A 72,089-nucleotide genomic window follows, 5' to 3' on the forward strand; every position below is an offset into this window, starting at 1 on the left:
CATGTTGTCAGGAAAGGCCGGTCTGTGGAGAAAAGCACCATGCTTGGTGAAGGCATAGGGCAGTGGAAAAGAGGAAGACCTTCGACAAGAAGAAGTACCACAGGGGTTACATCGATGGGCTCAACCCTAAGAACCAGTGTGAGGATGGTACGCGATGAGCCCACGTGTCCTCGTGCATTGGGTAGGCAGGAGTCGGAACGTACTCAACAGTACCTCCCAGTAACAACAAAGAGAAGGCAGAAGGGCTTCTTTTTTGAATGGGCCTCTGAAGTGAGCTGGCACAGATTACTAAAATAATATGTGAGTGTATTATGAATATGCTCTATATTTAACGACTCATTGGGATCAATCGCAGCTGAAGGTCAGCGGAAATCTGCACAAGAGTGGTGTCCGCAAGCCACTCTCAGGAGCGGAGCACCACAATCATGTCTGTCTGTCTGCAGGGTGAGTCTCACTGAGCTGGCACTAAAAAGTATAAGCCTTAAGGTTTCTGACATTTCCAAGGACTTTGCAAGCCAGCAGGTTTGGAAATCACTGTGAAATCATTTAGGACACGCAATTCCCTTTTAGCCCGCGCCATTTAAGGCCTTGTCCAGACACATGTGAGGTCATATCGAGAGTACTTCCTGAATACTTTAGGATCTCTCTATAAGCACGTTCATCAATTCAAGGTAGTACTATTTTAAGTCATATCAAATGGTTCTCATACTAGAGGTAAGACCTGTATAACTGTACATTTTAAATGCAAAATGAAATTGTATATTTTGAAGGATAGGGATAAACATTGTTGCTATCGTCTACAGAATGTGAGGATATTTTATTACATGTCTGCACCCAGTTCTGAAGAATTTCATAAGGAATTACAAAGCCAAACAAAATCAAACGACCCCCCATTGTAGACTGAGTTATACAAACAACTAGGAAAACATGGACATCACCACATATCTATGTAAACCTGCAGTTTATTCCTTGATTTATGCACATATATTTTTGTGAGATGTTGACCCTGTTTTATGAAAGCTTACTGAGAGTAAAAATATTGGTTTTAAAGTTTTATTAAATTTTTTTTTCCAGAGGAAAGAAGTACAGCTCTCTCGTAAATGCTGGTAGTCTCTCTAAGGCTGTGAAAAATCATAGAATGCTCTAGAGCAAAGGGAAAGCATTTGTGTTTATGTTTCTTCTGTTTTATCAAAAGGCAAATGTCCATGGCAGAAATTCCTCTGTATATAATGTTAATATTTAGCACATGTGGTTTGAGCAGTGGTTGTTTCTTCGGAGATGCTTCCTTTTGTCCAAGACACCAGAATGAAGAGCAAATCTGAGTGGAGGAATGGCCACGGAGATGCCCTGGGCGTCATGGACACGGAGAGTAGCAGTCACTTCGACTGTTGGAGCTGAGAGGGACCTTACCGTTCTGATGCGTCATCCTACAAGGCTCCGGGATGGAAGTCACTTGAATATGCTACACAAATAATGTAATTGTGGCCAATGTGAAACGGGTTCCCCTTTTCCTAGCTCCTACTGCGAAACCCTCTCCCCTAAATTGCTTTATCTTTCTTGGTGTAAGTGATAGGATGGGGTAGATAAAGGGAGGTAAGCCATACAATTCAGAGTAGCTTCTAGTCTTTAAAATGTTTGCGAGGAGAAACCAAAGCTTTGCTTATTCTTGTCGCCGTGCAGGGAAAATCTCTTGTAAGTTCTCTGCCCATCATTCACAGTAATCTAAAGAAGTTTGCACTATGACTCCAAAGCTAAAAATGGAACATTAGAAACAGATTGAACGACTACTGATTGGGTGGAAAAGGAAAACTAATGCTTGTTTATCTCTCGTGAAATAGGAAACAGACTGTGCCGTGTTGTGTAAGTAGCTCTCCGATGGCCCGGTGCATAGTTTATAACTAGCGAGCAGGTGTTTAGACCCATATTTGATGCAGCCAGGGGAAGACTTTGTCAGGAGGGGAGAGTGGGGTTGGCAGAGAAAGCCTGCCTGTGAATGAGATCAGACCAAGTCAAATGAGTTTGTTCCACATGATTTTGTGTTCCAACAGCTAATGGTAGTAAAATGTACAGATGAAGCTTTCAGAGCAAGCAAATAGAATACGCAAATCACTGCACTGACGAAGCTGTATGATAGCTTGAAGGAAGTTCATAGTAAAATCTTTCCAGAGTACGCATGCACAGTCAATTCTGGAAGAATTGAGATTTATAATGAGCATTCATTCCATTGTGAATAAACTGAAGGATAGCTGAGTGAGTCACCCATATAATAAATAGTTAACAACTTGGGTACGTCTTCTCAAAGGCCAAAAGTTCATAATTACTCATCTTTGTGCCATTAGTATATAGTGTTGCAACATGCTTTTTTTTTAATCTTTACAGAAAACAAAGAGAAATATGCAAAGCAGAGCTGCCTGCTCTTGCTTCTGTGAGAACTCAGCCGGCTAGGACACGATGCCTGCTGTTGCTAGCTGTATCCTTTCATGTGCAGGGTAGAATATAACCAAATACACCCACACACAGGAAAAACAAGACAACAATATTCTGAACATGATGACTTACTTTTAATTCACAAAAGGTGTGGGTTACCTCTCAATATGGAGGAAACCTAAACAGATTTCAAAAGAAAAAACACCTTTGCAAAGACTGGTTTCCTTCAGCAGCTGCCTGAAATTTTTCACAGCCTGATAAAAATTACAGATGGAAACTAAACTATAGCAACAAGAAAGCTTTCCCTAACTCACATCAGCTATCTATCTACCTGTTTGATAATCAACATATTAGACCTATTTTGAAGTGCGACCTAAATTCATAGATTCTTCCAATCTCTGGAATTTTCCACGAGGAATTGATTCTTTACCTCTGTGGGACGGCCACTATCTAGTACCTAATACGTCCTCCCTGCCATCGGGCCTTTCTGAGCTTACAGAGTAAGAACAAGAGTAGAATGGCCCCTATTGGATTCTGAGACTAATGCTTTATGGGAGAGGCTGGTGTATTTGAACTTCTGACCTTGTGGTTGGCAGCCCAAGGAGAAACTCACTGCAATGCCATGGTTTCATATTTAATATATTAAAAGCATATAAAAGGAGATTAGATATCCTATAAAAGACAAGAGTTACCACAAGCCTATGAAATAGATGTGGCATGTATGAAAAAGCAGATTTACTGTAATCAAGTTTGCAGTTTCCATTTAAATTTAAGTCTGCCCAAAGTCCACATTATTATTTAGAATTGTATCTGAGAGATTTCTATTAGCTGCAAATATCAAAAAGGCCTCCACCACCACTATCCTCAAAATACAATACAAACCTCTATAAATTATGAACCCCAAATTTTTCACCTAGATCAATTCAGGAAGCAAAATAGGAGATCCCATTAAATCCAATGAATAAGAGAAACATCTCCTCTTAGGTATCTGCTTTAATTAATTTGAAAAATGTCTTCATTAATGAGAAGTTACCAAACTGGGGTCATATTTCAACCAGAGATTGGAAAGGAGATTGAGACCTCTGAGAGAGTCACCAACTTAAACATGAGGTATTTAGGCACCAAGTGGAGGAGGATTGTAATAATTTTTGGGTAAGCAACTGAAAATGTTTACCTATTTTATATTGATGGATAGACATCTTACCTATATGAATATTAATATTTTACTTTATTATATATATCCTGCATTTTTGGCTAACATTATATTTATACTAGACTACATCTTCCCCAAAGAAACAACAAAAAAGAATCCTAAGGCTTCCCCTTTCTCTTTGATCTTAATTACAAGTTATTTTTCACTTCTGAGTATATGAGCTGCTGAGACGCATATTTGACAGGGGTAGATAAGAAGCCTGTCTCTATTTAAGTTGCTCTTCTGGGCACTATTCAATTAAATAAAGAGGAGCAACAAAGTAGAAGTAATGACTGAGTAGTTGGTAGATTCTGTGGTGAGGTTGGTGTCTAGGAGTGGGTGTAAGCTTTGTCATCAAAGAAGGTGTAGTACACTCCTTTTAAGTGACCTTGGTCAATCGGATCCCATAAACACCAGGACAAAACTAACGTTTGGGCTGAGTCATCCTTAATCTTGAGTCCAGGAGAGTGCAAGGAAGCAGTAAACAAAGAAGTATCTTTGGCTGTCTCAGAAAGGGAGTGATACATTGCAATAAAATCCAGAAGGGCAGGGTGAGATAACCCCTTTGCCTGTCATCTGGTCCCTAAATGAATTACAGCAACTGGAATTGAGTTCCAGTGACCTGCTGAAGAAAACATCAAATCACGTAAGGAGCATAACAGCTAGAAATAAAAAGGCGAGGTGAAATTCAGAATATGCAGTGATCCTCTGAGAGAAAGAAAACCCGAATTTTATAAATGAATCTAAAGGGTGCTGTAAGATATGCAACCATAGGGGCCTGCACAGGCCTATTTGTTTATCTTAGAACCAATGCCTTAAACGGGATCAGAGTTATTGTTTAGGCTAGGATTGACGACGGGCCAATTTAAGCACAACATCACAGAGGAGTAAAAGATATGAAAAAGAATGAAAAGGCAATGATGAGAAAAGTTCTAAGAAAATAAACACCCAGCAGGTGTTCACAAATTAGGAGGTGTGGCAGTTAGATTTTATGTCAACTTGCACCTGTATGAAACTGTAGGGTGGAGTCCAACCTTTCAATAAGATCACCACTGCCTGATGGTGTCTCTTTGAAGGTGTGGACTTTTAATATGAGAGACAATGAGAACGTCTCTCTCTCTCTCTCTGATCCTTCTCCCTCTCTGGGTGTTGCAATTCTGTGCCTGCCTCCAGGGGTGTCCCCGCATGAACCATTGACCCAGGGAGCTGTCCTTAGCCTGCTTTGATTCCACTGACCTTAGATCTGTGTGACTTTGTGCCCATTGGCCTTGGAGTTCATGTATGCTGCTTCACCTTTCTAAGTCATCAGCCAGCAGCAACTAGAGTCTGAAGAGGGCTTGTGAATTGGGCTGGGCTGCTTTCACAACTTGTAATTGCTTCTTTTTTTTAAAAAAAGTGTTTTATTAGGGGTTCATACAACGCTTATCACAATCCATACATGTGTCAATTGTGAAAAGCACAACTGTACATATGTTGCCCTCATCATTCTCAAAACACTTGCTTTCTACTTGAGCCCTTGGTATCAGCTCTACATTTCCTCCCTCCCTCCCCACTCTGCCCTCCCCCATGAACACTTGATAATTTATAAATTATTATTATTTTGTCATATCTTACACCACCCAACGTCTCCCTCTCACCCACTTCTCTGCTGTCTGTCCCACCAGGGAGGAGGTTAAATGTAGACCTTATAATCTGTTCCCCCTTTCTCCTTCACCTTCCCTCTATCCTCCTGGTATCACCACTCTCACCACTGGTCCTAAGGGGTTCATCTGTCCTGGATCCCCTGCATTTCCAGTTCCTATCTGTGCCAGTATACCTCCTCCATTCCAGCAGGACACGTAAGGTAGAATTGGGATCATGATAGTGGGGGGCGGGTAAGCAATCAAGAGCTAGAGGAAAATTGTATATTTCATTGTTGCTACACTGCACCCTGACTGGCTCGTCTCCTCCCCATAGCCCCTCTGCAAGGGGATATCCAATTTCCCATAGATGGGCCATGGGTCCCCACTCCACACTCCTCCTCATTCACAATGCTATGATATTTTGGGGGGGGGGTCTTTGATGCCTGATCCCTGATTGCTTAGACCCCTTGTGATCTCACAGGCTGGTGTGCTTCTTCCATGTGGACTTTGTTGTTTCTCAGTTAGATGGCTGCTTGTTTATCTTCCAGCCTATAGGACCCCAGATTCTATATCTTTTGACAACCAGGCACCAGGCACTGTCAGCTTTCTTCACTTCATTTGCTTATGCACCCTTATAATTACTTCTTGATATAAAGTTCTTTCTGCATATGAATGTTGTTTCTCTAGACAACCAAGCCTAACACAGGAGAGATGATTAAGTTCCAGTCTGACTTGATAAAAAGAAGTACACAATTTTAAAAGTCCTTGAAAAACATATGTACCCTAAGAATAAAAGGGGGAAAAAAATCTTGTTTTGAGTGTAAATGAACAAGTTACCAGCAGAGGAAAACCCTGAGAATACTTAATAACAAAGTATAGACTATTTTTAATTGGCACTGGAAGCTACACAGTAGGAAAACCCCTTACACCATGAAGAAGTATAGAGAGAAGCACACAAAAAACATCCTATGCTTTTCTTGCTGTTGTTAACCATCCAGCTGGTTTCAACGCATAGGCCACTGTTAAGACAGAGGAGAACTGCCCCATGGCATTTCTTTACAGGGTTCTTTAGCAGGTTGAGGTAGTTAAGGTTTATTGTGCCAACCTGGACAATACACACATGTGGAATTAATTGAAGGATGGCGAGAGAAATGGCTCAGTGAACCTCCCCTTTCCATTTTCCTGGTCTCTTGTTCTCTGATGGTCGGACCAGTGTGCAGCTGCCTTACTTGGCAAGGCTCACTTCCTGTGGGACATCCCTGGGTTGGGATGCTTTCTGAATATGCACTTACATTATGTATAAAACTCTCTCTTATAGATCTAGACTAACTCACAGGTCATCGGGTAGTTTCCACTGTGGGGCACTGTGGGATTCAACTGTCTTCCTTTTGGTTAGCAATTATATACATCTAACCATTATACAACCAGGAATACTTCGATAACTCTCTGTTCTGCCAATGCATCATGTTCTTGATGATATAAGCACACGCACACACACACACACACACACACACATTTTCTAAAGAAGGACACAAATCAGACGGTTTTCAAGTATACCAAGTAAGGTAAATACTTAAGGAAATGCCATAAATAAAGGCAAGTAAGCAAAATAGGAACAACAGCCCATAGAAAGATGCACTGGTATTATCAAAAATGTAAGACTTGTGAATTCAATAAATGGGATATGAAAACCTAGGGGAAATTAATATCAAAGGAATCCAAATGAACGCCAAAATTGTTGCTGTTCGATGTGGTTCAGTTCACTCTGACTGATAGCAACCTTCGGGGCAGCAGAAAGCAATATGCTTGGTTCCACACCATCTTACCAGTTGTTGCTATGTTTGAGGCCATTGGTAGTGCCACGGTGCAAGACCACTTCTTTAAGGATTTTCTGTTCTGTTGAGCCATCTGCTTTTCCAAGCAAAATGACATTTTCCAGGAAAAGATCCTTCCTGATAACATGTCCAAAGTACATGAGACAAAATCTAGTCATAATAATTTCTAAGGAGAATTCTGGCTGTATTGCTTTCAAGACAGATTTGCACCAATGGCAACACAGGGGACAGCACCAGAGACACAGTGTGCGAATTTCACCTGACCTGATCCCATCACACCGAGGCAAAGCACTGGGGGAGTGCAGCGGAACAGCAAGGGAATGGAGTGGCAAGGTTCCCAGGTAATGCTGAAAGTGGACTTTGGGGCCAGGGGGTGGTGCCCCAACAGACTGGACTGGAAAACACTCCTAAAGGCCAACAAAAGATCCTTGAACTAACTAAAAGCTTTTCTTTCTTGATGTGTTTTGTTTTGTTCTTTGTCAGTGGTTTGTTGTCATTGTTTTGTTGTCTGGTTGTATACTGTTGCTTTGTTTTCCTCTGTCTTGTTTTTGTGCATGTTATTATCTCCAAAAGTCTGTCTAAATAAGACAGGCGTAATGAACTATCTGGAGGAAAAACAATGGGACCAACAGTTCTGGGGGGACTTGGGATAGGGGGAGGAGGGAGGTAAGGAAGTGATGTTAACAAACACAGGGAAAAGGGAACAACATGGGATCCAAATTGGTGGTGAGGAGGTGTGGCAGGCCTGGTAGGGAATGATCAAGGGTAAGGTTGCGTAGAGAAGAGGTATAGCTGTAGCCCAGGTGGGGACGGAGCATGATAGAGGGGCAGGAGGAAAGTCAAGGGAAATAGAGGAAAGAGCTAGGAGGCAAAGGGCATTTATAAAGGTCTAGACAAAGACATGTGCATGCAAATATATATATGAGGATAGGGAAATAGATCTATGTATCTATATTTATAGGTTTAGTATTAAGGTGGCGGAAGGACTTTGGCCCTCTACTCAAGAACTCCCTCAATGCATGAATACTTTCTTCTATTAAATTGGCATTCTATGATGCTCACCCTCCCGACACAACTGCTGAAGCCAAAGCGGGTGAACAAGTACATGTGGTGAGGAGAGCTGATGGTGACCGGCTATCAAAAGAGATAGTGTCTGGGGTCTTAAAGGCTTGAAGATAAACAAGCGGCCATCTAACTCAGAAGCAACAAAGCCTACATGGAGGAACACACCAGGCTGTGAGATCAGGCAGTCCAGAAGAGATCAGTTATTAGGCATCAAAGAACAAAAAATCAGATCATTGGGTGCACACCTCCATGATAGGATCGCCGAGGACAAATGGGTGCATAAGCAAATGTGGCGAAGAAAGCTGATGGTGCCCGACTATCAAAAGAGATAGTATCTGGGGTCTTAAAGGCTTGAAGGTGAACAAGCGGCCATCTAGCTCAGAAGCAACAAAGCCCACATGGAAGAAGCACACCAGCATGTGTGATCATGAGGTTCCAAAGGGATCAGGTATAGGCATTATCAAAAAAAAAATTTTTTACCATAGCGAATGAAGGGGGAAGTGCAGAGTGGAGACCCAAAGCCCATTTGTTGGCCACTGGAGATCCCCTCACAGAGGGGTCTAGGGGAGGTGATGAGTCAGTCAGGGTGCAATATAGCACTGATGAAGAATACAGCTTTCCCCCAGATCCTGGATGCTTCCTCCCCCCTCCCTCCCCCCCTCCCCCCCTCCCATCCCCAACTACCACGATCCGAATTCTGCCTTGCAAGTCTGGATAGAGCAGAGGTTGTACATTGGTGCAGATAGGAGCTGGAGGCACAGGGAATCCTGGGTGGATACCTTCATGACCATGGGTGTGAGGGGCGATACTGGGAGAGTAGAAGGTGAGTGGGTTGGAAAGCGGGAACCGATTACAATGATCTACATGTGACCTCCTCCCTGGGGGACAGACAACAGAAAAGGGAGTGAAGGGAGACAACAGATAGGGCTAGATATGACAAAATATTAATCTATAAATTATCAATGGCTCACGAGGGAGGGGGAAGCAGAGATGGAGGGGAAAAAAGAGGACTTGATGCAAAGGGCTTAAGTGGAGAGTAAATGCTTTGAAAATGATTAGGGCAAAGAATGTACAGATGTGCTTTATACAACTGATGTATGTATATGCATGGATTGTGATAAGAGTTGTATGAGCCCCTAATAAGATGTTTTTTTTAAAAAGACAGATTTGCTTGTTAGAATGGCAAACCATGGTATACTCAATATTCTTCATTATTGTAATTAAAGTTTTCTGTCAATTTGGGCCATTGTTCTCAATGGTTTGGCAGTTAAAACCTAATAACCCCCCATCATGTGACCAAATAGAATAATCAAAGCCAATCCGTAGTCAGCTTCTATAAGTGCAGAGTATAAAGGTAATAAGTAACCCTGTTATTCAGGTCATACACCTGTTACAATTAAAAATAAATTTCCTTGGGGAATGTGGTATTCTTCCCGTATAAGTAAGTGTCCTGTGGAAAAACGTGTTTTGCTCATTGGTAGATCTGATTCTTTGGGTTTGAGCCAATGGTCTACCATATGCCCGCCAGTCCTGCCTTTGGGCTTGCTGATCTTGGATTCATCTGCCTCTGCACCCAATAGCTGATTGGCTTCCTGTCAATTTGGGATTAGTCAGTCCAGGAAGCTATGCAAGTCAGAAGTAGTCTCCAGCTGAACATGTCACCCGCAAATTTGGAACCTGACAGAATTGGACTCATTTGCTTCAAAACCTTGTGGGCCTTTTATTGATATACATTTCTCTTATATACATGTACAAATAACACTGATTTTCTTCTCTACTGAACGTGGCAAAAATATTTGCCAACACCCTAATCTAAATGCATCATTTTTCTTTGGTATTCTTTATTCATTGTCCAAATTTTGCATACATATGAAGCAATTTAAAAATACTGTGCTTTAGGTTAGACATGCCTTAGTTCTCAAAGTGACATATTTGTTCTTTGAACACATTAAAGATGTATTTTTCAGCAGATATACGACATCAAGAACATAAATGAAGAAAGCAAACGGTCATTAAACAGACAGGAATGAAATTAAAAATCAGCATGGATGTCAGAGGAGACTCTGAAACTTGCTCTAATTGTACAGTAGGTAAGGCACATGGAATAAATGATGATGTCCAAGGACTGAAGAGAAAATTTCAAAGGACAGCTCAAGAAGACAAAGTCGAAAATCTTAATGAGATGCACACAGCCCTAGAGTTAGAGCACCGGGAAGAAGACCATGCTCAGCATATCTTGGAGTGAAAAAATTCAAGAAAATAACCCACGCCTCCAATACAGTGGTGAAGATGGTAATGGCAGCTAGGAAGACATCAAGATGCTTACACTGGGCTATTACAGTGGTGGGAATACAACACTTGACAGGCTGCTGAAAGACCGGTGAGCATAAATATAGGAGTTTACCTGACTGTTGTCACCTATTCCAAAAGTATATGACCATGATCACTGGCTTCCTTTGATACAAGACACTTTGTCTGGCATTTTATGTTATTGAAAATCAACACTGATGTTTACTTATATTATTTATTAGTATAATAAAATTCTTAGGTAATATGAGAAGGTTACAAAAAATTCATTCAAAATGTAATTGTGAAAGATAATTAATTTTTTCTTGGAAAAGATAATGGAATTATCCTTGGAAAAATAGTGACATATTTCCTAATTGAAGGTCCTTCATACAATAAATATTAATTGAAATGCCAGTAGTTGTTCAGGCAACTCAGACTTAAAGGTACCCTATAAAATAAAAAAAATTGTCTCATGGGTTTTCCAAAGCTGTGGTCCTTTATGAAAGCAGATTGTCACCTCTTTCTCCTGTGGAGTCAATGATGGGTTCATAATGCCAAAATTTGGATCAGTGGTAGAACTCTTTAATCAATGCACCACTAGGTATATTTTATTTATAGAGATATAATTTAATATAAATTATAACTACATTATTATTAGCAATTATGATTTTATATTATATATTTAGTCATTTAAATGACTTTCCATTAAAAACTAGCTTTATTCATTATGTATTAAAATTTTCAAGGTAAATTAAGGTTAAAAAAACTAGGAAAATCATGTGATCCTAAAAAATTGAGATCTTCAAATGAATTTTACAGGCATGAATAGTTAAAATTGAAGGTAGAGCGATCATTCCATCCTCACTGCTGTGAAATTTGTGGGTTGTTTAAGATAAAAAGTGTCTTGAAGTATAGTCTCATTTAATTTTTAATACTGAACCCTCCTACTATAATTTACATACTATGCAAAGAAATGTGTAAATAAATCATTTTACTTATTAGCGCTGATATGTTTTATATAGTGATACTATTATTAATGCATTTTAAGATGATTTATTTTGTACATAATTCTGGAACTTGAATAAATGTGTGTATGTGTTAGTCTAAAGCTGTGTTAGTTACTCATAGCACATGATAATTGATGGATTGTTCTGAGGAAGTTTTGGAAAAAAATTTAAGTAACTGATTCATCATCATAGATAATTTGCAAAGCTCTGGTTTATATCACATAGATGGATGATAATTTTAAAATGAAATAGTTGACTCTTTAATTTGTTTTTGTAGTGCTCAAAAATAACTTATCAGAATAATTACCTATTCAAAAAATATTTATTTTGTTTGCAAATAATTTGAAATTACTTGAATATCCAAAGTCCAAGCCCATTGCCACTAAGTTGATTCCAGCTCATAGAAGCCTACTGCATAACCCATTATGCTGTCAGGGATAATTTCCTTGACTATAGTTACAATAAAATTTATAAAATTACAACTAGATGTTGTTAGTAACTAATAATTTAATAACTATATAATAGTAATAAATATAACAGTATATCTAGCAATTATACAAGAGGGCTTAAAAATTTTGTAGAAAAGGGAATAAAAAAGGGAAAATTTTCTTTTTACTTTAACAGTTTTATTGACATATAATTTATGTACCAATGGTTTAAATATATCAAAACAAATTATAAAATCATCACCACAATCAGTTAGAACCTTTTATTTATTCATGTGCTCATTTAGATCCCCATTTTTCCCCAACATGCCTGGCCTTAATTCTAAGAAACTATTAATCTAGCTAAATCTAGTTAAATCTCTATTGATTTACATATTCTGGATTTCATATGAAGAAAATCATGCATACACATACACACACACAATCACTCCAACAACAACAAGAACAACAACAGCATAGAACATAGGAACATCTCAAACCCCCAAACAACAAAACAAAACAACAGCAAAAAAACCCAAAAAAAACCTCAACCCAAAGAAGGCAGAAAATAATAACTAGGTGGAGGAGGGGAAAATAGCTAGAACAAATTAAAAATCACTCAAAAGGTAAAGCAATTGATGTTAAAAATTTACCTAATTATAAAAAAACAAACTCACTCTTTTCCAGTCTATTCCAACTCATAGCAACTATATAGGCCAGGGTATAACTGCCCCCTGAGAATTTCAGAGACTGTGATTCTTTACAGGAGTAGAAAGCTTCATCTTTCTCCACATCCACTTTCTAATGCTCTCTGCCTAAAGGCAAGGCTATTCAAATCCCTGGTTAATGGTCTGATGAATTCAGTGTAAGATTAATTCCCATAGAGGACTCTGCAAATGTATTTTGGGCTTTCATTGGCATCCATAGCTTTCAGCAAACTGGGTGCTCAGAATTTAATTATAATACAATCTCCTCCTCTAATCTTAGAGTTTATTATTTATGATCCTTGAGTTACACAGGCTGTACAGATTGGTGTGCTTCTCCTGTGTGGGCTTAGCTAACACATCATTTAGATGCCTGCTTAAGTTAATACAAACTTTTAGGACCCCAGACACTATTCTTTTCTGATAGCTGGACACCATCTGATCGCTTCACCACATTTTGTTATAGCATCCCACCTGTATCTTCAGGGATCCTTTCATGAGGACAAGTATCAAGTAGGACCACATCATAAGAAACTGATTGTTGCTAAATTAGGGCTTCTGGTTAAGTGTGAGCTCAGAATCCGGTAACAGAGCTTTTCTATAAAGTTCTATTAAATCCTTTCATGCAGAATTGGAATATGCTATATTAAACACTTCACTCACTATGACATTTAATCTTCACAATGATTCTAGGGGTTAAATGCTATACTCATCTAACCTTATTAGTCTGGGAAGCTGAAACAGAGAATAGTTAAGTGAACTATCCAAGGTCAAGAAGTCAGGAGACAGTAGCCTAGATATTATGATTTTGCTTAATTTTTAGGCTGTGTAGTTCCAATTAAGGAATGCTGGTAGCACAGTCATTTATCCATTGGGTTGTTAATCTCAAGATTTGTGGTTCAAATACACAAAGCGCTACAGCAGAGAAAGATGAAACTCCTGTAAAGGTGTATAGCCTCAAAAATCCTAAGGAATCATTGTAGCTATGAGTGGACTGTAGCTATGATTCAGAATTAATTCCATGAAGCAGTGAGATTTTTGAAGTTGTTAGTTCTAGTCAGTGAGCCCTGGTGTTGCCGTAGGAAAGGTGTTGGAATGCTAGTATCAAAGTTGGTGCTTTGAGTTAACCAGTTAATATCCTGGAGCTAGATTAGTCTGTGGATTTAGAATCTCAGAAACCCTGTATAATGTTACTACAAGTCAGTGGCATTGGCTAGTTAGTTCTATCCGTGCCTCTTAAACATTAGCAATGTGTAAGCATCACCTACAGAATGTGTTAAAAGAGATTCCTGGTCCAGTAAGTCAGGGCATGGCTAATGAATATGTATTAATGAGGTGCTCCCAAGAGAAGATGGTTCTATTTGTTTGTGGCCAACGTTTCAGGATACATTCCATCCTTCATACAGAAATTATTACAGGATCCTGTGCAAGGAAAATTTTTAGCAAGTGGGGGTGCTTCTCTCTTCTAACCAAGTACAATTCACCATGCATGTCATAGAATGAAGAGACTGCCACACCATATTTGAAATTAAAAACCAAAACTGAAGTGTTTGCATTCTCTATTAAGGAGTAATATATAATACTCACGGCCATAGAGTCACGGTGATTCGCAGAGACCCTCTAGGAGAGAGTAGACCTGCCCCTGTGAGTTTCTGAGACTGCAACTGTTTACAGGAGTAGAAAGCCCAGTCTTTGCCCCTGAGGCTGGGGGTTTTGAACTGCTGATGTCCAATTTGTAACCGCTATGCCCTGAAGCCTCCCATAATACATTATCCAGTAAATTCAGCTCTTATTGTGTTTTTGCTTGTTTCAAAGGAGCTGTAGTGGGACAGTGTGTTAATATCGGGCTGCTAACTTCATGTTCGGTAGTTTAAAACCGCCAGCTGCTCTGTGGGAGAAAGTCTTTATACTATGGTAAATATTTACAGTCTTGGGATCCCACAGGGACAGTCCTACTCTGTCCTAGAGGGTCATTGTGAATTGAAATCAACCTGCTGACAACGAGTTCCTATTAAGGGAGAATTATGTTGGCCAGGTACATTCACAGAGAGGAGTGACCTCAAATAAGCACGAAGTTCAGAAACCAGTAAATGTTAGAAGTGCAATTAGGTTGGCATTATGGATAGAGGCATGCTAAGTGACTTCGTGTTACCATAGCTACAGAAGGATTCCTGAGGATCCAAGAGTAGGAAGGATGCTTATGTGTATATTCCTAAATAATATGGAAAGGAATTGGCTGCTCCAGAATCTACTGTTCATGTATAACCCTTCCTGTTCTGTTAGTCACAGTTTGAACCATCTTTATTCTTTCCATAAATTATGGGAACATTTATATTTTGATCACTAAACCTGATAGGCAAATAAGACGCAACCATGAGCATCTTCATGGCTGTCCACAATTTTAGCAAATATAATTGATAACAGAGTTTAAGAGTACTGAGCAAATTGCATAGTAATATATCTATTTAAAATTCTTTACCCCTATTCTGAAAGAGTTTCCTCCTGGGCTCATTGTAGACATTCATTGTATGTTTTGCTGAAATAACAGTGTGGTAGAGTTTCTAAAAGGGAGTAAGATCCCCAAGGATAAATGGTTGAAAGGAAATAAACAGCCAGGCAAATTCCTAACAGATATGGAAAGAGAATGACTTTTCCAGAATCTTTGATTCATATAGACCACTTCCTGTACCTGATTTACAATTTGAGGCCATCTTGATTCTTCCATTTATTAAAAGCAAAATCACCATGGTATTAACACTTAGTTGGAATATTCCTTGTGTGTGTGTCTTTATTTCCCAGTATATACTGTTTTGATTCTTCTTGTTTTTGACACTTAGAATCATTAATTCATTAGTTCATTACTAGATCATAAAATACTAATTGTGATATTAACAATACCTTATAAATTATGTGTCCCATAGCATGTAAGGTTAATAAGTGACTGGCACTGCTGATTTGTTCTGGTTTTACTTACAGGCTTACCTGTGTCATAGGATCTACTTCTAGAAATTTAAGACCAGTGTTTATAGGTGACAGTTAACTCATAGTTTATATAATTACATGTTTCTGTCCTAGAACTAATCATTTTCTCTATGAGTATAATTTTGCAATTATTTTCATATTTAGTATTCTGTGACTGATAAAATGTTTGTATACTTCTTCTCTAGGGATTATTACTGTGGAAACAGACATCCAAGGAAAAGGGACTAAAAAGCATCGCGATCCAATATAGGTTTTCTGATATTGTAAATTTTCATGGGAACAGACAACCTCATCCTCTTCCCTTGGAGTGGAAGTCATGTTTGAACTTCCAACCTTGCAATTAATAACCTAATGCTGACCCAACAGAACCTAAGTAAAATACTGTTATACGCATCGCTGTTTTAAAAATACCACCATTTCATCCATTCTGAAGTATGCCATATCAAAGATTCAATAGAAATATATAGACCATCAATAATTCATTATCAGAAACAAACCTCCATTATTTGTTTAAATTATGCTACTTCACCAAAGAATTAATAATGATAAAACATTAATGTTTTTGGTAGATATCATGTGTTTTATTTGCCTATGGAGATGAAGATCCAAGCTTCTGGGCTACACCAAAAGAAAACTTTGTGTGTGTTTTCATCAGTGCCCATGAAATTGACTTAGTTTCTGGGGTATAGTAAATGTTCAATACATGTGTCTTAATCTAGTCAATACATCTAATGGCAATATGCTATACAAACTTAAGCGACTGAACAAATTACCACAAAGACTTTGTAGGGAAATCAGTGTGAAGTTTTTCAGCCAGTAGTTTCTTGTTTCTTAAACTGAATTCAAAACAATGCTGTTTTTTATGATTACCATTAATTTAATGAATGTGATTTACAAGTTGCTTGACGATCTTGTTACAAGGCAAATGCTAGTTCAGTAGATTTGGGGCTAAGCCAGAGATGCTGCACTTCTAACAAGCTCTCAGGTGATGTCAGTAGAAAATTCACCATAGTTTGAATAGTGAAGGGTCACTCACTTATGCTTCAAACCTGCCCTCACTACTTCTGGCAAGATAACTAGAAATTTAATTACATTTTTTAAAAATGGCAAATACATTCTATGCTGAAGATATTAAAGTACGTAAAGTACTGTGCAATGTGATTCTTCATAGTTGTTTCTGAAGTTTTAATTTGGTAAAATTATGTAGTCTGATTTTTTATAAAAGCGATGGAGAAAGTGCTCTTTCTTCCAACAAAGAGGTATTGGTTATGATTGGTAAATAGACTACAATCATTGTCAATCAGATTGATTGGTGTTTCTTCTAGAATATGTGCATCTCCTCAAGTAGGTTCAGTGAAATAATAAATTTCAAATACTTATGGTTGTTGTAATTATTATTACAGGCCCTCACTCCCATTAAGCCACAACAGTTGCTTTGTGTGTGGGCTTTCCTCCTCACCTTCTTTGAAAAAACCTTCCAATTTTAGGCAATTTTTAGAGAGTAAAAATCCAGCAGATATAGCCCAAATCTGTTGTGTATTAGTGTAGGGAAAGGAAAATATTTTTTGTTGGCAGAATTGAAACTCATGAAAGAAACAGAAGCTACACAGCTCAGCCATGATGTCTTGAGCTGTAGTGCACTGAAGAAAGGGGAATCTGTGTAATGTCTGATCATCCTCGAAGCAGGATACAAAAATGCCACTGTGACATCTGCTGCTTTTAATGTCTAGGTGACTTCGCAATACAGAGCTTATTGACTAATACAGGAGATAATCCTCAAGCCACTTCTTTTTCAAGGTCAAGTTCATACTAGCAATCACATTGTTGAAGTCCCATAAAAAGCTGGTACAACGGCTGCCACTTAGCCAAACTGGTTGATCAAGTAATTTTGTTTAGAATGAGTCTCCTCACTTTTGCTTTAAAACAGCTACTTGTATGGAAAGATAAATGAAGTATTGGCTCCCACCAATACTTAAAGTTAATACTTATTTTGAAATAGGCCTATCAAGTATACACCCAGTTGTTATTGCTAGCCGCTGTTAGTCATTTCTGACTCATAGGACCCTGCGTATAGTCAAGCTTAACACTGCCTGGTCCTGCACCATCCCCACAATTGTTCTCATGTTTGAGCCCCTTGTTACAGCCACTGTGTCAACCCATCTTGTCTTATTGAACAAAACCCATTCACCTTTAATTGAACACAGGCTCTAGATTATCACCATACTAAGAACCTAAATCTAAGAATTGAAATAGTATTTTGCATTCTTCTGTGTCCAGATTGCCTAAACTATGCACACAAGATAATTTATTTTAAGTACCTGTGATTACATTTCAAAATTTCTGCTCAGGTTCCTTTTCTGCTCACATTTGACTCCCAGTGTCCTGGTAGCTTCTTGTTTTCTCTCCACTATTTTCAGAACTTGAAATAGACCTTACTACCACATGCTTCAAGCAAATGAAATGCTTTTATAATGATCTCCCATTTTTCCTGCATAAGACACATGAGCTAGAAATATTGATGACCAAAGTGAGGGAAACAAATATTTCAAGTAAACTTAAAATTTAGGATGAGTTGCAATGTTTACATAATGAAATTAATTCTAGAAATTATAAAATAGACTTTGATTATCAACATTATGATTATTATTTGAGTGAATTATATAAGATCATTATAAATTTGCATACATAATTAAATGAGATAGTTTTCTAAATGTAAGTTGCTCATTATGTGGTTTGGTAAGTTTGAAGGTGTTAAAATCATTGGAATATACAAATGTTTCTGCTGATTGTAAATGTAAGCTGCAAATTAGCATTTTATTGCATGATCTATATTTGTATATGTATGTTATATGCATAAGTGTATTAAGATATGAAAGGCTATTCTAGGGTAACAAACAATGCTTGAGTCTCAGTGATTAATGCAGCATGTATTTATAACTCGCTTTGACCAGTTCCTTATAGATCTGCTTGGCTCTGCTGAGCAACTATCCCCCATGTCACCAGTTAGGGTGCTCACCGTGTCAGCCTTCTGCTCTGCTCTCTCAGTGAGAGGACTACTGGTCACTGTAGTAAGAAGGAAAAGGCAACTAGATAATTTTACAGGAACTTACATTTCCTTCTCTAGGGAAGGAGACATGTCACACACACACTTCATGGTCATAATTAGTGAAATGGACCTGCTTACCTGCAAGAAAGCTGAAAAATGTAAGAGACCACGTGGGATATTTGAATATACCCCAAAATGGAATTTTCTTTTTCAAAGCTATGTATTTAATTTTTATTTATTTATGTATTTTTACAAAACAGCCTTATCACCTTCAAAGTACTCTCCATTACACTTAATACCTTTGTCAAATCTGTGATTCCCCTTTTGGAAACATTTTTTCAAACTCATCTGTTTGGATGGCTGGTAGCACCTCCCTCATTTTGTTCTTCACCTCTTCTAGTCCTCAAATTGCTATCCTTTCATGTCCCTCTCTATGCACAGAAACAAAAGGAAGTCGCATAAGAGCAGGGTTAGGTAAATAAGGTCAATGGAGCAAGAGAGGCATGCTGGTTTTTTGTAAAAATCTGGCACACCGAGATGGCTGTATGAGCAGCTGCACTGCTATGGTGGCAAAACCAGTCCTCATTCTGCCACAAATCAGGTTGTTTTTTTGTTTTTTTGGGGGGGGGGGGGTCACACACTGTTACATAATATTTTCAGAACATCTAAATAGAAAGCTTGATTAACAATCTGACCTGGTAGAACAAACTCTTATTCACTATGAGTGTACGTTTTCATTCATTTGGGAAGTTGAGAAACGTCCAGAACAAAGATTGTCATCAATCAACATTTCACCCTTTTTGAAATGAAAAAAACACTCATACACTTAAGTTTCCCCCCTAATTCTGGCCTTGTAGGCAGTGCTGAACATCACAACAGCTTCTGTGGCATTTTTACTGAGCAAGAAACAAGATTTCACAGACACACACTGTCCTCTTAAAAAGGCCATCACAAAAAATGAGGTTCAAGTGAAACTACTTTTTAAAATTTATGGATTTTTTGTGGAGTACAACATAAAAATATGCTATACATAGTTACAGAGCCCACTGCATCAGAACAATGGTAGTGTCCCAGTAAACACCCCGTGTAAGAGGCAGTTGTTTCTTTTTCCGTATCTCCTTTTTTTTTTCTTTCTAAAAATATATATTTTAACTGGGGCTCTTACATCTCTTACCACAATCCATACATTCATCCATTGTGTCAAGCACATTTGTACATATCCTGCCATCATCTTCAAAGCATTTTGTTTCTACTTGAGCCCTTGATATCAGCTTCTCATTTCCCTCCTCTCTTCCCTCCCTCCCCTCCCTCATGAACACTTGATAAGTTATAGATCCTTATTTTCACATCTTACATCATCATCTGTTGCCTTTCACCTATCTTTCTGTTGTTCATCTCCCTGGGAGGGGGTTATATATTGATCTTTGTGACCGATTCCCCTCCCCCACTTCCCCTTATCCTCCTGGTATCTCTATTCTCATTGTTGGCCCTAAAGGGTTTGTCTATCCTGGATTCCCTGTGTTGCAAGATCTTATCTGTAGCTGTGTGCATGTTTCAGTCTCATCTGATTTGTAAGAATTGAAGTCATGATAGTGGGAGGAAGAAGCATTAAAGAACTAGAGGAAAGTTGTGTGTTTCATCAGTGCTCTATTGTTCCTTGACTGGCTCATTTCTTCCTTGTGACCCTTTTGTGTGGGGATGTTCAATTGTCTACAAATGGCATTGGGTCTCCACTCCCTGTCCGCCGCCCTGCTCTCATTGACATTGGAATGATTTTGTTATGGTTCTCATATGCCTGATACCTGATTCCATTGATACCTCATGATCACACAGGCTGGTGTGCTTCTTCCATGTGGGCTTTGTTGCTTCTCAGCTAGATGGCCACTTGTTTATGTCAAGCCTTTAAGACCCCAGATGTTATATCTTTTGATATCCAGGCACCATCAGCTTTCTTCGCCGCATTTGCTTATTCACCCATTTTGTCTTAAGTGACCATGTTAGAAAGGTGAGCATCACAGAATGCCGGATTGCTAGAACACAGTGTTTTTGAGTTAAGGGAGTACTTGAGTCGAGGCTTAATGTCCATCTGCAATCTTAATTCTTAACATATAGATACAAGTACATAGATCTATCTACTTCTCATAATATATAAATGATTATATATGTACATGCCTGTATTTTGACCTCTATAAATGTCTCCTGACTCCTGGTTATTTTCTCTATTTCCTTTTACTTTCCTTTTGTCCCACTAACATGTTCAGCCTTCATTCGGGTTTAGTAATTCCTCGCTGTTACATTACCCTTGATTAAGCCCCACTAGGCATCCTACACCCTTCTCTCCAATGATTTTAGTTCACTTGTTGTACCTTGGTCCCTTGGTTGGTTGCCCGCCCCCTTCCTTTCTTCCAACTCCCCTTCTCCTGTACCCCCCAGGAACCATCAGTCCCATTGTTTTCATCTCCGAATCGTTTACCCTACCTATCTTATCTAGATAGAAATATAGATACACTAATATGTGCAAAAACCAAGCAAAGCCCAATAAAACCATAACGGAAGTAAAAAACAACAAAATAATAACAGCAAAAAGAAAACCAATGACATAAAAAAGGAAAAGCCTATAAATAGTTCAAGGTATGTTTGTTGGCCTTTATGAGTGTTTTCCAGTCTCTCTTCCTTTTTCATGTGTACATGTATAGCTATCAAACTTCGAATAATATCTTTGCCATGTCCGAAAGGTTTTGGTATGTCATATTTTCATTTTCATTGGTTCTAGAAATTTCCTGATTTAATCTCTGATCTGGGCTAATACCCACTCCTTTTGCAATAGAGAGTTATTCATTCTCCAATTGCTTTCCCTGGTTTTCCTCATTGTCCTTTTGTTGATTTCCATCCTATGGCATAGTGGTTGGAGAGAGAAGTCTGTATAATCTCTATTTGCTTGTATACACATAGGTTTGATTTGTATCCTAACATGTGGTCTATCTTCTAGTATGTGCCATGTAGACTTGAAAAGAATGTGAACTTTTTGCATTTCGGTGGAAAACTGAAAATATCTATTAGGTCAAGTTGTCCAATTGTACTGCTTTGATCTGTAGCCTCTTTGTTGAGTTTCTTTCCCAGTGATCTGTCTTTTTAAGAGAGTGGTATATTAAAGGCACCTACTATAATTGTTGAGCCTGTGATTTCTTTTTTCATCTTTTGGAGTTTTTGATTTATGAATCCGTGAGTCTCTCATTGGGCATGTATATATTTATTATGCTCACTGATTCTTGGTCTACTGTTCCCTTGAGCATTATGCCCTGTCTTTTATGCTGTTATGGCTTGCATCTTGAGATCAGTTGTGTCAGAGATTAAGATTCCTTCACCTGCATTTTTTGACTTGCCATTGGGATTGCTTGGTATATTTTTCTCCAGTCTTTAATTCTCAGCCTGTTTTTGTGTGTCAGCTTGAAACATGTCTTATGTAGGCAGCAGATAGTTGGGTTATGTTATCTGATCCAGTATGCTAGCTTCTGCCTTTTAATGCCTACGTTCAGTCCAATGATATTCAGTGTTATTACATCTATCTGTGGAGGCTGTGATGTCATCTTGTACTTTTGGTTGGGTGTTTCCCTACCTCCCTCTCTTAACAGTGTCTAGTGTGTGTGTGTGTGTGTGTGTGTGTGTGTGTGTGTGTGTGTGTTTCATTCTTGCCATCTTTCCATCATTGAGCTAATGCTATCTGTGGTCTGTTTTCTCTTTGTTACATTCTGGGTGGAGTTGTTCTATGTGATCGTCTCTTATGTGTGCTCGGTAAGTGTTGATCTTCTGTAGGGCACAGTTTATTATGTATTCTTTTAGGTTTTACTTGCTTGGGAAGACTCTTTCTTCTCCATCTATCTTAATAGAAACTGTATATACTTGTGAATAAGCCATTTTCAACATTTTTTTTGCTTTATTTTTTTATTTTATTTATTTTTTTACATTTTATTAGGGGCTCATACAACGCTTATCACAATCCATACATATACATAAATCAATTGCATAAAGCACATCCGTACATTCTTTGCCCTAATCATTTTCAAAGCATTTGCTCTCCACTTAAGCCCTTTGCATCAGGTCTTCTTTTTTTTTCCTTCTTTTTTTCCCCTCCCTTCCTGCTCCCCCTTCCCTCACGAGCCCTTGATATTTTATAGATTGTTATTTTGTCATATCTTTCCCTATCCGGAGTCTCCCTTCCCCCTCTTCTCTGCCATCCATCTCCCAGGGAGGAGGTCACATGTGGATCCTTATAATCAGTTTGCCCTTTTCAACCCACTCACCCTCCACTCTCTCAGCCTCGCCCCTTGCACCCCTGGTCCTGGAGGTATCGTCCACCCTGGATTCCCTGCGCCTCCAGCTCCCATATGCACCTGTGTACAACCTCAGCCTATCCAGTCCTGCAAGGTAGAATTCGGATCATAGTAGTTGTGGGGAGGAAGCATCCAGGATCTGGGGGAAAGCTGTGTTCTTCATCGGTACTTCATCGCACCCTGACTGACCCATCTCCTCTTCTAAACCCCTCTATGAGGGGATCTCCAGTGGCCGACAAATGGGCCTTGGGTCTCCACTCTGCACTTCCCCCTTCATTCACTATGGCATATATATATATATATATATATACACACATATATATACACATATATATACACACATATATATACACATGTTCTTTTTTTTTTTTTGCATGATGCCTTATACCTGGTCCCTTTGGCACCTCATGATCGCACAGGCTGGTGTGCTTCTTCCATGTGGGCTTTATTGCTTCTGAGCTAGATGGCCGCTTGTTCACCTTTAAGCCTTTAAGACCCCAGACACTATCTCTTTCGATAGCCGGTCACCATCAGCTTTCTTCGCTATATTTGCTTATGCACCCTTTTGTCTTTGGCGATCGTATCATGGAGGTGTGCAGCCAATGATATGATTTTTTTTGTTCTTTGATGCCTGATAACTGATCCCTTCAGGACCACCTAATCTCACAGGCTGGTGTGTTCTTCCATGTGGGCTTTGTTGCTTCTGAGCTAGATGGCCGCTTATTTATCTCAAGCCTTTAAGACTTTGTTGTGTCTTGTCCCAGTTGTCCAATTATTCTAATATTGTTCCTATTCATAGCATCAGATGTGACTCTCAGGTTACCTTCAGCTTCTCTGATTGTCTTATTTCACTTCCTTTCCCATTTGTTGAAATTTGGCTGGTTATACTCTAGGTCACTGGTATGATTCTCTGCCTCCCCATTCTATTGGCAAAGTCTGTTAATTTGTTATTGGATTTTGTTATTTTATCCCTTAGGTCTTGTATTTACCTTTGGTGTGTGGCTTTTATCTCCTATATCATTTCATCCTTTTTCAGTATTGCTTCCCTCGTATCCTGTATGACTCCAAGTAGCTTTCTGAATATGTCTTTCTGTTGCAGGTCAATATCTGCTCCTTCTATGTATGTCATTAGGCTAATGACTTCTTCCAGAATTGTCTTCTGTTCCTCCTGCTTTTTCATTGAGGCTGTTGGGGCTGGTTGCTATTTACATGTTGTTTTAAAGAGCCTGGCACCATCCTCAGAGAGTTGAAGAGCACTGTGCTCTCTCTTAAGGGACTCATATGAGTGCTTCTTTGAACTACCTGTAGTAGCTGCACTGGTGTGTCAGGCTACTTCTATATCTTCCTGTGGTTTCACACTTACCCTAGTCAACCAGTATTCTGTTATATGGAATGTGAGTTGGATAGTCCTTTTATGGTCACTGGTCGGGTGGGTGGGGGCCCATAAGACTGGTGCTTCACTGGTTGATCTTCCAGGAAGCTGTGGCAGTGTACCTGTGTGCCTCAGATGGCATGTAATGGTTCCCGTTGTAATGGAAGTGCCATGGAGGGTGGGTCGGTGTATTCTCCTTGGTGTAGAGCACAGTGGATGCCAGGCTGAATTGCCCTAGTTGGAGAGATTACCATGGAGTTTGGACAATGTGGCCACATCAGTGATGAGCACCACAAATGGTGGACAGGGTTTCCTCCAGTCTGTAGTAGGACTTTGGGGTGTAGGCAGCAGTTCCCACAGCCATTTGAAGAGGAGACGGACTGTGGTGGGAAAGAGGAAAGAAAAAAATTAAGAGTAAAGAGATTGCTATTCCCCGATCACCTGAACATGGGGCTGGAGGGTTTTAAACCTTGCTCCAAGGTGACGGGGTGGTGTGCCCATTTGGTGTAGGGTGCTACAGGTGCTGGGCAGAACTACCCTTGTAGGAAAGATTGCTGCAATATGGAGCCCTGGAGTGACTGGTACAGCCGCCTTGTGCCCTATGCAGCAGTGCAGTAGGTAGATGAAGTCCAGGAAAGCAAGGGATCCACCCGCTACGAGAAGGACTCCAGGGGACAGGCAGGCCCTCCTCGGCTGCATGGAGGACCTCTGAGGGTGAACAGTGGCTCCCCCTATTGGGCTTGCAGAGGTGCCCTAGCTTGTGCCGAGACTGCTGATCCCCAGTAGCTCAGAGATTTTTTTTTTCCTCGACAACTGGCTATGGGTTGTCTGTTTATGGTCTGTGAAATTACTTTGAGACAGATGATTGCCCCAGAGGCGCTTTGTTATGTTGAAAGCCTCTGGGCTCTGTAGCTAACTTCTGGCATTCCTTAGCTCTGTCTCCCTTATTATATTAATGCATGTTACAGGATGGTTCAGCAAGTTTGTCCTGGAGTTGAATAATGGTCCTAGGATTTGAAGTTTTTACCAAGAAAATATTTTTCCTCATTTTTATATTGTGCTTGTTGGGTGCCTGGTTTCAGGGTTGTCATGCTGACCCCCAGGGAGAAGAGATCTAGCTTATCAAAGAGGTTATTTTCTTCTTGGCCAACTGGAACTTAATTTGCCCCAGGCTATCAGTTACCAGCTTGTGTTCTGCCAAACTGGTCTAACTCAGGTAAATTTCCTGATGTCTTTTCAATTGCAAATCTATGGCTACCTGTGCCCACCCCTCGGCTAGAAATGCTTGATAGCTAACAGCGTTAGGTGCTCTGGTGTGGCGTATTGTAACTAGCTTTCAGAGGTGTTCTTTGAGTCTGGGATTATGACCACTTTTAGACAGCAGCCTGAGGTAATTGCTGCTTGCTGGGGATCTAGGACGCCGGCAGGGAGTCAAGTCCACTGGAGCCTGTGATCCCAGCACAATGAACCTGGAACATTTCAGTACATTCTTGGTTTGTTTTGTGAGTGGAGATCGATGAAATTGGGATCTGGGCCAGACCCTAGTACCCTGATTCTAATTTTACCACTCAGCCTTCCAGTCTCATTCTCCTTACCTCTTAATTTCATGGTCTGGCAGCAGAAGCGCTGGGCGAGTACATATACCTCCTGGATGCTATCTTCCCTCCTCTGGAGAAGCTGCTTTTATGAAAAAATTCAGTGATCAGAGAGAACCTTCCCAGGCAACGTCACTGTGTGCACTTGCTCACGGTGAGTTGCTTGACTCTCGCCAGCAGTGAAAAATGTGTATGATTAAAGCTATGCCAAGCAGAGCTTATTACCCAGTGTTTGGGCCATGTCCCCCTCTTATGTCTTGCATATGAAAAAGTTAAAAATATGTACACCTACCTTTGAGGGAATGGAAAAGAAGTGGTAAGGGAGGATCATTTCTATTTTAGTCAATCTAAATTATTTTAATTTTTCCAAAATACTCTATTTTTAATAGAAATATCCTATACACTGGTGTATAAGCCGAATTTTTCAGCACATATTTTATGCATTTTTGTGGTAAAATTAAGTGCCTCGGCTGATATTTGGGTTGGCTTATACTCGTGTATATACAGTGTATTTTAAATTATATGAGTTATTTCTCCCAAGGGAGTAGGGAGTTCCTGCTTGGTCTAATATTTATGGAAAACCTATGACCAATGCACATCTTCCATGAGGTGTAGACTACTCTCCACTCATAACTCTTAGTTTTCTTTCCTGCATAACACTTTTCTAAATTTATTAGCTTTCTTTATATAACTCTAAGTTCCAAGCATTGTTTATATAGGCCAATGATTTTAAACATTTTGTTTTCCATTAATCCTTAGTAAAATAACCCAATCACAGACTTAACCCTTTAGTCCTATATGAATAACAATGGTACTCCATCAGAGGAAGACTGAAGATGCTTTCAAGGATGAAATCTTGAGGTACATTTAATATGTAAAGTAATTTTTAAAATTACCATAAAACATTGTGCAGTTTAGACATGGCCTTAGGAACCACCAATTTTCAGTGCCAGAGTAAGAAAAGAAAGTTGTTTGGAAAATTTGCTTGGGAAATGGCTTCAGGGGCTTCAAGACTTCTCTTTTGTCAGCTAATTTAGGAGTGACTGACCTTATCTGGGTTTTTATGTTTCCCTAGCTCATTTTGAAAACTATAATTTGTTATTCATTTAGACACATATTATGAATTCTTTAGATGTGAATAGTGTCATGTGAATATAATTCTTAGCAAGTGATGCATAATCATAGTTGCTGTATGCATAATATAATTATGAAACCATTGGTACTCCCAAGCTTTGAAAAGACATATAAAGTCAGATAAAAATAGGCTGGACTGAAGTTAAAGAATCAGAGGAAATGGGGAACTCAATATTCTTCATAGGATTACTTGGTTAAACAAAAAAAAGTTTTAAGCTGAGGTAGCCATAAGAATAAATATACAAATTTCCCCCGGAAATTGAGACCTAAAAATGCAAATAAAATGCCAACTTATAGAGTAGTGTAGGTTAAAGTCTTGGCATATCTATAACAGCAGGCTATTGTTTTGGATAAATCTGCATTTAAAGAGAATACTTGTTGCACAAAACAAATTCCATTGTAGCAAATATGAGGGCAAGTCCAAGAATATTGACACAAAATCGTAGACACCTCTATTAAATACAATACTAGAATATGAAGCTCTTATTTCGTGAACATTTCAGATTGCAGTGAACGTTTCTCTAACTCTTCCCATAAGACTCTGCACTCTTCCATTTACACATTTAAAGCACCTTTTCCTTTTCAATTTTCTTATGTGTGAGGAACAAACAGGAACGTGAAAGGACAAGAGCAGGGCTTTATGGTTGATGGGACACAGTTTCTGAACAAAATTCTTGGAAGAACACCCTTGCTTCCCTAGAAGCAACAACACATGCATTGTGAATGGGAAATAAATATCGGGGTGCACATCTTTGGGCCTTTATCTTACCAATGCTGTTTTGAATTTTCTGAACAATTCTTACTAATAAACCTTTGTGATAATCATGTATCCTTTGAGAAAATCTACCAACTTTACTCTGTGGGTAATTATCATGCTAGAATCAGTACCAGTTTAACAAACAAACAAATAGACAGACAAACAAACAAAACAACAAACATTCCTTCTATATACTGTGCAAGATGTTAATTTAGGGTCGTTGAGGGAAAAATTACAATTTAAAAAAAATCAATTATCATAAAATTTATCCAAACAGTCTCATTTCAAAAGTGCTTTATTTTTCTTGCTCAGTTTTCTGTTTAGTTTTAGCTTATTTTTCAAAATATCTGCAGGTAGTATTTGGAAGATGAAAATTATTTAGGATATTAAAAAAATACAGTCATTTGTCAAATTATTCCATTTGTAAGACAGTTCTGTAGTAAATATATATATATATTCTTGAAAAATTAAATATTAAAATCATCTATGTGATCAGGAGGTTTTGCTTTCCCCATTTCACTTCTTTCCAAACAATCTCAACATTAGTAGCCAAGCATGTTGAAACAGACAGAGATGAGTTATAAACAAACACTTATGTTCTGTAGTTACAAGGAGAGCTCCATTCAAACCTAATGATAATTTCTGATGTGCATGTAATCCTTTGATCACAATTGCTTAACTGTTAGTGATCAGGTGTACATAATGGTTGGATGGAATCCATATATAACTTCAACAAAGATCAGAGAAGACAAAAAAGATCTGATAGGACTTTAACAATGCCAGGAGAGGCGAGGTTCAGGCCTACCAGTACCAGGAAGGGAAATCTACAGAATTAATTACATCTTTCCCATTAATTTATAAATTTTTAAATCAAAACTCTCATCTGAATCACTAGTTAAAACAAATGCATACTGGTTCCAGCTTTACATATTTTTAAATGATTGCAATTTTATTATTTCTCTTAGGTCCCTCAAAATGTTTATTTTCCAACTTCCAATTTTTCTACGACTTTCATTGTTTGGATACAGAGCACTGGCAGGGTAGGGGCAGGAGGGAATGATGATTGTTCCATTATTGCATAGAGGAAGAAAGTTGGAAACCAGGTTACAGAGATATTAAGCAGAGGCCAAGTGGAACTATTCATGAGGTTATTAAAAGGAATAAATAAAAAATGAAGAATCTCAACAGCAGAAATAAGCCACTCTTATGAGAGATTAATATTTCAAACATGAGGTTGGCTGCAGAGGTAGAGTGGTAAGTACCGTGCTATGTGCCCAGCAAACCCCAAATGCTAACTTCTTAAAAACATGTTGAGTGTGCATTTATAGCAGAAATAAAATCAGCAGTGTGGTTCTGGGTAGGATGAAATATTCTAACTTGGAAATTCTTTGAATAATGACACAAATTATTTTCTTGAATCTTAATACAGCCAAAAAGCTGCCTGTGTGCTTTAATTACACGCAAATGATCTATAAAATGTAATTTATTTGCAGCTTTGATTTTTGGCCATTCAACAATCTGACTACAGTGCAGTACATTGTGGTGAATGAATGGTAGCAATTAGACAATTAATTGATTTTTTTAAATTTGATACTTTAAGCTCAAAGCTAATTCCTCCTTTAAATAATTCTCTCTCTCTCTCTCTCTCTCTCTCTCTCTCTCTCTCTCTCTCTCTCTCTCTCTCTCTCTGTTTCATGATTCTGCTAACAAAGTCCTCACCAAAGTTCATGTTTAGTGAACTAGAATTCCAAAGATGAAGGAAGTAATATGAATTCGTGTGAAGTCTTCATACTGGAAATCGCAGTGGCAGATTCTAAGATGAGGGAGGGCCAAGTAGTATATTCTCATAGTATAAAAGTTTTGTATCGATTTTTTGGTTACTTAATAGAAAAAGGGCTGTCGATGAAGAAAAGAGAAGGAACAGAGTTTTGAGATATGGCTGTGCATGCATAAATATATAGCTATGTTTTGATGCTATTGAATAAAATTACAAATAAATTTTCCCTCAATGCTCTATGAGCATATAGTAGAAAGTATAATCAGTGACCTATTTCTTATTGTCCTGCAAGTCACTCCCAGCCCATGGGACCACCCCTGCATTGGAAGACCACTGCTCTCCACAGCATTTTCAGTAGCTATAATGGGCCTCCGTCACTAAAACGCACTCTTCTGTTATCAGAAAGGTTGCTCACTTGAAGCCACAATCTGCAGGGGACAATGTGACAATCTGCTTGTGTTGAGATTACAACCTAGAAGAGGATATAGGTCTATATTATTCTGTTCTATAAGGCCACTATGAGTTGAAATCAACTCAACAGCCATGAGTTAGAATGTTTTGTTTGTTTAACTTTATGGAAGTCTATCACATGGTCTTTCTTCTAGTTCATTGTTAGTTGCACTTGAACCGTTAAACTTTCAATTAGTATTTGATCACATTGCTATTGTGCCTGCACCTCAGGGACTGCAGATAGCTGGTAGACTATCTTAGTTGAGTATTTGCTTAAAAAAAGTATGGAAATCTCTACGCTCCCTTGATGCCAGAATAACTACATACAATCACCTTTAAGAATCAGCCTTATTCAGCTATATATATATCTATAGATATCTATAGATATAGTGTTGATTTGAGAACTATAGTCTTTGCAACCCAAGCCATGTATTTTTAATGACCTCAAATGGATGTGGATGTTGGGATCTGAATAAGGAAGACTTAACAATAATCAATGCATTCGAGTTATGGTGATGGGAAGAATACTGAAAGTATCACGGACTCTATGGTGAACCAACAAATCAGTCTTGGAACAAATGCACCCAAATCCTCCCTAGATACAAGGATGATGATAGTTCATCTCATGTGTTTTGGACATGCTCTCAGGAGGAACCCTTTCCTGGAGAAGGAGGACACCAAGCTTGGCAAAGGGAAGGGTGGGGGAAGCATAAAAGAGGAAGGCCCTAGACAAGCTGTATTGACCCAGAGGCTGCAGTAATGGGCTCCAGCATAGGAAAGGCTGTGAAGAAGCCTCAGAACTGGGTGGTATTTTGCTTTGTCTTACATAGGATCACTGAGTCAGTACCAACTGGATGGCACCTAACAGCAAATAAATCGATATAAAGCAAAATGTCAGGATGACAATCAATAATAAGTATTAAAGGGTTTCTTCTTAAGCTTGGGGACTCACTCACTCACTGCCATCAAGTCAATGCCATCTCCTAGCAACCCCATAGGACAGAGTAGAACAGTCCCTGTGGTTTTCTGAGATGTTAACTCTTTACAGGAGTAGAAAGTCCCGTCTTTCTCTTCGTATGGGGACTGGGTACCATAATATGAATAACTTTCATCTCCTCTACCAACACCTTACCACTACTCACCCACTCCCTCCAATAACGAAATGAAAAATGGAGAACTTTTAAATACCAGTCTAAAGTTCCTTTACATAGGCATGCAAAAAAAAAGTTACTGAATCTGGCTAATGTAGGATCAGGTTAGGTTGATCAAGTAATGTTAGTAAACTAGGTAGTTAGGTTTATAAATCATAATCTGTCTCTTTCCTGGAAAATTAAAAGACTTTGTTTTGGCTTGTTACCATATTGATATGTAGTCATTATTATACCATATCTAGTAGAAGCAGTATTCTGTCTTCTATAATTGCAAAGAATTCTTTTAAAATTCATTGGTATATGTTAGCTTTGGTATTCACATAAAAGGAATACCTATCAGCATACTTATTTTTAATAATCTGCTGCTTCTAGGTGCTATCCAGTCAGTTCAACCCATGGCCACCCTATGTACAGCACAATGAAACTGCCTAGTCTTGCTCCATACTGACAATTGTTCCCATGTCATCACCCATTGAAAGAATCTACTGAGGAATCTTCCATTTTGATCAAGAAGTCCTGTTTATTCCCTTTCCCCCTCCATGTTTATCTTCCCCTAGTCACGAGGAAGTCTGAGCCTTGAGTTTTTACAAAGAGAATAGACTTCAAAGACAATGACAGCAACATTCTCATTTAGGCAAAGTCTGCAGAGATGGTTGTAAACACAATTTTAACCTTGGAAAGAAAAAAGCAAGAAGAATTTTCTCAATTAGTTTGAGCTCAAATCCTCTTAGCAAATTGAAAATTAAATATTTTAAAAGAAGGGAATTATAATTAATAGTACATAACAACTGACTAATAGAACTATTTTAGATAATATGATTTCCTGAGCTCCTTCTGAGTCTGCCATTTGTGTTGAATTGGTGCCTATTTATAGTCTGTACACATTCAACCTCTTTACTGAGACCTTGGAATGCATAATCTGGCTAGAAAGGAGCTCATGTAAAATTTGGGACTTACTTGAATATTACAAAATTGAAATAGAAAATATTTCCTGCTGTCTTTGATAAGTTACAAAATTCTACCTCAAAGTTAAATACTTGATTAAGATGTAAGCTATATTGAAAATATTTTATGGAGAAATACATTATTTCAAAATGATGACTCATAAATTAAAATTATTATCTATGTAGCCATAAACCAAAAGGTATATTTTTCCCAATTATTTTGGCCCTTCCTATATAAACATACACGCCTGTAACTAACATTCTGATTTTTTGGTTTTTCCTAATGAGAATCCTTTGACAACTGTGAAGAACTTTAAAGTCAAATCCATATATTTCTTTAAATATAGTAGTGAGTCCTAAGGCTTAGGGTACTAAATTATGTGTTAATATCCAATAAAGATCATAAATGTACTTTCAGGCATTTCCTCCCTATGTTGCCTACTACAACTTTACTTTTTAAATTTATAATTATTTCTCATACTTTTATTTCTAGGCTCTTTTCCTCCCTATTTCTATCCATTTGGAAATGGAAGGACAATACTTTTAGTTGGAGTGGAATTTTTGACTCTTTTCAATGATGTTTAAATAGGGGGAAAGAAACAAGGATTAAAAAGAAGTATATGTACTTATCCTGTGTTTGACTCATTCAAGTGGTTGGCATGGGAATGAGGTCAGTCAGGAATCATTAGACATCTTAAAACAGACCACAGTAATTGATTTACATTATCCAGCATCAGGTTTATTACTGTGCATGCACCTTAAATTTTAGAGGAATAGATTTTTTAAATAGAAGAGACTAGCTTAAAACAAACAAGTAAAGAAACAAAAATACCTCACCTGCACCAATTAAAAGATGCAGAATTTGAGTGACTACATTCTCTGAGAGAAATCTAATTACTCATCTTTATATTTGACACTTAAAATCAGTGATTAGTTCTAAAACAATGTTATAGTGATTTAAATCTCTTAATTTTTTAACACAGTAAGAATGCTAGTACCTAAACATTTAAATTAAAATCACTCATGCCTATTAATATACTCCTCAGATACTTAGATTTTATTCTCTTTTGTATCGTGATAATAAGAAAACAATTACATTGTGCTGTTAATTAAAAAAACAGTGACTGATTACCTCCTATATATTGATCAGCACTTCTCTTTCATACTATTTAAATATTTAAATAATCTGATGAAGCACTTGAAATACTCACTCTTCTATGGCAGGACATTTAGGAAACAGCTACCTGGTCAACTGACTGGAAGATATCCTTATTTGTGCCCATGAAAAGTGACCAAGAGAATGCTCCACTGATAGATCGGTGCCGCTGATATCACATGCAAGTAAAATTTTGCTGAAGGCTTTGCAACAATGGTTGCGAAAGTGCATTGAAAGGTAGCTGCCAAAGGTCAGGCCAGATTCAGAAGAGAACATGGTACAGGTGCCACCATTGCTGTCAGATGGATGGTAACTGGAAGCAGAGAATGCCACCATGACATTTACTTGTATGACATTGAATTTGCACTAAAACATCAGATTATTTGGCTTTTTTTAATGATCAAAATTGGCAGACTTGGTGTATATTTTACAGGGCTTAAGCTAGCGATGAAAGGAATAGCGTTAGAGACAGGGGCAGGCCAGTGATTCTGGATATTTAAAAAATAGATGTTCATTAAAGGTTTCTGTGTGTGTGTGTAAAAAGGGGAATGAAAGGAGAGGAGAAGAGAGTCTAAAGGTTAGCTCTCATGTAAATACTTCACATTAAAACGCGAGTCTTACCGGAACTCGCTCTTTTCACCCATTTTAAGGAAATTCTTTGAGTGAAGAAGCCAATAAAAGCAATCCTTTCAACTACACACAATCCTCTGGGAAATAGAATTATTTATATATGAAATTACATTTCCAATATATAAAATTTAGCACGCACACACACACACACACACACACACATTAGCCTGTGGATCACAACAAACTATGCACAGCCTCGGGAAGAATGAGTGTTCCAGGACACTGAATTGTGCCCCTGAGGAACCTCTACATGGTTCAGGAAGTTGTGCAAACAGAACAAAGGCCTACTGCATGGTTTAAAATCAGGAGAGATGTGTATCAGGGTTGTGCCCTTTAACCAGACTTATCCAATTTGTGTGAGCAAATAATGATAGAAACTGGATTATATAAAGGAGAATGTGGCATCAAGATTGGAGGAAGGCTTAATAGCAACTTGATATATGCAGATGGCACAACTCTGTTTAGTGAAAGTGAGGAGGACTTGGGGGTCACTTACTGATGAAGTTCAAGCACTGATGCCTTCAATATGGATTACAATTCAGTGTGAAGAAAACAAAGATCCTCACAAATGCACCAATAAGTAACACATCATGATCAATAGACAAGTGATGGGAGTTGCTAAGGATTTCATCTTGCATGGGGTCCGAGCTCGTGGACGCAGCAGTCAAGGGATCCAATGACACACTGCATTAGGGAAATCGGCTTTACAAGATTTCTTTAAAGTGTTGAAAAGCAGGAATTACTTTGAGGACTAAGGTGTGACAGACCCGAGTCATGGCATGTTCAGTTGCTTCATGTCCACATGAAAGTTGCACATTGCATGGCTAGAATAAGGAAGACGGAATGGCAAACGGATGCACTTGACTATGGGTTTGGTGAAAAGTCTTGAAAGTGCCATGGACTGCCCAAAGACGAACAGATGGACTTTGGAAGTGGTACGGCTACGTTGACCAAGAAGAGACTTAGTCCTAAGTGCTTTGGTCGTGTTCTCAGGAGAGGCCCGTTCTTGAAGAGGGACATTATGCCTGGGACAGCAGGGGGCATCGAAACAGAGAAAGGCCCTTGAGAATGAGGACGCAGAGGCTGCAACAATGGGCTCACGCAGAAGAACAACTGTGGGGAGGGTGGAAGACCCCCCTTCCCCACCAGTGTTTTGCTCTGTTGTACGTAGGGTCACTATGTCAGGATCAATTCAAAGGTAAACAACAACAAAACAACACTGCCTAGTGAATTGCTTTGAGGGTTGAAACTTCACAAGAAACAACTAGGCAGCTTGGATCCGGTCTCTCTCATAAAAGGCATTAAGAAGAGGGGGAGTTTTGCAGACAGAAAAATGCCATTGTGTTTGCTCTTACCTGGAACTGTCAGCTGGAATTGCTTTTCAATGAGGAACTCAGATCGCAAAAGGACCTCCCCAAATCTCTTGAGATTGGCTGGGAGAACCCTTGATTCGTAGTACGGTGCCCAATGTACAAGACAGCTCTTCTTTAAAGAAACATACTCAAATGGATCGATGCATATTTAGATTTCGTGTTAATGATGCTGATGAAGGAGATAAGAAAGGAACATGGATGTTCCATTTTATAGTGCATGTTGCATATGTATAAACATGAATGGAGGATTTCCCCCCAGAAAAATTGTGTTTAAAGAGAGTTTGTTCCTCTCTCCAGAAAAAAAATTCTTTCTGTCATCATTACTATGATTTCTCATCCCTCCTGACTGACATGCTACATTTTTGGAGAAAGGCAGAAGTATTACAAAAAGAGAAAAATGTAAAACTTGATTTAAGCAAAAGAGAAAGAGAGAGAGAGAGAGAGAGAGAGAGAGAGAGAGAGAGAGAGAGAGAGAGAGAGAGAAGCAAGCATGAAAAAAATGTGTGCACTCCCTAAGCCTGTTATTACCTTTCAAAACATTAACTGTCATTAAAAATGGATGTCTAGTTTTGTATATTTATGGTACCTAATGAATAATAAAAATCTATGACTCACTTAATAGACATAATGCCAGACAATTTCAAATTAAAACCTCTGCAACACTCCATGTGGAAGAAGCCATGATGGATGCAGAGAGATTAAAATTCTCCAGTACACCTTATGCAGTTTCTGGTGATTGAGTCATGGGAGAAGTGCCAAGGGACCACATGACTGGCCGTATGGAAGAGAATATTCAACAGGAGTAGCCGCCCATGCCAGAAGCCTTTCCGACTCACAGTCAAGTTTCTTCACTGGTTGTCCCTTATCAAAAATGTTGTGGGGGGAAAGAGGCAGTTCCAGTATAATTGTTCTATATCAATAACCACAATGGAAAAAATAGTTTTCGTAAGGTCGTTTTTTTTTAGTCAATGCCCCAGGTATTGTCTAACGTAAGAGATTACTTTGCCTCCCCTCCCCACTCGCCCCTTTCTGAAACCTTTTCACTTCTCTTTATAAATGAATAATCCTCCATTATTTGAATGTAGCAATTTTTGTTTATCTGTTTATCTGCGATAGGCACTTTAGTTGTTTCTATCTCTTAGCTATTCTAAGCAATGAGGCAGTCATTACTGATGTGTCTGTTGGGAGTCCATGTTTTCTCTTCTTCTGGCTATATACCGTCCTTCTCACTGCCATAGAGTCAATGCTGACTCATAGCAGCCCCATAAGCATTTCTGAGACCGTAACTGCGGGCATAGACAACCTGGTCTTTCTCTTGGGGAGCTGCTGGTAGGTTCAAACAGCCAACCATGTAGCCCAACGCATAACCACTACACCACCAGACATCTTAAGAGTGGAATTATTGGGTTGTACGTTATTATTAGGAACACTGGTGGTTGATGTTAACCACAACCCCTATCTAGGGTTTGTGAGACTCAAATCTTTTAGGGGGAAAGATAACATCATCTTTCTGCCAGATAGTAGCTGGTAGGATTGAATGACCAATCTTTCAGTTAGCAGCATACTGCCTCACCCAAAGAGCCATCAGAGCTCCTGGCTAGCCAATAAACCTGTGGTTTTAATTCAAAGGTCACTACTTCAGGAGACAAAAATATGGTAGTCTCAGAAGGTTGCTGTGAGTTGAAATCTAGTCCAAAAAATAATGGATTTGATCTTCTCTTGGTATTGGTGTTTGTTTTCCATAAAGTTTAACAACTTTATGTAAGTCTTAAGAAACTATTATACTGTTTACCACACTGTCTGCCCCATTTTACACTCCCAAATATATGGGCTTTGTGTAGGTGGTCATGATCTCTTGATATTAAGAATAATTGAAAAGCTTTCTCCATGCCTGGCGTAATCAGTCTTGAGTAATTAGTTGTGGTGTCAGCACCTGAACTGATATTTCTATAAGGAGTTTAATGAGGTTCTTGCTTTCAACAAAAGTTTGTAATGCTCCAGAAAGCAGGACAATATTATGAAATAATTTATTTCCAAGGAATTTATAGCAAAATCAAGGATTTCTCAGTCTTTTAAACAATGATTAGAGAAATGAATAATGTGTACAATATCAAATTTCTACTTTTCTTTGTAAGTTAGAATACACCATTATTTTTCATAGTTGTATCCTCCATTAGAATCATCAAACTAGTATTTAATGCATTGGCAATAATACATAATGACTCTACAGTTCCACACATTTATATAATTGAACTGACTTTTTAAAGGTCATTTTCTGTTCTTCTTTTACAATCCCTGACTTTTGGTTGGCAGAGTGAAGGTTAACAGCATCTTCTCTGTGTCTTTTGTGTGTGTGTATGCCCTTCGTTATCAACTTTCATCTCTCTATGCATGGCACATTTTGGTTATCATTCAGACTAATAAAACATTAAGAGTGGAATGGCTTGTTCTCGTCAAATAGCATATGTTGGCTTGGTTGAGGAAAATGAAAGATTCCTTGGAAAAGTGACTATTAATTTGGGAAGTGGGAGACATGCAGTCTGGAGATGGAGAAGCAGTGTTAGAGAAGGAGCCCCTGAGAGGTTCCATTGGCTGGTTGAGCTAGAAAAGAGGCTCTGTACAATTTGGATGTGATGTGATGAACCACACTTCTTCAACCTGTGTGAACATTCCTCATAAGTAGTCAAAGAAAAACAAGTATTACTTAAGGGATAAGAGCAGATATGCTTTAGTAAAAGATCAGGAAGCAATGAGTGATCAATAAGATTAAATGGTTATATCTTACTGCATATATTTCTTTTGCATGGTCATTGAAGCATATTTGTTTTGCTTGGTTTGTGTGGCCAAAATGGCATCTAGGAAAATTATCACTAATTGTGTTGGGTTTTTTTCCTGTCTGCCTATGTTTCCACTCCCATTCAAGGAGAGTGAATCATGGAAACAATGGTGGTGACTAGTCATAGTCTACACACTGCCATTCTACTTAGTTGGCAATTAATCAAATTCCTAGAAGCAGAAATAAGTACAAATTTAAATCCGTATCAAAACTTCCATTGGAAACCCCAAGTTCCTTTTTGTGGATTAAAAATAATTTATAAAAAGGATTTTATTGCTTTTACCAAAGTCCCCAGCTGCATCTTAGTATCTAAATGTTTCTAGTTTGACACCCCCATATTTTACAAATGTATTTCATTACAAGATCCATACCTAAACTTGGGAAATATTATCTGTCTTTTGGTTAAACATTTTTTGAGATTTCAGTTGATGGACTTCAGGTCCCAGAGTTGGACTGTGACTAAACGTGGTCAAGAATATCCTCCACTATTTTTACTACATCCTCCCACAATTTTGGATTGAAAAACAAAACCTTGAGAAAATGTTAGAAGGGTCAGTTTGCTAATATTTTTTATTATAAGATTAAACATATCAAACAATATTTTTGTCATAGTAGTCACCTAGGGTTACTATGTGTATTCTAAATAAAAAGAAATACTAAGTGTATTTCTAAATAAAAATATCAAGATTTAAGTAGTTTTATCATTGCTATAAAAGTTCCAGTTCACCCACCTGAGTTTATTTATCTTTAAAGTGCATTCAATGATATCACTCTGATCAATGGAAGGCCGCCGATCCCCTGTGTGTCTTGTGAAGTTGCCTTCACACAGGAAGGTTTCATTACAGCAGGGACTTCTTCAGGCATTTTCTGGGTGAGTTAAATTCAAAGGCGGGTAAGAAGGTTCATAAGATTATGGTGACTTTTGAACATTGTGAACTAGTCTTCCAAATAGATGATCTCATCCCATTTCACTGGATGATGATTGGGGCTTATTAGGACGGAATTCTCAATAATGCAAAAGACCACTGGTGAAACAGAGGTCTGGGAAATTGCACCAAGGTTTGTTTTGTTGAGCACAAGCTAGCTGCTAATTTTTCAGGACAGCAATGACTGTCCCACCCAAATCTGATTGATAGCATTGTTCTGTCTATCCTGCAGTCCAGATCTTGCCCCGTTAAACTTTTTGTACTCTCCAAACTTGAAAGGTAATTTTAAGAAACGCAATTTTAAGTTTCTTGAATATGACAAAAGTGCTGTTTTGATTAGGCAGAAACTGAAAAGGGTACTATTCTTTGAGAAAGCGTTAAAAGAGAGAAACTGCCACCACATCCATTCTAACTCATTTCAACCATCGAGGACATAGTTGAACTGCTCCTGCGCGTAACCGCGACTGTTACTCTTCGCCCGTAGCTAGAGCCTCATCTTCTGCCCTCCGTGTGGTTTGTCGTTTCAAACTGCTAGCCAATGCAGAACCCAGGTGAAGCACTGCTTTCACATGTGGAGAAATAATAGCTTCAGATTTTAATATTTTTGCTTAATAAATGTTTCTATGGTTTTGCAGCTGTAAATTTTGATTTGCCCTCATGTTACCCAAAAAGCTATTGAGCCTTCTGTATTCAAATATAAAAAGCTCAATAGAGAATATCAGGATAATTAAAACATAGGATCATTATCTAGAGTAGTTATCTATTATTATCCTGTTTACTGATTTTAAATAAAATATAATGCAGAATGAGATTTAATAGGTAGGAAAGAGTCGGTTGGAAGTTAGCTCCTCTATGCCCCAAACCTTGATGGGTCTTCTGAAGGTTACGAGTAACCTAGATCTCAGAGTAAACCCCCAAACCCCAACCAAAATTCATTGCCACAGAGTCCATTCTGACCCATAGAGACCTTACTGTCCTGTGCGATTCGGAGACTAGCTGCTGGTTATTGAAACTGCTGACCTGCAGGTTAGTTGCCCAACAGGACCCACTATGCCACCAGGGCTCCTCGGATTTCAGAATAGGATCAAATTTATTTCGGAGCCTCCAAAGGGTTGGGTGAGCATGCTGTAATAGCATCACCTTGATTTTTCTTGTAAAATAGGTTTAAGAGATTCCAGATCATTAATTTAACATTAAAGCTACATGCTAATAGATCTTTTGAGCCTGTAATCTATAAATTCATTTTCAATAGTTTGAATAAAGTTCCTAGTAAATTGGCTTATCCAGACTGTATTATGATTAACTCCAAATGCTAGGGAAAGGTCTGTATGTAAATAACCTTCTCTCCAAGCCCCCTCTTCCTTGCTCTGGGCTGTAGCTTTTTAAAATAAGTCACTCCCAGTTGGAACTTTATATTTTTATTATTGTAGATATGAATCATGACTGAAAATATTGTTATGGTATAAAAACAAGTAGAAAGAATAACAACATGATTTTCAGTCTACTTTATTTTGCTCACCAAAGTTTATATGAAAACCTGTTTATTAGTCTAAGTGAGCTCAGCAGAAACCATTGATGGAAAAGACACATCACTCTCTCTGTTTAAGAAAACAAAACTCAAAAAGCATGCCATATGATCCAGGACTCTAATGAGCAAGTGGCTAACATGCTGAGGCCTGTCTTGCTTACGTGATCTTACTATGTGTTCAATTTTTTAAAATTGAAGAAGAAATTGAATAAGAGAAAATTTAAGGAAGCAGAGCATTAAGTCATTGTGAGATTACAATGCTCCTTGTAGAGTGACCCTTCATTATAGACCTGAGGTGAGCCAGGTACATGATATTTTACAAATAAGGGAAAGTTAAAAGCACTGGTCAGAAAGTAAAGATCTAGTCTGTTTGTGTATCTCTCAGTGAATGTTTGTTTATGAAATGTCTTGAGGAAATAAATTCATTAAGGTAAATCTATCAGCGTACTTTATCATGTTTGTTAGTCTGGGTAGAATAGAGAAACAAATCCAGGGAGACTCAAGAGAGAACTTTATATACAAGAGCAATTGAATATTGAGAAAACATCCCAGTCCAGTCCAGATCATGTCCAGAAGTCCGATATTAGCCCATATGTCTAATACCAATCTATAAATTCCTCTTCAGACTCATAAAACATACAATGATGCTGAATGCAGAAAGATCACAGAGCGGTGGATAGAGAGTCTTATGGATCCAATTGTAGTGTAGGCATCTCGGCGCTGGTAGGGGTCTCCATGTGGCTCCTCCAGGTCAGGTCACTAGTGTAGCTCTGTGTGTCTTGCCAGCTGCAATGTCTCCCAGGGAGTGAGCCTCGGCAGTAGAGACTCACCAAAGGAGTGAGTGGAGAGAGAGGTGTCTCCTGCTTCCAAGGAGGAAATACAGGAGTTCCCAAAATTCCAAGGAGAAGCCATGCCCACTCAGAGGGCTCATTGGCTATGATCCAATTGACAGACTAGACTCCACCCATTCACTCTTAATCCTCTCAAGTCCCAAATTGACATTAGATTATGTAACCAGCACATCATCATGTATCGTTATGATTCTCCCACTCTCTAACAATCAAGGGCTTCAAGTGAATGTAAGTACTCGGCTTCGTACTTTACAGAAGATGTTCTAAGTCCGAAGCAACCTTCCCATTGCTGTATGAAAACAGCCGAGAGCATTTTCTTACAAAGGAATAATGACTGAATACCATCTTCATCAAAGTAAAGAATTAATAGCTGTGAATGAAAGCCTTTTATAAACTTTCATGCAATGTTCTCTGGAAATTCATTTCCTCCTCCTTATGACTCTCTCAGATGTTTTGGCTCCTGGCTCTTTATATAGCTAACACATTTAGTTTTGTCAAACTGTGGGGAGTACAAAAGATCATTTTATATATGAGCTAATATTGGTAGGAAAGTGCATACTCTTCTATTATCTTACAAGGAGAGTGGTCTATGTTTATTAATTGTTTTGTTGTTGTAGTGCTCTTGTAAAAAGATAACTTAATCGATCATATAAGATTCCTATTTATTGTTTACAGGGTTGATTGAATTTTATCCACAAACTGTAAATCTTCAGTATTATTGAAATATTTAAGCAGTCCCTAAAAAATCTAGAGAAGCTATCTTTAAATGTTAAAGACTTTTATATGGGCTCTCCAAGATTACTAGCTTCAAATACTTTATTTTAATTAAGAGCATAAGGAACTTCAATACAATGAATGAGGGAGACATTTAGCTAAAGAAAAAACTAAAGTAGAATTTTTTAAGTACTTAGTTTTTCATTTTACATTTAAAAAGTGACTATTATTCAAGTTGTTATGCATACACAAAATTCCTATTTAAGAGAAAATAATAATTCATCTCACTAGATGTGAAATTAAAAGCTTTTTTCTGGTGAGACAAAACTTCTCTATCTGATGAAAATGTACCAATTTAAAAGAGACAATTTTTTTAAGACTACTTTGGTGTTCCAAGGATTCTATTGTTTAATATGCCAAGAAATCCATTTCTCCATCAGTAGAAATTCTAAAACTTTAACAAGACCATGCTATTTCCTCAATAATAGCAAGGGAATTAACTTTAATGCCATAAATTCATGAGAAACCCTATGATAAAAAGTTGCATCTCAGTCCTATTATTTAATTGATCTTTTTGGAACAGTTCATTTGTACTCCAGAAAAAAAATAATAATGTGGTTATTAAGTTCTTTCAAATGTATAAAAACAATGATGACTAATTCCCAGCTATATTTTATGAAAGGCTTTTATGTTTGAGACTTCCAAATTCAGATCTCTAATAGATGGTTCTAGGCTTACCATTATTATTATTGTAAGCCTAAAACTTCCTTAGTAGAATTGAAATAAATTTGATTTAAATTCCTTATGCGCACTTCAGATTGCACTAAATGGGTTTTACTTGCACAATGTGAAATACGTTAAATTTCAAAGCATTATATTTTACTCTTTATTTCCTGTCTAGTCATTTAGAGAAAGCCATACTGTGTGGTAGAAAAAATAGCCCCACCAACCCAACACTCAGAGAAATGAATTCTAGCTACTTGACCTTAAATGAAACTTCAATTAGCCTCTGTGCCTCAGTTCCAAATCTGCTATGTGAAGGAGTTTTCAAATCTGAAGCCCTAGCCAGTTACAACCTGAGGATATGCTTCGCTTGACACAGACTATTTAAAAAAAAGATAAGGGAAAATTTTAATTGGTTTTATCCACCTACACTCCAATCAGTAGTATATCAGTGTCCCAATTGTCCTCCATCCTTGTCAAAATGTGTTACTATGAGCTTTATTTTTAGTTGGTTTTTGGTGTGTTTGTACTCTTATTTAGTTTTAGATTGGATTTACAATTTCCTGTTGTGTAAAAACATTAGACACATTTTCATATATTTGTTGTCCATTTGAGTAGCATCTTTGAGACATCTGCTGATTTATTTTTAAGTTGGGTTGTCCATTTTTGCTTCCTGATTTGTTTATGAGTTTTGAACACATTCTAGATGTCTCTTGTTGAATAAATGAATTTAAAATATCTTTTGTGCCTTGTCTTTTATCTTAATAAACTAAAATTCTTAATTTTAGTAAAAATAAAGCTTTTTCTATGCTTTTCGTTTATGATTAGTGGTTTTAATTTTTTTTACTTAGAAAATATTTACCTGCCCCACAAAGAATATAAAAATATGGCCCTTGTTATTTTTAAAAGCTATGATCCATCTAGATTTACTTAGTAGATAATATCTAGTAGTATCAATGAAGCACATTTATATGTTGAAAGAGAATACTGTGTAATTTAAAATTAGGGGAGGTGTAAAGGTTGTATCCTTTCAAAATACCTATTCAACCTTTATGTTAAGAAAGTAATCTGAGAAGCTGGATAATATAAAGGAAATACAAGATCAGGTTTGGAGGAAGGTGTACTACCTGGAAGGTGAAGGAAACATACCCTGGCCTGCTGAAAATGAGAGGATTTGAAGCACTTGCTGACGAAGATCAAAGATTGCAGCCTTCAATACTCACTGCAACTCAAAATCTTCACAACTGGACATAACGATAGAAAACATAATGATCAATGGAGAAAATATTGATGTTTTATTTCATTTGCTAGTATCCACAATCAAAGCTCATGGAAGCAGCAGTCAGGAAATTTAAACAAAGTGTTACAATGGACAAATCCGCTGCACAGCATCTCTTTCAATTGGGGAAGAGCAAGAATGTCCCTCTGAGAACTCAGGGACACCTATCCCAAGCCGTGGCATTTTCAATGGCCTCATGTGAAAGTTGATCAATGAAAAGGAATACTGACAAAGAAATTATGCACTTAAATTATGCTGCCTGTGAAGAATATTGAAATCACTCTGGACTGTCAGAAGAACAAATCTGTCTTGGACGAAGTACAACCTGAATAATCTTTAGAAAAGAGGATGGAATAACAGTCTCACATTCTGTGGGCAAATTATCAGGATAGACCAGTCCCTGGAAAAGAGCACCATGCTCGGTGAAGTACAGGGTCAGGGAAATGAAGAAGCTGCTCAGGGAGAGGGTCTATCTGCCTAAATCGGCGCAGTGGTTGCAACTATGGGCTCGAACCTGAAAGGTGAGAGGATGGCATCTGAGCAGGCAGTCTTTGTTCTATTGTACACAATGTCTCTCTGACGGAAAAACTCACGATATTTTCACTAAATCAAGTCACTCATCTAATCATATATAGATTCTTTAAAAAATGTTTTGAGCTATAATGAACCTATCATACAATTCAATATTTAAATCATATCAAAAAGGATGGTGCAATCATGGTCACCATCAACTCTGGAACCTCTACTTCCTGCGTGCGCTACTTCTTAGTCTGTTTTATCTCCACGTTCATCTTCCTAAACTTTCCATGCAAACTCACCGCATTAAACTTCGTTCCTACCAATCGTACAGATCTGATCACCGACGTTTTTCTCATCCCTATTTTCTCAAAGATGTGAAAGGATTTCTGTTTTACTATTGACATAAATATTATTCACTTTGACAATTCACTTTAAAAGTCTACTTTATTGTATAGCCTTGTTTATAAACCATAATTTGAATAATCGTCTTCTCAGAAATCTTGCTGAAATTATTGCTATTTACAAATCATTCATTTGTGTTAGTTCTTCTGTTATTGCATGAACATATTAAGTTCATTTTTAAAATTCTTGTGCTTATTTTTTCTTCATAGTTATGGTGAAAACTCAAGTACAGAGCAAATGATTAATCTTCACCTCTTTCCTCAAAATGTTAAAAAATAATGGATAATGAAATGCAATCTAGAGGAAAAAATGTTCTGTACAAACTGGACTTTTTAAAGGTTTATGGGAGGGAAAAACACATTGTGACGTTAGTTTAAAATACTTTTTTTAAGTTTGGCTTACATGCAAATAGATAGACATTCAGATGGCAATTAAATCAATATTTTTCTAACTACTGTCAAAAAATATTTTTTATTGAAAAAAAAGATAGGCATGCTGTAGATAAAATAGGCCTTGGAAGCAAGCTCGAAGAGAAAGCAACTGGACTGACAGTTCCAGAGGGACTTGGGGGGAGGAGTGGCAAGCAAACAATGCCACAGACAAGAGAACATCTAGGGAATTAAAATCAACAATGAGTAGGACTTAGAGATAGCAATCTAGCGGAGAGGAATTAAAAGAAGCTGAAGGATGAGCATGATGGTGGGGCAAGAGGAAGGTAAAAGGAGACAGAGAAAGATCTAGGAAGCAAAGCTATGGATTAAGATATAAGCATAGGTGTGTACATATGTATATACATTAATTCATAAAATAGAGGTATTGACACAAGTACATATATTTATGTGGCAATACATTGAGGTAATGAACAGACGTGCCTCTGCTTAAGCCTGCCTCAATGCAAGAACGCTTTGTTCTAACAACCTGTAATGCTCACTCTCCTAGCATATTCGGGAAGACAAAATGGGTGCATATGGAAATGTGGTGAAGAAAGTGGATGTGACCTGGCTATCAGCAGATATAGTGTCTGGGGTCTTAAAGGTTTGAAGTTAAACAAGCAGCCATCTAGCAGATAAGCAACAGGTTCACATGGGAGAATCACACCAGCCTGTGTGATCATGAGGTGTTAACAGGTGTGGGTAGCATGCATTAGAACACCACAAACAAACAAACAAACAAAACCCATATTGTTGGAACAAGAGGGGTTGGAGCAGAGACCCAAAACCCATCTATAGACAATGGGACATCCCCTCACAGAAGGGTCACAAGGAAGGGATGAATCAATCCGGGTTCAGTAAAGCACCAATAAAACACACAATAGTCCTCTGGTTCCTTGAGACTCTTCATCCCCCACTATCATTACCCCAGTCCTGCCTTTCACTGTGGGCTAGACCGGAGCATGGGTACAGGTACAGATAAGAGATAAGAACTCGTGACACACGGAATTCAGGAACAGGAATGGGAATAGTGATACCAAGAAGGTAGAAGGGAGGTGGTGAGAGGAGGGGAGGAAGGGAGAACCGATTGCAATGATTGACATATATAACCACATACACCCCTTCCCACGGGAGTAGGGATAAACAAGAGAAACTGTGGGGAAATGGAGACATTGGTCAGGGTAAGATATGAAAATAATAATAATTTATAATTTATCAAGTTTAGGCTGAGTTTCACAAGTGTGACGGGGAGAGGGGCAAAAAGAGGAGCTGATACCAAAGGGCTCAAATAGAAAGCAAATGTTTAGAAGATAATGATGGAAACATATGTACAAATATGGTTGATAAAATTTATACATGGATTGTTATAAGAGCTGTAAGAGCCCCCAATAAAGTTATCATATTGAGTTGATTCTAACTCATTGGGTTTTAATGGCTGAATTTTCACAAGTAGATAGCACACCTTTCTTTTGAAGTTTCTTTGGGTGAACTTTCAGTTCACAGTCAAGAACACTAAACCTTTCAGTTCACAGTCAAGAACATTAAGTTTTTACACCACCCACAAACTTATTATCTTCTCTTTAGTTTTCCATTCACTCTGCAAAGCTCCAATTTCACTGAGGCGCTAAGGTGGAATGCGTTTCTCAAATGCATGAGCGAGTGCAGGTTTGCCTCATTGTGCTCGGGTGAGACTCACATGGTGGCAGATTGACACCACCAGCAGAGAGACTAGGCTCTCTACTCACTTAAACAGTTACAGGGTCAGAAGCCCACAGGAGTCACAAGGAGTCAGCATTGGCTTCATGGCAGTGACTTTTCGCTCCATTTCCCAGTTTTCACGTTTGATCACTTTGTATGGTAAAGCACTCTTGAATTTATTCCCACTTCACTGACAAACCCATCACAGGAGCCTTTGCTTACTCTTCTCCCACTCTCTTAACTCCTGTCTGTTTCCTTTGTTATGGAAAACTAATCCTTGACCACCTACAGTATGCCAGTCACTACCTGGAGACACCGCAATGAGCATTTTAAAACACCTACTCTCTTGGAAGTTTGCTGAAGGGCAGTAATCAACAAATAAAAACAAATAATACAATTGGTGATACATGTGGTATAATAATTAAGTGCTCAGTTGTTCATCCAAAGGTTGGTGGTTTGAACACACTAGCAGTTCTACATAAGAAATTACTTGATCTGTTCCAGTAAAATTTATGGTCCAAGAAATTCTATGGAGCCGCACCTCTTTGACCTGAAGGGGGATTGATTCAGCAACATACACAACAGCATCAGGAGAACAATCAGAGTGAGGATAATGGAGAAGACTAAGGCTGGTGGTTGTGAAACTGGCTGTGCGATTTATAATCCTCAATGAAAAGTGAAAATGCAAGACCCCTCATTTTAAATTGCTAAGATTTTCAAGACAGCAGCAGTACATTGTCAAATCAACTGCATGAGACCCTGTGTGACGGCACAGAGCACACCCCCATGAAGATGGCCGTATCCGGTTGTCAATGTGAGAATCCCTAAGAGTGTATTTCAGCACAGACTTGAAAGAGGCTAGAGAGCAGGCATTTCATTGGCTCACACGTCCTCCTCGTTCAGAGAATAGATTATACATGGTAGGCATGGGAACACTTGGGCTATAATGTTACTTTTGTAATAAGGTGAAAGATAACAATACTTAAAAAGGGGAACTGCAGAGAACTAGTGATCCGTGTTCAAGTACCTTAATATTTCTTTTTGGACCTATTTCAACAGTGGAAAATCTTTTTTCCTGCCAAGGGCCATATTGATACTTATAACACCATTAGTGAGCAGACTGGTCAAACGTACTGGCTACATTAGGGTGCTTCTGCAAGGACGGCAGTTGGAAACCAACAGCCAGCTCTGTGAGAGAAAGGCAAGGCTTTCCACTCCCGTAGAGTCACTATCGCAGAAACTCACAGAGGCAAGTTTCTCCTGTGCTGTGGGTTGCTCTGAGTCAGCACTGACTGCAGGCAGTGAGTTTTGTAATGTGATGGCTGGACGTGCTTGTCTTTAACGAGGCATGTGATGTTAGGCGGTGTGGATGCTGTGCTGTGGGCCTTATGTGACTGCAGGTCTTGTGAAGAATTTATTACCTGGTGATTCCTGGAGTTATCTCCAATTAAACTCAATGTAGTATTTTACCTATCATCTTCAAATGTAACATGTCTACAAGCAATTTTTAATTTTAGATCCCAAATTTCTTTCTCTACTTACTTTCCCTTATCAAAAAGTGTCATCAGCATCGTGTGGTTATTTAAACCCGATAGCTGATTTTTTTCCTTTCCCAATCCCCTCCACCCAGGGAGCGAGTTCTGTCACTAACAGCCAGAAACCTGGCACCTCTCCTGTCCGTTTCCACTTCCTCTTACTCATTCAAACCCGACTCTTTCTGCCTGTGCTGTAATAGCCTTTACACCTTCCTTGTTGCTCCTGCTCATTCTCTATGTACAAACTTCAAGTCTTCATTTTCAAATGCAAATGAAACTATGCCTCTTCTCTACTTAGAAACCTTCAATAGTTTCCAAACGGATCTTGACTAAAAGTAAACGTATCCATCACATTCTACAAATTCCTGAATGATCTGGTCTCTGCAAGCGCTTGCTTGGGTTCTCTCTCTCTCTCTCTCTCTCTCTCTCTCTCTCTCTCTCTCTCTCTCTCTCTCTCTCTCTCTCTCTCCCTCCCTCCCTCCCTCCCTTCCTCCCTCCCTCCCTCCCTCCCTCATTCAGATTTCTGTTAGCCCTCAATTCCAGAGTTGTCTTCCAACAGTTTTTTAAACCAAGTATTAACTCTGTGGCTTAATTAACAGTAATTTATAGCAGGCTGAAAAGTAACAGGATTTTCCCCACAAATGGTTGTTGACATTTTTAATAAGAATATACCTAATAGTGCAAATGATTCAGGGCTCACCCTTGAGATGGAAAACTGATGGTTCAAACTCACCAAGAAGCACCTACTTGGAAGGCAGGCCTGGAGAAATCTAAGGAGCAGTTCTCTGCGTACATTGTGTACCAGGAGTTGGAGTAGACTTAGTGTCAAATAACAGCAGCAATAGCTACAAGAGGGCCCCTCTTGTGCACCACTGGTGAGATGAAAGTTGGCCCAGATTGGAGGTACACTACCAATATACATGAACAGATACATAAGAAGTCAGTACTCGTTAATTCATATTACATTTCCAGTTGTAAGAAGCAACAAGTATGCTATTAAGTGGAAGTAATATACATATATGTAAACTTTTACATAATGCTATATATTTCAAATGCGTAATGCTACAGAAAGAGGTACTGCTCCTTTAACCTCCCGAAAGTCTGACCCTCTCCTTAAACTACATAAAACATTCACAGGAGTTACGTTTCTATTTCAGAGACACTGCACTTGAGAGTTCTTCAGGTGGCACTAGATTGATTTATAAATATAATATTCTATTTTATAATAACTAGTTTTTCAGTTCAGTGATTTGGGACAGAAATAATCAGCACGTATGAAATGAAATATAATTTCATGACAGTAGCAGTAAAGTTTTGTCATGGAGAACTAGGCAAGAGATTACCACAAAATTTTACAGAATGGCCATTTATCTAATCATGCAGTGTTATATTAAGGGAACTAGTTTTTAACTCATTCCACAAAATCCCCTTCCTTTTTATTTGGCTTTCTTAGGCAAAATTGAATACAGAAGGGAAAATATTTGAAATAAAATAGAGATAACTTCTAGCATGCTTTTTTTTTTCTGTTCCTCATGGGGAGGAGGTAGAGATGTCTGACCCAGCAACGGACATTTCTTTTGTCTCCTTCTTTATTTACACACACATTAAACATTGAGAGAGATCATAGGGTGACAATACTATGTGAAATCAAAGCCATATATTTGAATGCTTGATTTCCAAAAATAGCCATCATTGTGTTGTTGGGTGGTTATTGTAGTTTTAGGTTATTTCCCGACACCAGGGATCGTAGGTAGCAGGAACACATGCTGACAGGTGGCTACGCCCCCAGGCATCTCAGAAATTTAAAAATACTCATGATTGATCCTAGTGGATCAGAATGAAATGAATCCATTTTGGTCCTGAAGTGAATTCTTCCAGGAGAGTTTTACTTTGTGACATTAAGCATTTTCAAATAAATAATTTAAAAAATAAATAAAAAGTGAGACTGACAGGGATTCCAGACAGAGACCATGAATAATTGACAATGTAACTGATAATGTGGCCGGTGAACATATAGTGGCAAATAAGATGTAAGATGGAGGTGCATGTAATTCAGTCTGTTGGAGGTATCTTGAAGCCAAGGAGTGTATCCTGATGGGATAATAATAAAGGACAAGGTGTGAAGAAAAGAGTGAATTGGAGAAGGAAAAGCAGCGCATTAAAAATAGAGGAAACCCACTGAGAGGTCATCCCTTGGGGTGAGAGAACATGACATATTTGAGAAACAGCATTTCACCAAGAGACAAAAAATATGGGAGATTATGAATAGAAGGAAGGCAACAACAAACCAGTCACAAAATCAAGTTCTCTATTCCTCCTCTGAACATATTGGCATATACTTCACATATCATACAATTTATTTTTTCAGGCATAGTAAGAAGAGTTACATATGTGCTTTATACAATTGATGTATGTATATGTATGGATTGTGATAAGAGTTGTATGAGCCCCTAATAAAATGTTTTTAAAAATTACAATAAAAAAAGAAGGGTGCTAAAAAAAAAGAGTTGCATAACCATCACCATACTCAATTTCAGAAACTTTTCTGTTGATACTCAATGTTACTAGCCCCCTATTTCTCCCCATCCTTCCCTGCCTTGTCCCTGTGGTTATTGTGTTTGATACCATTGAGTGAGTGAGGAGCCCTAGTGACCCCATGCATAACACACCCACTTGCTGCCCAGTCCGAGCCCGTCCTCCCTCACCAGTGTTGCTGTGCTTACACCTGTGGCTGCAGTCACTGGGCCCATCCATCCTGTGGAAGTCCTCCCTCTTTCCTGCTACCCTTCTACTTTATCCAGCATCTGTCCTTCTCCTAGGACCGGTCTCTCCTGACAACATGTCCAAAGTATGTAAGACGAAGTCTCCCTATCCTTGGCCCTAAGGAGCACTCTGGGCTTACTTCTTTCAAGACAGACAGGCTTGTCCTTTTAGCAGTCCATGGTACTTTCAATATTCTTCTCCAGCACCACTGTGCAAACACATCAACCTTATGCCATGCCCCTAGGTGACCATGAATCCAGTTCACGGTTTCTATAAATTTACATACCCATATAAGGATCATACCAATCTCTAACAGGACCAAAGCAACGGCAACAGCAGTGTGCAGACAAAACAGCATTCTTAAGGCTGTCTGTGGCTCGCTCTCTTAAAGTGAGAGTGCTGTGATAGTTTTTCTTGCCTCCAGCTACCCAGTTTGGAGAGTGGCTAAGATTCCTGCCACCACCGCTTCAGCAGACTTTGTCTTCCTCTAATACCAGTCTGAGAGTTTAAATGTTTCTCCTACAATGTCGCTATTGAAACACCTACAAGTCAGAACATACACGAAAATGGAGTTTCGAAATGTATAATAATAAGATTACACATTTCAACACCTAAATATGACAGCTTCAAAGAAATTTTGATCAGTCTTTGTTAAAGAATCACATTAAGGGGAAAAATGAAATTTGAACTCTCTATTTTTGTAGACTTCACATGCTTTTTTGGAAAGCACACTGCACTCTTATTGAAAATTATCCTTTGATCTTCAGTGAGTACAGATATTCTGTGCCACGTTTATGGTTAAGACAATGCAACCCGTTTGTTTTGTCATTACTGCTAATCCTGCTTTGATTTCTTTGAACTGTTGGCAAAAGGTAATTCAATGTAAGTCCTTTCTAGACGGCTTTTGCTCTTTGTGGGATGGGGACATTTCTGAGGCGGTAGCATCTAACAAAGACTGTCTGCTTTCCCTTCCCTCCACTAATTACCAGACGTGTTGTTCTTCTTCATCCAAGAAAGCACTTCAGATTTGAATGGAGAATGAAAATGTTCACTTGAGCAACTTCGGACTTTTCTTTACAAAGGCAATCCGAAGTTCAAAAACATGATCAAAAAGAAAGTCCCAAACTTGTAAGTTGAAAAAATACAAAAGCTTGTAAGGAAATAGCTTTTGGATGTGATCAGTCACATGTAATTTTTAAGTTTTAAAATATTTAATTCTAGCATGATGTTGACTTTATGAGAATTTGTAATGAAAAATACCTTACAAATGAATTGTGTCCCGTATTAAAATATCAGTGGAAAATGTATAATGTGGCTCAAGAATTAGGATGTCTTTATGTTTTTCTAAATTACTAACATTTAGCAAAATAAAATTTTGAACAATTTCAAGATTAATTGTCATTTATTCCCTAAGTTTTTCCAGGCATTATATAGTTGGGAAAACACCTGGCATATCTCTAGACAGCACATCTGGTAGGTGTGAATGGAATTCATTAGACAAAGCCTTCTAAGCATATATGTTTGCCAAAGCTTTGTTATGACAAGTACTTATTCTCAGTGGCAGCCATGTACTCTTTGCCAGTCCTCATGTGCTTCTTGCCAGCAATGAATTGGATTTGCAGTGGCATTTGAAACATTGGCGGCCATGCCACTTTATATTACAGTACATGTGCAGGCAGATTACTATCATTCTAGAACAGCAGAATCAGAGTTAAATTTGACAGAGGATGCTGGGGTAAAAGTCAAGAGAGGACTCTTGGCTTAAGGAAGTGAATTCTAAGAAGGAAAGGAAGTACGCACACATTACTGAAGAGTCTCTCTTTGAGTACTTGATTATGTACAAAAATAGGCTTACTTGAAAGGTCTTTTAAAAGGGGAAAGATAGGAGTCAGGCTAGCCTGATAACAGAAAAATGTGTGTTCTATATTTTGGGGTCTCCCTTTAAGCAACAGTCAGAGGTTCTACATTTTTCTTCAAGTGTGCACGTAAGCAAATGGTTATCATGGAAGCTATTTGCAGATATGACTTAGGTGCTGGAAAAAAGGCTTGACAAGGAAATGATTTGCTTTAAAGGGATCCTGAACAATGAATACCAGGTGCCCATTGTTAAGGTGTCTCTCCTTCTTAGTACATCATTTGAAGAGCTTGAAGCTAAAAATGGATGCTTATGGAATTGTTTATTTGTAAAAAGGGCAGAAATGAGAACAAAGAATGTATGTATACAGAAATATACATTCATACATAAATAAATCCTCTAATGTTAAACAAGAAAAATATCTCTATCACTAACCACATGATAAAAAGGATGAAATTCTATAAAATAAAAATACCATCATAGTCTGAGAAAATAATTTATTATTCGTAAATGAAAGATCATAAAACCGATTTCTTCAACTCCTTGTTTTTAAAAAGTCATCTTTTGTACACTCTTTTCAAATGAACTCAGAAAATATTATGGGGTATGTTTGACTTCTTTGTGGCTTACTTCCTTACTTAAGAAAGTTATAAGAAAACCATTGTAATGTGCACATATGCTTGCTTATTTGTTTGGATACAAAGTCTACAATTATTTTAATGTTGAAATATATGGAGAACGTTATGTACAAAACAATGCTGATTTTTAGCGATTTGAACTAAGGCCTACTGCTGCCACTAGAGGTGCAATCATTAAAGCAGATTAGCTTGATGCCTGCAGTGCCACAGTATAATGTGTTATCTTAAACACAGGGGACATTCTGCTCAGATGCAATGTCCACATAGCCGGTCATCTAAATAAAACAATGCCAATTTATTGAAAGTTCTAGTCAAATTAGGCATTTACTTCAAATTATCTAGTAATTCATATGAGAACCAGATAAAATTTTGTTACATATTGAGGACAGTCAGGTCATATCTCTCACAAAACTATGCCAACATGTACATCTGCTACTATGATGCAATCAGAAATGTTCTAGAAATTTATATTTAATAGCAAATTCTTGACAAAAATAATTTGTCAAACCTCTTCATACAGTGATCTTGGTCATTCATTCTATATCATAGTTGAGGGATCCAAGGATATTGTATATAACACCTCAAGCATTTTTAAACATCAAACCTGATGTAGTTACTATGTTGATTAAAAAGGTAAAGAAAAACATATAAAAGTCATAATTTTGTTTGGATGAAAATTCAACTCAGTGAATTGTAGATGCTGGTAGCAGCTCAGAGTCATTTCTAAAATCTATCACAATTTTCAAGTGAATTTTATAATCTAGCATCCATCTTAAAAATAAATTGGCTTAGATGTCTAATTATTAAAACATCTTAAAGATAGAATTTAAAGAGGAATGTTAGGTATGGGCATATTGAGAAATATATTTATTTAAATTAAAATTAGCTTGAAGTACAAAGAACTAAGAAAGGTTAGCCCATGCCATCTCTATAGAACTTTTCAATACTCAATCATTGACTAAAAACAGTTTCAATTTTCTGTCCACAGCTATATCTGCTTTCCTGCACCACCAAATTAAAATGATTTTTCAGGTATGGAGGCATCTGGAGTACCTCTCAGTCCAAGAGGTCTGCTTTCAATCCTTCTTTAATCAGAAGTTAAAAATTACTGAAGGCAACTTACTCCTTCTTTGATGGAGCATCGTCACCATATGGCTAAGCTTTTCTTGACTTTTGCTGCTTATATTGAATAGTGAATGCCCTCTTATATAATAAATCATACTATAGTGTCCAATTTCACCAAGAAAACTAAGATTATCTAGTTTGAACTGGATCAATTTATTATCTCCATAACTAGCAGTTTTTTAAAAATCCATTGATTTCTCTTCTTCCAGTTTGAAAGAAAGAAATTATTTTTTTTCCTGTTAAGGGGCTGACATTTCGAGTCAATTTCTAATAGTTTTCCCCCCCTGGATTGTTTCAGTAATTATACTTTCTATTTCCATTTGTAACCACGTATAGCATTGGACAAATCTGGTGTACAGATCCCCTTTAAAGTGCAAAAGAGCAAGATTTTAAAGTGAGCCAGCACAAGCCTTGGCATTCTCATCCATGTGAAAGTCGAACAAAGAATGAGGAAGATTGAAGAACAAATGGTGCATTTGAATGATGGCATCGACAGAGAAGATGGGATGTTCCATGGATTGCCAGAAGAACAAACAACTCTGTGGTGGAAGAGACGCAGCCAGAGTGCTCCGCTGAAACAAGGACGGGGACAGGCACTTTGGGCAGGTTCTCATTGGAGGCCTTCCACACCTAGCTGTGGTTTCTGTGTCGCCAGGAGCTCATACACAATGTAATTACTGAGAAAGCGCATTCTGCGAAGACCAGATGTTTCAATGCATCTAGTGGAAATGTGAGGCACAAGAAGGAATCCCAATTTCACTTTTACAAGAATGTTTACCACTTACTAAGCAAAGGTAGCTGGGGGTACCATTGGTTGTTGCTCAGAGAAGTCCAAGCTGCACTGAAAGGAGAGACCAGGCCTGGAAAATGTCGTTCTACTTGGTAAAGTGAAGGATTTTTAAAAAAAGAGGTAAACTCTCAATGATATGAATCGAAATAACAGTGACTGTGAGGATGGTGTGGGTCTGGGCAATGTGTCATGTTTGCTGTACATGGTGTCACTGTGAGTTAGAGCCAAGTAGATCGCACCTAACAGAAACAATTATGTATACTCTTCATTATAACACCATCAGTCTCCTCAGATGATTAAAAAACACGCACACACAATTATAAACCAAAAAGCTATAACCATCGCCATCTGCACAAAAAATGACAGCAAAACGATAATTCTTACCATTATCCTTACCCTTTAAAGCGAACCTCCAGCCACAAGCTAATTTTGCCATGTCTCCATTTTCCAATGTTCAACTTAATAGTAATGAGTTTATATCACTTCCACTTCACTGAAGTACTTCGATGTATTTAACCCAATGGACTCTTCTGTTGTGTTAAAGGTAATTATTGATATTATTTGTTCTTCTGTTTGAATAGTCTTTATAAGTAAGCATATCCAATTACATTGCTTCAAATATTCACTCAATGAGGAATCTTTTCAAATATTTATCTCTAGAGCCAACATATATACACAACTATATCTGAATATCTTCTACTAGTTGCCTCATGTGTGCCTTGAAGGAATACATTTATGATATGTTTATTTGCAAGATCACAAGACCCAATACCCTAGTCATAGAGTGTTGTGAGTAGACAAGGTCTGTCAGTGACCAGAGTCAAACTCTATCCATGCATCTTACAAATAAAATACAAAGAACAAATAAAGCCACAGGATTGTTTTTAGTATAATCAGAAGAAAAAAAGCATTAAAGATTTCTAATTGTAAAAAATAATGCAGCAAAACTACTTCTTGAGCTCCTCTTGTAAACTTTAACAGAAAGTTAGGTGATATTAGAAGCTGTGCAGAGAAGAGGAGTGATTGTGCCAGAAAATCAGATGTGAAGTAAAACAATATAGTCAGAAATAAGAGGTGAGTCAAGATAATATGTGCATCATAAGACAATAAAACTCTTTTAAAAAAGACAATTTACTTTCTTTCACTCCTGGCATCCAATGAGCTTTCAAGAGTTGAAGATATATATCTTGAGCATATCCAATAACACACACACTCAGGCCTCTACCCTGATGCCTGAGTGGTCTTTCTAAAAGGGTTACATTCCTTTAAGCCAATTCTCGACAATTTTTCAGTTATTGGTACCACTGTAGTACTGAAACTTAATGGTTGATTCTAGTTTATATATATATATAATATTTCTCACTGATTAGTTACTCCACAATAGAAATGAATCTTCTAAGTTACAAATAAAGATAGAGCCCCCAACAGTGAATATACATATTCTCTAATGTCAATCTTTAACTCTTAGTACTGTCTTCTTGGTACTATCCTTTATATATGTATTAAGAAGGTTGTCAGTGGCTTTTCTCATTACTGTTCAACTTGAAGGAAAATGAGCCCTGAAGCGATGTTTTTATTCCTAGTTGAACGATGGTCACTTTCTCTTGATAACACTCTTATGTTTGTAGGAGGAAAGCTCATTTATTTATAGTTCAGGTTAGTATTGCTCCAAAATTATTTTTCTCATCATTAAATACCATAGTTTTCTCATTGCTGAAATAGATATGCCGACACATTGGATGACAGGCAGTATCCAGACACATCCAGTATAGAACAATCATGCTGAGGTAAGTTCAGCAAAGTATTTTCTAGAATACTTTCCGGTAGGTACCGCATTAACTTGGTTTGAAGAAGCTAGAAGAGCGCAGATAAATGCTTAATTGAATATATGCTTTGAATGCAGTAATCAGATTAAATTTTTGTCCAATATGCTTAACTTCTTTACCTGTAGCCAGGATTTAGTGTTTGAAAATGAATTACAAAATAATTTAAAAATAGTATCTTCTTATATAGAGTTGTTAAAAGGCTAAGGTTTGGAAAAGCTATCAGTTGAAATTTAAGCTGATTGATTATTTTCTGTTGTAGCTACACTATTTAATTTGTCACAAGAAAATAGAATTTAACATCATTTACTAAGGCAAAGACTATATTGGCAAAAGCTCTAGTATATTTGGAGCAAAATAATTCTTTTTTTTTTTTGTGGTGGTGGTGGTGGTGGTGTAATTCTTATATAATTGATGGAAACACAAAATGGAGCATACAAGTCTGCAAACAGAGACCTGTTACAGATTTTCAAGCTGAAATCAGGGTCTCATTCTGGGTCTTCTACACCAAGCTGATTAGGACATAGAACTTTTTAAAATCATATTGTTTGTGTGTGTCACTGTGTACTCCAACATAGTGTAATCATTGAGAAAGAGTAACCTGTGAAGGTCAAATATCTAAATGCATATAGTGGGAATCTGAGGCACAAGTATTGCATTGTAGAATTAATCCCATTTTCAATTTAACACGAATGTTTACCACTTACTTTGCACAAGGTAGCTTGGAGCTCCTCCTTCAGTGTCATTGGTTCTTGCTCAGAGAAGTCCAAGCTGCACTGAAAGCATTAACCCAAAACAGGGCTCCATGAATTGATATAATCCAAATTGATATGTTTTGACAGAAGCACTGGAAGAACTCATTTGTCTGTGCCAAAAAAGATAGAATCCAGCCATCTACTTGACCAACTGACTGGAATAGATCCTTATTTGTACTGATTAAAAAAAAGGTGACTCAACAGAATGCCAACATTATGGAATGGTATCATTGATAACATGTGCAAATAAAATTTTACTGGAGATCATTCAACACCTGTTTCAGCAGTATATTATTATATAACCACCAAAGGTCCAGGCCAGATTCAGAATGAGGGATATCATCACTCGTGGCTGAAAGCAGAAAAAATGAGAAAAATGTTTACTATCATTTCACTGACTGTGCTAAGGCGTCAGAATAGGTGGATCATAATAAACTGTGGATAGACTTGAAAAGAATGAGAGTTCAAAGACACGTCATTGCGTTACTGCTGAAAGAGTACAGGACCAAGAGCAGTTATGCAAACAGAACAAGGGAATACTGCTTGATTTAAAATCAGGAAAAGTGTGTGTCAGGGTTGTCGCCTGGTTCCATACTTAGTCAATATATATGCTGGGCCAATGATCAGAGAAAGTTGATTATATGAAGAAGAACGTGACATCAGGATTGAACGAAGGCTTATTAATAAGTTGAAATTTAAAGATGATACAATCTTGCTTGCTGACAGTGAGGAGGGCTTGAGCACTTGCTGATGAATAATCAAGGATCACAGTCTTCAGTCTACCTTACAACTCAAAGATCAAAATCCTCACGACTAGACACAGAGAAAGCATCATGAAAAATGGGAAAGGAGGTGATGTTGTCAAATATTTTGTTTTGCTTGGATCCACAATCAATGCTCCTGGAAGCAGCAGTCAAGAGATCAAAAGACTATGCTGCATTAAGTAAATATGCTGCCCGAGACTCATTTAAAGTTTGGAAAAAAAAGGTTACTTTGTGGACTAAGGTGCACCTGATACATGTCATGATATTTTTAATTGCCCCTATGCATGTAAAAGTTGTACATTGAATAAGAAAGGCTAAATAAAAATGGATGCATTTGAACTATGGGTTTTTGTAAAGAATCTTGAAAGTAACATGTACTGTCAAAAATAATCAGATCTATCTTGAAAGAAATACAGCCAGAATGGTCCTTAGAAGTAAGAATGGCAAGACTTCATCTCATATACATTGAACATTTTGTCAGGAGAAACCAGTCCCCCGATAGGAACATCACATTGGTAAAGTGAAAAGGCAGTAAAAAGAGAAAGGGCCTTGATGAGATGGATTGACATAATACTGTAAAAATGGGCTCAAACATATAAGAACAATTGTGAAGATGGTGCTGGGCCAGGCGGTATTTTGTTCTGTTGAACCTAAGGTCACCATGAAACAGAAGAGATTCACTGGCACCTAACAAAACAAGAATAGGCACAAGCTAAGAGTGAAATTACAAAAAATACCTTCTCTCATCCTCAATGGATTTTACTCTTGCTTACTTTCTACCTAGATGAATAATAATAATAATAAATTTATACCTAGCTCATAATAACGAAAGCAGAAGAGAGAGAGAATGAAAGGGCCATTGTTGAAATCCCTCTTCTTTATTTATAGACATTTTAAGACACAAAACAAAGCAAACATTTTTAAAAAGCCTTCATAGTTAAGATTCATGTTTTGGCCATGGATACTGAAAATCCAAATAGCTATAAAATATAGTGAAGGAAGTCAGAGTAAACCAGGACAAATGGAAAGAAGTCAACAATCATGCAAAGTGGGATGTTGTCTGTAAAGAACAGAACTACCTAAAAATCACTTTTTTCTGTTCTTGTGTTGGTGAGTGTACTATGCAAAAGAATGCATTTATATTCAAAAGCTCGATAAAGATGGACCACCAGTAAACTAGGGCTCCTGTTATGGATGCCTTTATATAATCCTGTTCCCTTGATTGTAGAGCGGATTTAGGACTAGTTTAAGTCATTAGGCTATGGAGAGACTGACACTGATTGTTTGATTTGCACACCAAGAAAGCATGGCAACTTTGGTTCAGCCCTTTTTGTATGTAAGGCAGCTACCAACTTCAAGAAACCAAGGGAAGAACCAGTATTGAAAAAGAGTTCCTGAGACTACACTGAGATGGAGAAAGGCCACTCCTTCTATGCCAAGTAGCATATGGTCCCAAATGAGAATTGCAGAAAAGTGCCTGGGTGAGACAGAATAGCACTGGTCTTCTTTTAAAACTCTATGTTTAGCAGTCATATATAAATAATCTTTAGATATAATAAATTAAGACATAGCAATGGAATATTAATGGAATGTAATCTTTATCTGTGTATTCTACTTTAACTTAATTGCTTCCAAGTAGGATTGTATATTCTTTGCAAAAAAATGCATATGAATGCAAAGCAGTACACATTTGAAAAGACAAAACACATACAATCAAAGAAGCATAAAATTAATTTAGTGCTATATCTATTTTATTTCCTTCATTTTGGGGGGTATTTTTTAATAACAAGCACACGTAAAGTCACATTACAAATGAGCTATTTTGCATGAAATTATTCTGTGTTCTGACCATCTGTCTACTCTTCCCTCTTCCAGAGGACCACTGAGACTCTACAAAGTAAAAGCTAAAACCACTATTGGAGGCTAGAAGTAAATATTTATACTGGGAAAATGGAGCTCACTCATTCAAACCCAAATTAGACAACACATAAATGTGGGTTACCATAACCCTCTTCCTTCCACAAAAGGAAATACAATATGTTATACATTTTTGACTGATGAAAAGATTCTAAATTTGTCTGAAGGGTCAAATTTAGAGCTGGATTGAATTTATTTAATTATGAGATTATTTTATAACACACATTCTTTTTGTAAGGATTATGATGAGCTAGTAATGTCTAGCGACAATTAAAAATGATTATATTGTGAGTAGACAAAATTTGTCGGTAGCCAAAATAAAAATGTTTCAATTTGTCTTACAAACAAACGGCAAAGAAGAACAAATAAAATCACAGAACTGCTTTTAGTGTAATCAGAAGACAAAAATTATAATGATTTCCAATCACTCGTTAAGTTAAACCAAAAAACATTAGAGCTGTTGATATAAGAAACTATATAGAAGAGAGAAGTAAGTGGGATAAAATCACACCCCCCCCAAATAATCAAGTCTAAGTGTGAAAATACAGAAAAACGATCCCAGTAATAGGCTGTTGTTGGTAGGTGCCATAAAGTCTACTTCAACCCATAACGCGTCTCTGCACAATGGAATGCCATGCTACATGGACCTGCACCATCATTTTCCTATGTCTGGGGCCATTGATGCAGTTACTTTCTCAATCCATCTCGTTGAGGGACCTCCTCTTTTTGCTGCCCCTCCAGTGTAACAAACATATTTTTCTTCTCAAGGGACTGGTCTCTCCTGACAATATCTCCAAAGTATATAAGATGAAGTCTTGCCATCCTTGCCTCTAAGGAGCACTCTGGCCTTACTTCTTCAATAGCAGATCGGGTGGTCCTTTTCACAGTCCCTGGTACTTTCAATATTCTTTTCCAGCACCACAATTACTTTGCTTCGATTGCTTTATGGTCTTCTTTATTCAAAGTCCAGCATTCATATTCATATGATGCAATGAAGAATATCTTTGCTTGACTCAGTCACACTGAGATCCTCAAAGAAAAAAGAAACATTTTTGCTCTTCAGCACTCTAAAGAGGTCATGAAATAAGTCTTTTGATCTCTCGAATGCTGCTTCCATGAGCATTTATTGTGGACAACTTCAAACTCTTCTCCTTTTAACATGATGCTATGTACTTTCCCAGTTATGAGATTTTGCGTCTTACTCACACTGAGTTGCCATGCACACTGAAGGATATAACCCTTGATCTGCATCAGCAAGTGCTTCAAGTCCTCCTTGCTTTCAGCAAGCAGGCTGCTAATAAGCCTCACTGCAACTCTGAGGCCATCCTCTTTTTCATATAATTCAGCTTCCCTGATGTTCTGATCATGCTGTAGATATACAAGTATGGTGAGAGGCTACGGCCCTGATGCATACCTCTTCTGATTGTAAATAACACAGTATGTCCTTGTTCCATCTGAACAACCATTTTTTGATCCATGCACAAGTTCTTCATGAGCACAATGAAGAGTTCTAGAAATTTCCATTCTTCTCAATGTATCCATAGTTTATTATGGTCCACCATGCAATCAAGATTCATGGGTACTTATTGGGGATTGGGATGCATGAATTGGAACAAAGAGGAAGAAACAGCACTTGGAAAATATGGACTTGGTGTTAGAAAATGAAGCTGGAGATCCCATGATAGAATTTTGCAAAACCAATGACGTGTTCATAGCAAATACCTTTTTCAACACCACAAAAAGTGAATATACGTACACATGGAGTTTGCCAGGTGGAATACACTGAAATACAATTTAGTACATCTGTGGGAAAACACAATGGAGATACTCAAATATGAGCAGCTAAAGCCAAATCTGTGGTTGACTGTGGAATAGACCACCATTTGCTCTTATTTAAATACAGGAAAAAGCTGAAGAAAATTAAAACAAGTTCACAGGAGACAAAGTTCTGTCCCACCCAAATTGCAAGAACACTTAAAGAACAGATTTGATGCAATGGACACTAATGATAGAATCCTAATGAGCTGTGGGAGGCCAGCAAGTCTATCATTCAGGAAGAAAGCAAAGGTCATTAAAACGGAAGGCAAGAAAGGAGGGATAAAAGGGTATGTCAGAAGAGATGCTGAAACTTGCTCTTAATCATAGAGTAACTAAAGCAAATGTAAGAAAGATGAAGTCAAGGGACTGAACAGAAAATCTCAAAGGACAGTTAAAGAAGGCAAAGCCATATTTTATGTAAATTGTGCAAGGGTCTAGAGTTAGAAAACCAAAGGGGAAGAAGACTCTCAGCATTTCTGAAGCAGAAAGAACTCAAGAAAAAAGATCAAGTCATGCATTTCAATTTTTAAAGATTCTGTAGGCAAATTATTGAATGATACAGGAAGCATCAAGAGAAGATGGACAGAATTCAGAGTCACCATACCAGAAAGAACTAGTCGACAGTCCACCATTTCAAGAGGCAGCATATGAATATGAACCAACAGTGTTGAAGGAAGACATTCAAGTTGCACTGAATGCATAAACCATAAGCAATGCTCTAGGAATTTATGGAATTCCCATTGAAATATTTCAGAAAGATGAAGAAGCACTAGAAGCATGAACACCTCTTTGCCAGGAAATTTGGAAGATATCTACATGACCAACTGACTGCCCATTCCAAAGAAAGGTGACTCAATAGAAGGCTCAAACTATAAAACAATACCAATATCATTGAAAACACATAAAAGTAAAATTTTGCTCAAGATCATCCAAAAATGGTTGCAACAACACATTGACTATCAGAAATTCAGGGTAGATTCAGAAGAGGACGTGGAACAAGGGATATCATTGCTGATGTCAGGTGGATCATGGCTCCAAGTAGAGAATACCAGAAATATGTTTGCTTGTGTCTTATTGAGTTTGAAAGGCATTAGACTGGGCGGACCAGAACAAACGATGGATAACCTTGAGAAGAAAGGGAATTCCAGAACACTGCATTTTGCTCATGTAGAACTTATACATAGATCAAGAGGAAGTTGTTTGCCGAAAAAGGGTATACTGCCTGATTTAAAATCCGAAAAGGTATGCATCAGGGTTGTATTCTTGCACCATACTTGTTAAATATTTATGATGAGCAAATCATCAGAGAAGCTGGATTATATGAAGGAAAGTAGCATTAGAATTGGAAGAAGGCTTATTAACAACCTGTGATATGCAGATGGCACAATTTGCTTGCTGAATATGAGGAGGACTCGAATCATTTGCTGATCTAGATCAAGGGTTGTCGCCTCCGATATGGATTATAAAAAGAAGACCCAAAGTCTCAAAACTGTGCCAATTTTTCTAAATTCATACTTCACGCATTCAAAGTTTCCTATTTTGAATCATGTATTTTCTCTTGTTTTATTGGAACATCTTCCTATTGATCCTTGTACAGGTTCTACATGCACACAGGCAGTGTCCTGGAATTACCATTCTTCTCAAAGGTATCTATAGTTATGCACACAGGCTAGTGCCTTGGCAGTCAATGAAGTACAGGGAAATATCTTTTTTATACTTTCTGCTTTGAGCCAAGATCCATATGACACCAGCCATGATAGCCCTTGTTCCACTTTATGTTCTGGATCTGACATGAACTTTTGGCCCTTCCCAGTCAGTATGCTGCTGCAATAGTTGGTGGGCAATCTTCAGAAAAATTTTCCTTGCTTGTCCATTAATGACATTGTCTAATCATTTACCCACTCCATGCAGCCACCTTTCTTTGGAAAGGATTCAAATATGGATCTCTTCCCATCAGTTGGTCAATTAGTTGTCTCCCAAATTTCCAGGCATAGATGATTAAGTGGTTCCAGTGTTTCAACCCGATGAAACATTTCAACTGCTCTTCTATTAATTAGTGGAGACTGGTTATGGTCAGTATTGTCAGTGCAGCTTGAAATCCTTCTTTCCATATGGCTGTCGCTCATATGCTACCCCCTTAAATGGTTGAATGGCAACTAGTTCTTTTTGGTACAGTGACAGCGTATTATTTTCATATTTTCTTGATTCTTCCTCTATCATTCAATATTTTGACCATAGAATCTTTCAATATTTCAACGGCTTGAGTTTTTTTCTTGAGTTCTTTCAGATCAAGGTCTGCGGAAAGTGTTCTTTTCTTTCTGCGTCCCTAACTCTAAGTCTTTGAACATTTCATGATATTACTTTATCATCTCAAGTTGTTTCATCGTTTCTTCCATTTGCCTTGTTACTCTACAATTAAGAGCAAGTTTCAGTCTTGCCTGACATCCATTTTGATCTCTTTTTCATCATTTTTGTTACTTTTACTTTCTCTGTGAATGATGTTCTTATTATTCTCCCACAGCTCATCGCAACTTCTCCGGTAGTGTTCAATGCAACAAATGTGTTCCCAAGATGTCCTCAAATTCAAGTGGGATAGAGTCAAGGTCACATTTTGACTCTTGTGGATTTGTTTTAATTTTCTTCAGCTTCGTCCTGAACTTAAATCTGAGCAATTGATGGTCTGTGCCACAGTCAGCTCCTAGCCTGGTTTGAGCCACTGATATTCAGCTTCTCTATTGTCTCTTCCTACAGATAAGTTCCAGTTGGTTTCCATGTACTCATTTTCCATGTGTATAATCTCTTTTGCTTTGTTGGGAAAAGGTATTTGATATTTGCAAGTCATTAGTCCTTACAATTTCTATCATGGAATCTCCAGCCAATTTCTACGGGGACAATATTTTCCACCTATTGTTTCTTCTGTTTCCAACTTTTGCATTCTAACTGCCAATAATTAGCAAGGCATCTTGAATAGATGGTTGATCAATTTTCCACTGAAGATTTTGGAAGAATTCTTCAATTTCACCATCAACAACTTTGGTAGTTGATGCATATATTTGAATAATAGTTATATTGATTAGATTTCCTTAGGGAAGGATAGATATAATCTGATCACAGATTGCATTGTATTTAAAGACAAAACTTTAAATGTCCCTTTGGCAATGAATGCAATGCCATTTCTCTTGGTTTTGTCATTTCTGGATAGTCAACCACATGATTTGCTTATTCAAATTCATTAAATCGAGTGCATTGCAGCTCATGGATGCCTAGAAGGTTGATTTTGATGCTTTCCATTTCATTTTTTGATGATTTCCAGTTTTCCTAGATTCAGACGTTGTACATTCCAAGTTCCAAATATTAGTAGATTTTTACAGCTGTTTCTTTTCAACAATGAATTGTGCTCAATCAGCAATGGAAGTTTCTATTCCCACTAGCTTTAATCCATATACATCACCGTGGTTGACTCTATTTTTAAAAAGAGGCTTCTCATCTCTTATATTTCAAGTGTCTTTTTAGACAATGGCCCACCCTCTCACACTGTCTCTGATTATGTCTGCGTCCATGCACTAAGCTTTCTGTATCTGATGTTTCAGTGCTATGCATAAGCATTTTAGTGACTTTACTTCCTCCAAAGACAGCAGCCGATTTTTTCTTCATAGTTCTCAGTCTATATCTTATTACATATTTTTTCAGTTTTTAATGGTATAAGGGAGCTATAAAAAGTTTGTAAAAAATACATTAAAAGATGGTAAAATTTTCCCACAAACTCTTAGAAGGCCCCTTATAGTATTAAAAAAATTTTAATTATGATATATAATATATTTTGAATAAGAGAAGCTTGGAAAAAGCTTGTGAAAAGTTATATAAGTTTCAAACAAGAGCAGGAACAAAATGCAAACTATCTTGAATACCAGAAAATTGTTTTCTTCTAATAACAAAGAAAACACATCACATGAAATACAGCAACTATAATATAACAAAAATACTAGTAATTATATAAAATAATATGTTACAATTGAAGCTGAAAAATTTGTTTTATTAATACATGTGAATGAACAAATAGGTATTCAGTTAAGCTCAGAACAAGACCTAATTACATTATAAAGTATTTTGGAGCTAAAATTAAGAGCTTCATTCAGTTGAAAATAAAGGGAAAGAAAATGATATGCCAAGGATATGAAATTCAATTTGAATCTTATTCTGGTGACCTCATATGCAGCAAAACAAACCTTGCTCCATCCTGCATCATTCCCCCAAGTCGCCAGCAGGGCTGAATCCAATCTTGTGCCTATGGTGTTAATTTATCATGCTAAGGATCTTCCATTGCTCACTTGACTCTCTATTTTGCCAAATATTCTTTCCTTTTATAGTGATTGATCCTTCCTATTAATGAGTTTAAAGCAAGTGACCGGAAAGTATTCTGTGGTGATCCATAAGGTTTTGTTCGCAGAATGTTATGAAGCATGCCACTAGGCCTTCTTTTCTTGTGTCAGCTTGGAAACTCCACTGAAACCTGTCCACCATAGATGACCCTATTGTACTACACGTGGTTTATCATCCTAATAAACATTAAGCAATGTTTAAAGGAAACACCAGGCAATAATTACTGTACCTCTTCTTATGTAAATTCAGATCTCTGGTGGCACAACATGTTGAGCACTGGCTGCCCACAAAAGGTCAATAATTCAAACCCCCCAGATTCCCTGATGGAGGAAGGTGAAACGGCATGCTTCTGCCAGAATTTATGACCTTGGAAACCGTCAAGAGTGGTGCTACTCTGCTGTAGCAGGTCACTGTGAGTTGGAATTTCCTTGCTGGACTTGGGTTTGTAATTTCAAAGAAATAAATTAGAAAAATTATAATAAAGTTGATATTTCCCTGAAACAAATAATTTCCAATATAAAGTATAAACAGAATGACTTCAATACAAGCAATATAGTTGTCAAGAAAATATCTATAAAAAGTTAGTAAACTCAGAAAAATTTGTAGGGAAATTCTACCAAACTTTTACAGAACATGAAAACTGCATGCCATATAAATAGCTGATGAGCAGAGAATGAAAGAAAATTTTATAATCATTTTCATGAAACATGTAATATTGAAAACTAATCTTAAGAGTGATGTGTAAGACAGAAACTAATATCACTTATGCACATCAATATAAAATATTAAATTAGATATTAATGTTCTAGCAATACTACACCACATTAAGAAGATATGCTATGACAAAGGAATATATCCAGGAATGCAGGGTTTGGATATTACTAGAAAATTCACTAATATATTAATAGAAATAAAAGGGAAAATTGTGATTATCTCTATAGATACTTAAAATAATATTTCTATAGCTCATGATTTAAGATTATTTCTGAATAAAACACATAAGGGAAAATACTAATTGATAAATACTTTGAAGCGGCTGTATGTAATTTAATATATAATTATATATAATTATATTTGGCACCAAACAACAAATTATAGTCATGTTTTAGATATAAAATCTAGATCTAAATACATAATATTTAAACATATAAATAATTATATATTAAATATTTATAATATAGTAACGCATGTCATTATATATTAACGAACATATTACATATTGTTGTATATTGCCATCAAGAAGCATCCAATGAAACATGCATGATAATGAGAAACATATATATCCCAAAAAAAACAGAATTGCTCTGGCAGAGGGAGGATTCCTAGTACACATCTGTCCCTCTAGGCGTGCATTGAGCAACTCACTCCGACTTAGTGGTGGCGTCATCGCCTGGGAAGGTTCTCTGGTCACAGTGAACTTTTCAAAGTAGCAGTTTCCCTTGAGCCTTATTTTTTGTGGTGGCTAATTTAAGAAAACAGCATGTCATTGAGAAATTTTGTTTCCTGTATGTGAAAAATACCACAGAAAATGTTGGGATGTTGAACACAGGTCAGAAGGACAGCGCTATGGGGGAAAAAAAAACTCAAGTATATGAGTAATTTTCTTGTTTCAAAAAAGCAAAGTGTTGATTGATGACAAACCTCATTCTGTCAACTTGAATAGTCGAGAATATCAACTCGTACTGCATTGGGAGGTCATTCCTTCAGGTCAGACTGTTAGTCAAGCTTTCTATTTAGAGGTTCTGAAAAGATTGTGTAACATTGTGCAACAAACAGGCCTGATTTGTGGCAGATAGGGGACTGATTTTACCACCACAACAATGTACCTGCTCAAGCAGCCATCTCAGTGCATGATAGTTTGGCCATAAACACTCTGCCTCTCTTGCCCCACACAATGTCCTCGCCTGACCTCACTCCTCATGACTTCTTTTTGTTTCCATGAATGCAGAGGGACATGAAAGGACAGCTATATGACAATATCAAAGAGGTGACAAAAGAAAAACTGAGGGACTTGCTGTCAGCCATTTGAACATATTAGTTTGAAAAATGTTTCCAAGAATGGAATCACAGATTTGACAAATCTATTAAGTGTAATGGACAGTATTTTGAAGGTGATGAGGTTATTTTATTTTTTAAAATTAAATATATAGCTTTAAAAAAACCTCCATTTTGGGGGGGTACCCCTCATATAGTGAAAACCCTGAATTTTAGTGGAAAATTGGTGGCAATGTCTTAATTGTAGATCACTACTAATTTAGTCACCTGGGGATATCTAATTGTAAAGAAGATTGAAAAATGTAGTTTTAATTTTCAGGAATATTAATAAAAGGGAAGATGGGGAATGAATAGTGGCATAAATTAGTAATATCCATCTCACCCGTTATTTCATGTGGTTGATTTAAAAATATTATTTCAAAAATGTCAAAGTGGGAGAGAAAGAAAATTCAACCATTTTCTTTCAACTGTTCAGAATGACTGTTTATTCTAGAGTCAGTCAAGAGAAAACAGAATAAAAACATCAGGTATTCATCAGAAAGTTTGAAAGTTCTGTTAGCATCCATAACTTCTTTGTATAATGACTTACTGATATTTAGGTAGCTTTATTTATTTCCTTACATACATTTTCCCTGTTTCACTTTAATTAAGACTATCATTTGCTCCCAAATTCGAATCTTTTTTTTTTGGTTTGTTTTTAATTTTGCAAAGGAAGAAATTCAAGCACTCCCACCTGGTAAATCAGGGCCATAAAACATATAATACTTGTTATCATTCATATTGAATTCACATTGACAAGTATTTTTATATGTATCATGCTGATCATGTAAATGTAGTTAGTTTATGGTGGGTGGGGGCACAAACTGTAACTGATTAGATGCTGCTGCAATCACACAGGGACAAGGACTGCACATCATCTCTTCATGAATATAAATAAGCTTTACTTTAATGAGATGTTGTTTGTCTTTATGAAAGAGAATGATTGGAAATATGAAGATGAGATTTTGTGCTTTGTACTGTTAGTCTTCTATCTGTGTGCGAATGGTCGCAGTGTGCTCATCACCTGCCTGGCTGGAAGTTCATGGAATTCAATTCACTGCGTGTGGACTTGACTCCTCTTCCATTCACAGCACCGTCAATGTACCTCAGATTTTCACTAAATAAGACTGATGTGGAACATATGTTAGATTCAAAGGAAAAAAAAATTAGATTCAATGTAAAACCAAATGGTTGTCCCCTCCCCTCCTTTTCTTTCCTTTCCTCTAGATTGAGACTTTTCACCTAGCATTACTGATTTAGGGGGCAAATAAAATTAAAAGCTAACTTCATTTCACCCCCTGTTGCTTCCAAGAGCAGTAGAGAGAGGAAAAAAGCAGAGGTTTCTGGCCAGAGAGAGTCAGTAGAATTTACCAATTTTCTTCAATGCAAGAAGGTTATGGGTCACACAGACAGCTGGAAAGAGGTGATGAATAATGTCCTCAGAAAGATTAATAATTTCTTATCAGGTCTGAGGAAAGAAATAAGTCTCATCAGTGGTTCCTAATACATGCAGCAGTTGTATAAGTGAACGTCTGTTTGCCTTACTCTGATCCGGAAAGAATCCATCAACGTGCCCCTGCCTGTCTTAACGTACTTCTCTTCAAAGGCCAGTTAGATTTAGCCTATTCTTCTGTAAAGGCGCTAAACAAGAAATTGATATAACAAGAGGTGCTAAACTGAAATTGATGGGTATTTGCAGTCCTCAAGAAAATATAACTCATCCATCTAAAAAGAAATGTTAAAGCATAACTAAGTATCTTCTTCCCATCATTATTCCATATATAGATTTCTCTCTAAATGCATTCAATAGTTTTTAGTTGTACAAGAAGTTTGTGTTGGCCAAATTTATATCTGAGGCTCATGTGTTTTGTTTGCTTGCTTGCTTGCTTTGTTTTTTAAGGGGGGTGTTCTGGGGACTAGATATAAAAACTTAATAAAATGACATGTGTGTGGAACTGCTTAACACCCACAATGATGGTCTCAACAACCACTTTCCAAAGCTTCCTTCCCACTGAAATTAATAGTGGGAATATTTTATATTACATTTTATCTATTTAATTTTTCATATCAAATTAGCCATACTATTAAGATTCCGTCACCCAAACTTGAGAGAAGCAGCACAATATTTGCAAACATGTGATTAAGCTAATAAAAGCCACATTTCAGTTTGTATTTTGGCTTATGTTGTGATGTGCTGTGTGGCCGGTTCCACCTCATAGTGACTGAACGACCGAAGGACACCCGGTCCGGACCCACATCACTCTCATGCTGATCTTTGCTCCAAGCCCACTTATATTGCAGCCATTGTGCCAACCCATCAGGTCCAAAGTGTCCTCTTTGGGGCCGCTCTCCTACTTTGCCAAGCATGATGTTCTTTCCCAGGTGCTCTGCTGAGAACTTGTCTGAAGCATGTGAGGCAAAGTCTCGCCATCTTCCTTTCAAGGAACATTAAATGAAAGAAAAATGGGAACCCGCGTGCAAGTGAAAACTAGATGTGAGCACACCCGTATACTGCAACACGTTACAAACCATCCCAGCAGCAAGAGGAAGAAAACGTCTTCCGAGGTAATCGATACACCTGTAGCAAATATAGACATGTATATAAAACCTGTTTTATGTAGGCGGTAGCATAGGACATCCACTGTCCATCTGTCAATTTGGAGTGCTATGGTGTCTCGTATTTCTATCGTGCTGGACATGGTGAGACCAGGATTTCAAGAG

The sequence above is a fragment of the Tenrec ecaudatus genome, chromosome 7 (assembly GCF_050624435.1).
Source record: "Tenrec ecaudatus isolate mTenEca1 chromosome 7, mTenEca1.hap1, whole genome shotgun sequence".
NCBI classification, from domain to species: domain Eukaryota; kingdom Metazoa; phylum Chordata; class Mammalia; order Afrosoricida; family Tenrecidae; genus Tenrec; species Tenrec ecaudatus.